The 72,089-nt window shown below is 40.6% G+C and overlaps 4 protein-coding genes and 1 long non-coding RNA gene across 5 annotated transcripts in view; 2 read left to right on the plus strand and 3 right to left on the minus strand.

The window, feature by feature from the left end:
- Positions 1 to 13,922: 13,922 nt before the first annotated feature.
- LOC130469851 (uncharacterized) lies at positions 13,923 to 16,563 on the minus strand. The gene is made up of 3 exons (XM_056839357.1): positions 15,765 to 16,563; positions 14,633 to 15,645; positions 13,923 to 14,480 (listed from the first exon to the last, which is right to left on the minus strand). Exons 1-3 carry the CDS (start codon positions 16,516 to 16,518, stop codon positions 13,923 to 13,925), a joined length of 2,325 nt encoding a protein of 774 aa, XP_056695335.1. The 5' UTR covers positions 16,519 to 16,563.
- A 9,493-nt stretch (positions 16,564 to 26,056) lies between these two features.
- Positions 26,057 to 26,981, minus strand: LOC130469179 (uncharacterized). The gene is made up of 3 exons (XR_008929547.1): positions 26,797 to 26,981; positions 26,595 to 26,674; positions 26,057 to 26,235 (listed from the first exon to the last, which is right to left on the minus strand). It is a non-coding gene; the product is annotated as an uncharacterized lncRNA (long non-coding RNA).
- A 20,519-nt stretch (positions 26,982 to 47,500) lies between these two features.
- Positions 47,501 to 48,517, minus strand: LOC110791539 (uncharacterized). The gene has a single exon (XM_021996290.2). It carries the CDS (start codon positions 48,515 to 48,517, stop codon positions 47,501 to 47,503), a length of 1,017 nt encoding a protein of 338 aa, XP_021851982.2.
- Positions 48,518 to 48,954: 437 nt separating this feature from the next.
- On the plus strand, positions 48,955 to 49,392 carry LOC130469852 (agamous-like MADS-box protein AGL29). Its single transcript, XM_056839358.1, has one exon. It carries the CDS (start codon positions 48,955 to 48,957, stop codon positions 49,390 to 49,392), a length of 438 nt encoding a protein of 145 aa, XP_056695336.1.
- A 20,509-nt stretch (positions 49,393 to 69,901) lies between these two features.
- Positions 69,902 to 72,089, plus strand: part of LOC130469853 (probable E3 ubiquitin ligase complex SCF subunit sconB) — a 3,691-nt gene continuing 1,503 nt past the window's right edge. The window contains 6 exon segments of the mRNA XM_056839359.1: positions 69,902 to 70,012; positions 70,109 to 70,216; positions 70,385 to 70,680; positions 70,682 to 70,733; positions 70,818 to 71,015; positions 71,104 to 71,185. Coding sequence (XP_056695337.1) covers positions 69,902 to 70,012; positions 70,109 to 70,216; positions 70,385 to 70,680; positions 70,682 to 70,733; positions 70,818 to 71,015; positions 71,104 to 71,185 — 847 coding nt within the window.

Below are 72,089 nucleotides of genomic sequence, written 5' to 3' on the forward strand. Positions count from 1 at the left end.
AGTTAAACCCCAAGAAATGTGTATTCGGGGTCCGATCAGGAAAGTTCCTGGGTTTCCTAGTAAGCGAAAGGGGAATCGATGCCAATCCAGATAAGGTAGATGCAATTATGAATCTGCCAGAACCCGGTTGCATAAAAGACGTGCAAAAGTTAACAGGAAGAATGGCCGCATTGACTCGGTTCATTAGCAAATCAGCAGATAGGGCGTTGCCCTTTTTCAACGTGTTAAAACAAAACAAGAAATTCAAGTGGGGAGAAACAGAAAGAGCAGCCTTTGAGGCAGTAAAACGGCACCTGCAAGTCCTACCCACAATAGCTCGACCAGAGGAAGGGGACACGCTGCAGCTATACATATCTGCTTCTCAACACACAGTAGCAGCAGTTCTGATCATAGAGAAAGATAAAACACAGATACCGGTGTACTTTGTCAGCCACATCCTGCAAGAAGCAGAAACGAGGTACTCCTTGATAGAAAAATTGGGGTTGGCAGTATTGATTGCAGCCAGAAAGTTGAGACCTTACTTTGATGCACACGGGATCCAAGTCCTCACAAACTACCCACTGGAAAAAGCAATGCAAAAAATGGACACATCAGGTAGACTCCTAAAATGGGCGATTGAACTATCAGAGTTTCACATGGAATATCGGCCCAGAATGGCTATAAAGGCCCAAGCACTGTCTGACTTCATAGTCGAAGCATCATACCAGGAGGAGGAAATAAAGGAAGGAATATGGGAAGTAGCAGTAGACGGCTCGGTCACCAAATCAGGGTCAGGAGCGGGGGTAATAGTTACCTCACCGGAAGGAGACCAGTTCGAGTATGCTATTAAGTTCTCTTTCCAGGCATCAAACAACGAGGCAGAATACGAGGCCGCAATCGCGGGCATACAGATCTGCACGGCAGCTGGTGCTCGTAGGCTCAGGCTTACAACCGACTCACAGCTGGTAGCAAACCAGTTCTCAGGAGAATATGAAACGAAGGAAGAATCCATGAAACGATACGCCGAAAAGCTTAAACAGTCAGCGGCACAGTTGGAAAGCTTCGAAATAAAATTAGTACCCCGATCAGAGAACATGTTGGCAGACTCCCTGTCAAAACTGGCCAGCTCAAGTGCTCTGGTAAAATCAGTAATGATGGAGGTCATGCACCGAAGGAGCACTGAAGTATTGGCAAATCAGGTCATGGTAATCACGAGCCAACCTGAATGGTATGACACCTTGTGGGCATACAAGAGAGATGGAACCCTGCCTGCAGAAAAAACGGAAGCAAGAAGGTTGATTAGAAACTCATGCTGGTTCGTAATCATCAGAGGCCAACTCTACAAACGGGGTTTTAGCTTGCCTCTGTTACGATGCATATCAGCATACGAATCGGCACGACTGATAGAAGAAATACATGAAGGAGTGTGTGGAAATCATCAGGGAGGAAAAACCCTTGCACTGAAATGCCAAAGGCAAGGATACTACTGGCCGACAATGCTAACAGATGCACAAAAGTACGTCAAGAAATGTGAAAAATGAAGGAAATAATGCCCTTGGTCCAAGTATGCATTCTATGTTAAGTCTAATAAATGCGGTTCAGTATTAATTAACAAGTTAATAATTCAGTGAGATCAAGTGAGCTGAATGCCTAGCTAGAGGCCGCTTCAGTTCAAGTGGAATTAATGATATTAATCCACAGCTTACTCTTGACTGAACCCGTAGGGTCACACAAATAGTACGTAAACGGATCAAGTATTTAATGGCATTAAATACTCCATCTATGAATATTCGGAACCGACGGATCTTGGTTTCAGTGGGAGCTAAGATCGTCACAGGCAAGAAATGAATACTCCGGAAACGATAATATTGCCGGAAACGGAAATATGGATCGTATCGGAAATATGAATATTATCCAAGTCGTAGATGTTGCCGGAAACGGAAACATGGTACGTATCGGAAAATATTATTGGAAATGGAAATATTACCAGAATCGGAAATATTGCCGGAAACGGAAATATTGTCAGAATCGGAAATATTGCCGGAATCGGAAAATAATTCCGAAAACGGAAATATTAAATATTTGTTCGAAACGGAAATTAATTCCGGAATCGGAAATATTAAATATTGTTCGTATCAGAAATAGATTCCGGAAATGGAAATTTAATCGGAAGCGTATCGTACGAATTAGCATCGGACGAGGCCTGCCGGACGAAGGCCCAGCACGAAGCCAGGCCATCGCCCAGCAAGCACGCACGCCACAGCCCAGCGCGCACAAGGCCGCGCATGCGTGGGCCGCGCTGCGTGGGCTGCTGCTCGCATGCGTGGGCAGCCCTTGTGGCTGCCGTGTGTGTGTGAGTTTGAGCTCATGCGAGATTCCTGAATCTGCAAGAGTCAGTGTATGATTAAATGTCTATTCCTATTGGATAAATTGATTAAGTAGAATTCATGTAGAATCCTAATTCCAATTAATTCGCATCCTACTAGGATTACGATTCCTTTTCCATAACTCTATAAATAAAGGCCTAGGGGTCATAATTTATACACAAGTTTCAAAGTATTCAAAAGTGAGTTTTTTGAGAGAAAATTCAAACACCCATCTTGCCCCAAAAGTGCCGAATTTTCTGAGTACCTTAAGGGCGATTCTAGTTGGTCAATCTTAAGGCGGATCCGGACGTGCTGTGGACTTTCTACGGAGGGACGACACTTGGAGTCCTAAAAGACTTGTTCTTGTTCGGTTCGGGCGCAGCTAGGGAAGGCACGCAACAAAGAGTATGCATCTAATTATGCTATATGATTATGTGTAAATAATATGTTTCCTGGGTTAATGGTTGTTTCCGCATGATCTATGTAAATGTCATATGTATCATAACCTAACAGTGGTATCACGAGCCCCTTATTATTTTCATAATCTAAATTGCATGAACATGGTTAAATATTACAAATTTGCAAGAATTAAAAGGGGTGATTAATTTTCGTAATTGTTAATTAATTGCAAATTGCGTTTATTTAAATATATGTACGCAGTTTTTCGGCAGTTTCTTCATTACTCATCCGAATTGAGTGATTTTTGTGTCAATTCCGTATGTAAAAGGCATTCTAAAATTTTGACAAAAATAGTATTTTTCTGCCGAACCCAGAATTCTCAAATTCGAAGCCTAACTATGACTTTTCGAAGGTTTTAGTTTTTCGGATGCAAAATTTCGTAAATTTAAGATGTTAAATTAAATATTTGCGATTCCTGTTGATAAATCTTGAATTTTTGATTGACCTACTGCATATGTTTAACAAGTTTGAATGCCTAGTCTTGTTAATTATGCAATCTAATTTGTAATTATGATTAATTTGTTGAAAATTAGAATAATTTAGAATTAATTTGATTTTCATAATTAATTGTAATTTAATTAGAAACCTATGATTAAAAACCACCATAAAAATTGTAAATTTACGATAAATTTTAAATTTTTATGACCTAGACTTGAATCCATATCAATCGGAAATCAATTGGATAATAAATTTTCGATTTTTTCGCCCTAAAATTATGAAATTAATAATATTTATTAATTTGTCATTAATTTTAAATATAAATTTTAAATTTTTATGCGATTCGTTCAAATAACTTGCACGCACGAAGCAATGGACGCTTCGTGTTACCCTTAAGGGGTGTTGTATAATGCGGGCATGCGACGACGAGCAAGGGAGCTCGTCGCCCGTGCGGCACGAATGCAATGAGCAAGGGCGTAGTGCACGAGCACAAGGCAGCAGCCCTGCCTTGTGACGTGTGCCACGAGCAATGAACGGATGGGCATGGGCGAGGGGCGAGCCAAGGCAGTCGCGTGTGGGCAGCAAGCGAGCTGCGCCACAGCGCGCGCTGCCTCGCACAACAGCGCGCAGCCTCGTGCGCAGCGAGCGCAAGCTCGCGTGCCACGAGCGCTGCGCACAGCATCACTCGCGCGCACAGCGCGCGACGTCGCCCGCCCAGCGAGCGATGTCGCGCACCAGCGAGCGATGGCTCGCGCGCGCGCAGCGAGCGATGGCTCGCGCGCACCAGCGAGCGATCTCGCGCGCCAGCGAGCGATGGCTCGCGCGCACCAGCGAGCGATCTCGCGTGCCAGCGAGCGATGGCTCGCGCGCACCAGCGAGCGATCTCGCGCGCCAGCGAGCGATGCAGCGCCCCAGCGAGCAATGGCTCGCGCGCACCAGCGAGCGATCTCGCGCACCAGCGAGCGCGGTAACGCGCGCGCGCTGCGAGCGATAGCTCGCGTGCGATGGGGCGCTGTGCGGAGGCTTGCGTATGGGACAGCAGCAGCTATGCAACGAGCGCATGGGCTGCGCGCACATGGCCAGCAATGGCTGTGTGCGTACAGCCCATGGGCGTGCAACGCGTAGGGTGTTTGCGTTTCGATTAGATCGTTTTGAATGTTTAATTTGAAAATTTCAGTTCACGTAATTTTAATTAATTTTAAAATTAATAATTTGAATTAATTTCTTGGATTTTAATTTTGAATATTATAATTATAATAAATGGAATTTATTCTAATTATTTTACTAAAATTAAAATCATGAATTAATTTAAATGCGACTGAAATTAAATTAAATTTTGGATTCAATTATAAATTTATATGAGCTTTAAATTTTAATTAAATTTGTATGTTTCCGGTTAGACTAGAAATACAATTTTATGTTTAAAATTAGTAAAGCATATGAATTTATTGGTTTGAGTGGGAGCACTTTTAGTCATAAACTCTTGATTAGGTCTACAAATCCTTAAGGTTAAAACAACTCGATTAGAATTAATAAGGACTGAATAATTGGTAGATTATTGGTGCCCTTGATTAATTGCTGCAAATGTTTACGTGATGCATAATGTGTTTAACTAACCAGCTATGTGGGCCATTCATGATAATGAATGGGTGAATGGTATATATTGTATATGTACTGTTTTGCAGGTTATGAAGTGACTAGTATGGCCCAAATAGGATAGAAAATATGGTCTGCGTACCATTAATTTGAATGTAATTGGTCTAAAGTACCAAAGTTGTTTTTCAATTCAAATATGGTCTGCGTACCATCAAATAGTTGTAATTAGTTATAACTTATCCTATTTGAAGAAAATGGTGCCTCCCACGGAGATTTTCAAGACGGACTTTGAAGTCAAAGCTTCAAGATGAAGTCGGGCCATACTAGATCACAAATATCTTATGCATGTTTTAAGTTATTTATTGCTTTAAATATGTCTTAAAATGCATGAGATCAAAAGCTTGATTATGTTGCATGATTAAGGATTTTAGTTCACTTAAAATCTAACCAACATAGTAAGAGCCTTAAGTTCCAAACTTAAAAATTGAGTTAAAAGGTGCCATGCCAAAATATACACTTGCTTGGATATCCTTTACATCAATCTAGTAATAGTTTTCGCTCAGCGAGGTGTTACTTATTGGTCCTAAAGGGGCAAGGTACACAAATAATTGTGAGTACATGTTAGTTTTGGTGAAACTCAACGATATAAGTAAGGAGTCCTTTTATGTCGTGGCAAATTCGATAGGTTTACCTAATAAGTTCTTAGACGTACCTATCAACCAAGAATAGTTTCTAGACTATTAGCAAAAGGCTTTTGCTTACCTAAGATGTTCTAGGATTAAGTCGACAAACTGTGCTTAGTTCTTCAATGATTTTAGGATCTTGGAATCATTTTATTCACACCTGCCGGAACACATAACTTGAATAAAATGCTTAATAAACATTGAATTATGCATGAATGCTAGAATTTAAGTTTATTAAGAGAAACTGTGAATGGTTATTTATTTGTTTATTCTTTTCAATTGTAGTTTTTAATATGGCAAACAACAATTCATTCAACATTCGATCAATTCTCGAAAAGGAGAAGTTGAACGGGAAAAACTTCCTTGACTGGCAAAGGAACTTGCAAATAGTTCTTATGCAGGAAGAAAAGGAGTATGTCCTAGATGAGGCGATGCCCGAAGCTCCAGGCGACGGGATCACTCAGGCAGCCCTCAATCGTTGGATTGATGCCAACAAGGATGTGAAATGTCTAATGCTCGCCACCATGAGTGCGGATCTGCAGAAAACGTTCATCAACTCAGATGCTTTCACAATCATCAGTGAGTTGAAGAACATGTTCCAAGATCTGGCTCGAGTCGAAAGATTCGAGACTCATAGGCAAATTCTTGAGACCAAGCTTAAGAAAGGCGAGCCCGTAAGTCCACATGTTCTCAAAATGATTGGACTCATTGAGAATATGAGTCGGCTGGATCAGCAATTTTCTCAGGAAATGGCTATAGACACCATCCTCCATTCTCTTCATAGCGGGTATGATCAGTTCAAACTGAACTACAGTATGAATAGTCTGGACAAAACGCTCACTGAGCTTCACGGTATGCTGAAGACCGCTGAAAAGACGCTCAAAAGTGATAAGCAAGATGTGCTTATGGTGCGTGGGGGCAAGTTCAAGAAATCTGGAAAGAAGAGGAATGCTAAGAAAGGTGGCAACAAGGCCAGCCCAACTAAGCAAACTGGCGCCAAATCTGCAAAGAGGAAGGTCAGTCAACCCACTTCTGAATCCGAATGCTTCTACTGCAAGAAGAAGGGGCATTGGAAGAGAGATTGCTTGAAGCTAAAGGAAGATCAGAAGAACGGAACAGTCGTTCCATCTTCAGGTATTTTCGTTATAGACTGTATACTTGCTAATTCAACTTCTTGGGTATTAGATACTGGTTGTGGCTCACACTTATGTTCCAATCCACAGGGACTAAGAAGAAGTAGAAAGTTAAGCAAGGGTGAAGTCGACCTACGAGTGGGAAATGGAGCACGGATTGCTGCATTAGCTGTAGGAACATACTATTTGTCGTTGCCCTCCGGGCTAGTTTTGGAACTGGAAGAATGTTTCCATGTTCCAAGTCTTACTAAAAACATCATTTCAGTTTCTTGCTTAGATGCTAAGGGATTTTCCTTTATAATAAAAGACAATAGTTGTTCGTTTTATTTTAAAGAGATGTTTTATGGATCTGCTAGATTAGTCAATGGACTCTATTTATTAGATCACGACAAACAAGTATATAACATAAATACCAAAAGGGCCAAAAAGGATGATTCAGATCTCACCTATCTGTGGCATTGTCGATTAGGCCATATAAACTTGAAACGCTTAGAAAGACTTCAAAGGGAAGGAATTCTAGAACCATTTGACTTAGAGGATTATGGTAAATGCGAATCATGTTTACTTGGCAAAATGACAAAGCAACCTTTCTCTAAAGTTGGAGAAAGAGCAAATGAACTATTGGGTTTAATCCATACAGATGTATGTGGACCAATGAGTACAAATGCTAGAGGTGGTTTCAGCTACTTTATCACTTTCACTGATGACTTCAGTAGGTATGGTTATGTCTACCTAATGAAGCATAAGTCTGAATCCTTTGACAAATTCAAGGAATTTCAGAGTGAAGTAGAGAATCAATTAGGCAAGAAGATTAAGGCACTGCGGTCTGATAGAGGCGGTGAATATCTGAGCTATGAATTTGATGACCATCTGAAAGAATGTGGAATTCTATCAGAATTGACTCCTCCTGGAACACCACAATGGAACGGTGTGTCAGAACGGAGGAACAGAACCTTGCTAGACATGGTCAGGTCAATGATGGGTCAGGCCGAACTTCCATTAGAATTTTGGGGACATGCACTAAACACAGCTGCACTCACTATAAATAGAGCTCCGTCTAAAGCTGTCGAAAAGACTCCATACGAATTATGGTTTGGAAAGCCTCCAAATGTGTCTTTTCTTAAGATTTGGGGATGTGAAGTATACGTCAAACGATTAATTTCAGACAAACTTCATCCAAAATCTGACAAATGTATCCTTGTGGGCTATCCAAAGGAAACAAAGGGGTATTACTTCTACAATACATCTGAGAACAAAGTGTTTGTTGCTCGAGATGGTGTCTTTTTGGAGAAGGATCATATTTCCAAAATGACAAGTGGGAGAAAAGTAGACCTCGAAGAAATTCGAGTCGAACAACAAACTCTAGAGAATGCTCAAGATGACATTCAGGATGAAACTCAGAGACCTTTAGAAGAATCTGGTGAGAATCATGGTCAATCTAGAAATGTTACCCCGCGTAGATCGCAAAGATATAGATCTCAACCGGAAAGGTACTTAGGTATTTTGACGAACGAGAGCTATGACGTTCTATTACTTGAAAGTGATGAACCTGCGACTTACAAGCAAGCTATGACGAGCCCTAGCTCCAAGCAATGGCAAGAAGCCATGCAATCTGAATTAGACTCCATGTCTGAAAACCAAGTATGGGATTTGGTCGATTTGCCAGATGGCTACCAAGCCATTGGAAGCAAATGGGTTTTCAAACTGAAAAAGGACAAGGATGGGAAACTTGAAGTTTTCAAAGCTAGATTGGTTGCAAAAGGTTACAGGCAAGTCCACGGTGTGGATTACGATGAAACCTTTTCACCAGTTGCAATGCTAAAGTCTATTCGAATAATGTTAGCAATCGCTGCATATTACGATTACGAAATATGGCAGATGGATGTCAAAACTGCTTTCTTAAACGGCGTTTTAACAGAAACTGTGTTTATGACACAGCCTGAAGGTTTTGAGGATCCAAAGAATGCTAAAAAGGTATGCAAGCTAAAGAAGTCAATCTACGGATTGAAGCAGGCATCCAGGAGCTGGAATATACGTTTTGATGAAGCAGTCAGTGACTTTGGTTTCATCAAGAACGCGGACGAATCTTGTGTATACAAGAAGGTCAGTGGGAGCAAAATTGCTTTCCTAGTATTATATGTCGACGACATATTGCTTATCGGAAATGACATTCCTATGTTGAACTCTGTCAAGATTTGGCTTGGGAAATGTTTTTCGATGAAGGATCTAGGAGAAGCACAGTACATATTGGGCATCAAGATTTACAGAGATAGATCTAAAAGGATGATTGGACTTAGTCAAAGCACTTATATCAATAAGGTGCTTGATAGGTTCAAGATGGCGGACTCCAAGCGAGGCTACCTACCCATGTCTCATGGAATGACTCTAAGCAAGACTCAGTGCCCAAAAACACTTGATGAGCGTAGACGAATGAATGGGATTCCATATGCATCATTGATTGGTTCAATAATGTATGCTATGATATGTACACGCCCGGATGTTGCGTATGCACTCAGTGCTACGAGCAGATACCAGTCAGACCCAGGAGAGGCGCATTGGACTGCTGCCAAGAACATTCTGAAGTACCTGAAAAGGCACAAAGATGACTTCCTGGTCTATGGTGGAGATGATGAATTAATTGTTAAAGGCTATACGGACGCAAGTTTCCAAACCGACAAAGATGATTTCAGATCACAGTCTGGGTTTGTCTTCTGCCTCAACGGAGGAGCAGTAAGCTGGAAAAGTGCTAAGCAAAGCACCATTGCGGATTCTACAACTGAAGCGGAGTACATTGCTGCACATGAAGCAGCAAAGGAAGCTATATGGCTAAGGAAGTTCATAGGAGAACTTGGTGTAGTCCCCTCCATTAAAGGACCAATAGCCCTGTATTGTGATAATAACGGAGCTATTGCACAGGCAAAAGAGCCTAGACACCACCAGAGAGTCAAGCATGTACTTCGTAGATTTCACCTTCTACGAGAGTTCGTTGAAAGAAAAGAAGTCGAGATAAGCAAAATTGGAACTGATGACAACATATCAGATCCATTAACTAAACCTCTGCCGCAAGCGAAGCACAACTCGCACACTGCAGCTATGGGAATCAAGCATATTGGAGAATGGCTTTGATGTCTCTGTTTAATGTTTTAAAGTTTTAGAGTTTAAATCTTTGTAAAACATTATTGGTTAATCATTCACAATAAATGAAAGGAATTCATTTTTCCATTTAATTTGTGGTTTATTAAATGATGAGTCCCTTCAAATTTGACGATATATTCAAGATAGACTGTCAGGACCAGTCCTGTGACTAAGAAATGTCTATCAAGTGAACTTGAATGTCAAAGGTTGAAAATGGTCCCTAATCGGAGTTTTCTATAAAATTGGACGCATAGAAAACGTTAGACGATTAGAATGCAAGATGACTAGTAGTTCTGTTTCTTGAACTATGTGGACATGGCAATGTCATAATCATTTGCATAGATACTTACTTTGGGAAGACTAGTATCGGACAAGACCTATGAAACTTTACTGTAAGAGATGAAAGTCTGTCATAAGTAAATTTCATTAAATTATTAGACACTAAATCCTCAATACCTGAGTGATTTGAGATTACTTGTTTGAGAACTGGTTGCTTTGACGTTGACCAACCGTCGCACCGTAAAAGGAGGCTATAAAGGCAACGCTCAGGTAATCACCTATCAAACGAAGTCTAATCTCAAGATCGCAAGATTGGGATTGTCCTCCCATAAATCGGGATGAGATGCTTAAAAGTTGTACAAGGCCACTCGGAGAGCTAGAAACTGTGAAATGCATGGCCGTGCTCGGATGAATCATAGGCTATGATTATCTGTTTATTTGATCAGTTGAACTCTGAAACCGAGGAACACCTCTGGACATAATAAGGATGACAACTCTTACCTTATGTTCAAGAGCAAGCATCGAGCGACAAAGGAATTAGGAAATGCACACTTGTCCCTAAGGACAAGTGGGAGACTGAAGGAAATAATGCCCTTGGTCCAAGTATGCATTCTATGTTAAGTCTAATAAATGCGGTTCAGTATTAATTAACAAGTTAATAATTCAGTGAGATCAAGTGAGCTGAATGCCTAGCTAGAGGCCGCTTCAGTTCAAGTGGAATTAATGATATTAATCCACAGCTTACTCTTGACTGAACCCGTAGGGTCACACAAATAGTACGTAAACGGATCAAGTATTTAATGGCATTAAATACTCCATCTATGAATATTCGGAACCGACGGATCTTGGTTTCAGTGGGAGCTAAGATCGTCACAGGCAAGAAATGAATACTCCGGAAACGATAATATTGCCGGAAACGGAAATATGGATCGTATCGGAAATATGAATATTATCCAAGTCGTAGATGTTGCCGGAAACGGAAACATGGTACGTATCGGAAAATATTATTGGAAATGGAAATATTACCAGAATCGGAAATATTGCCGGAAACGGAAATATTGTCAGAATCGGAAATATTGCCGGAATCGGAAAATAATTCCGAAAACGGAAATATTAAATATTTGTTCGAAACGGAAATTAATTCCGGAATCGGAAATATTAAATATTGTTCGTATCAGAAATAGATTCCGGAAATGGAAATTTAATCGGAAGCGTATCGTACGAATTAGCATCGGACGAGGCCTGCCGGACGAAGGCCCAGCACGAAGCCAGGCCATCGCCCAGCAAGCACGCACGCCACAGCCCAGCGCGCACAAGGCCGCGCATGCGTGGGCCGCGCTGCGTGGGCTGCTGCTCGCATGCGTGGGCAGCCCTTGTGGCTGCCGTGTGTGTGTGAGTTTGAGCTCATGCGAGATTCCTGAATCTGCAAGAGTCAGTGTATGATTAAATGTCTATTCCTATTGGATAAATTGATTAAGTAGAATTCATGTAGAATTCTAATTCCAATTAATTCGCATCCTACTAGGATTACGATTCCTTTTCCATAACTCTATAAATAAAGGCCTAGGGGTCATAATTTATACACAAGTTTCAAAGTATTCAAAAGTGAGTTTTTTGAGAGAAAATTCAAACACCCATCTTGCCCCAAAAGTGCCGAATTTTCTGAGTACCTTAAGGGCGATTCTAGTTGGTCAATCTTAAGGCGGATCCGGACGTGCTGTGGACTTTCTACGGAGGGACGACACTTGGAGTCCTAAAAGACTTGTTCTTGTTCGGTTCGGGCGCAGCTAGGGAAGGCACGCAACAAAGAGTATGCATCTAATTATGCTATATGATTATGTGTAAATAATATGTTTCCTGGGTTAATGGTTGTTTCCGCATGATCTATGTAAATGTCATATGTATCATAACCTAACAAAAAATGTCAAGTTTTTTCAGCAGTCATTAATCGTCCTGCAAACGATCTCATGCCAATCCTAAATCCAATACCGTTTGCCCAGTGGGGAATGGACATTCTGGGACCATTCACAACGGCATCCGGTGGAAGAAAATATCTGATAGTGGCAGTCGATTATTTCACCAAATGGATAGAAGCAGAGCCGTTGGCAAAGATAACTGCAAATCAGGTCAAAAAGTTCATATGGAAAGGTATAATCACCAGGTTCGGATTACCAATGGCAATCGTGATGGACCATGGAGTACAGTTTGATTGCTCACCAGTTCAAAGTTTTTTGAGTACGTACAAAGTCAAGTTTGCCTACTCTTCTGTTTGTCATCCCCAAAGCAATGGACAGGCAGAAGCTGCCAACAAACAGATACTGGCAGCAATGAGAAAGAAGCTAGACGACTATAAGGCTGGTTGGGCCGATATTGTTCCAGAGATACTTTGGGGAAATAGAACCACCGTTAAGGAAGCAACGGGAGAGAGCCCATTCCGTCTATGTTTCGGATCAGAAGCAGTGATACCAGCAGAAGTAGGGTTACCTACATTCAGGATCCAGCATTATGAAGAAAACAAGAACGGTAAACTGTTAAAGCAGGAGCTGGATCTTCTACCAGAGATCAGACTCAGAGCAAAAATCAGATCGGCGGCTTACAAGCAGCGCATAAGCAATGCCTACAACAAAAGAGTAAAACACAGACAACTTGAAGTAGGAGACCTGGTGCTCCGCAGAACTGCAGCTACAGGCAAGGCAAAGGTCCAAGGGAAGTTAACCCCAAACTGGGAGGGGCCTTATCAGATATGGGAAGAAATCGTACCAGGAGCTTTTAGGCTGATGGATATGGGGGGAACAGCACTAAAAAATTCATGGAACGCCAGCGTCCTTAGAAAGTTTTATGTGTAGTCACTAACCCAAAAAGGCCGATTGAGCCAGGCCTGTTATGGTCCATGAAATGAAAGAAAGTCGAGGAATTCAAAGCAGAAGAATCAAACCCTTAAAGTAGGTCAGCAAGGCTACTATCAGCTTGCTGACTCGGGGTAATGTATAATCAAAAATCGTGATTCAAACCCTTAAAGTAGGTCAGCAAGGCTACTATCAGCTTGCTGACTCGGGGTGATACGAATCAAACCCTTAAAGTAGGTCAGCAAGGCTACTATCAGCTTGCTGACTCGGGGTAATGTATAATCAAAAAATCGTGATTCAAACCCTTAAAGTAGGTCAGCAAGGCTACTATCAGCTTGCTGACTCGGGGTGATACGAATCAAACCCTTAAAGTAGGTCAGCAAGGCTACTATCAGCTTGCTGGCTCGGGGTAATGTATAATCAAAAATCGTGATTCAAACCCTTAAAGTAGGTCAGCAAGGCTACTATCAGCTTGCTGACTCGGGGTGATACGAATCAAACCCTTAAAGTAGGTCAGCAAGGCTACTATCAGCTTGCTGACTCGGGGTAATGTATAATCAAAAATCGTGATTCAAACCCTTAAAGTAGGTCAGCAAGGCTACTATCAGCTTGCTGACTCGGGGTGATACGAATCAAACCCTTAAAGTAGGTCAGCAAGGCTACTATCAGCTTGCTGACTCGGGGTAAAGTACCAGATTCAAACAGCACAATTGCATAAATAAGGGCAAGCATAAAATAGAAAAATAAAACAAACAACACAATATCATAAGCATAAGAGCAACACCATCTGAATAAAGCAAATTCGACAGCCAACACCAAAACTGACATTTGTTAGCTGATCAAAAATGGCACAAGGTAAAGTTTACAAAAACAAAACATAAAATATCCCGGGGCAAAAAGTGCCACAAACAGCTGATACCAAAAGTGCGTCTAAAAAATTAACTAATCTTTAAAAGCAGCAACGCCAGATGAACCACAGGATGATACCGGTGATGACTGCCCGCACCTTCAAACTTGTTGATGATCCGTCTGGTTGGTACTGGAAGACAGCAGGGCAGGATCCAGGTAGTCTTCTTCCTTCAGCTCAATGGGAGGGAGAGTCAAGGGATCAGCATTCTGAATGATCTCCTCCGGAATGATCTGTGACTCCCAACCGGTTGGTACCCTGTGCTTTTCCTCCACCAGGAAAGCATACTCAATATCCTCACAGTCCTCCTTGGTAAGGCCAATACCATGAACGCCACAACGGTGGGCAGCAAACCAGCCACCGTTATGACTATCCGTGATACGCTTACTATAGGTCTGGGACCGAGAAAATCGCAAGGCACCATCCCGAGCACCGGTCTTGTAAGCAGCTTTGGCCTTCTCATCCGCCTCCAGCAACTTCTCAGACAGCTCTTTGTTTTTGGTCTCCTCTGCCTCCAGTTTGTTCGCAACATTCTCCAACTCTTGGTTGCGTTGCTTCACCCTTTTCAGCTCAGAAGTTTTTTGGTCCAGATCTTGCCTGGCGTCATTCACCTGCTTCTCCAGCTCAGCCTGCCTTTTCTGAAGGTCTTCATTCTGCTCCTGTTAGCAGAGGTACAGCTTCACAAGCTCCACTGCAGAGTTGCAGGCCTACAAAAGACAATTCGTCAAAAACAACACCGAATGCATACCTTGAGCAAATATATATATATATATACAAAAAGCATACCATAAAAGTAGCACCGACTTCATACCTTGAGCAAGTCATTCATATATTGGGCAGCCGGCGCGTCAATCTCAGCAGCAGGATTGTCGCGAGGAGTAGCCAGATCCTTCAAAGCCCTCCAACCCATGCAACCACCTCCTTTGCAGTCATCGGTGAGTATCGACTCACCACGAAGAAGATCAATTTTAGGGTTCCAGGATTCGTCAGGCTCACCAGGAGGAACCTCAAAGTACTTCATCTTCCTGGGAGTTAAGCAAATCGGAGTCTTCTCAATCCACTCTCCAGGACGGACGAAGACACCCATGTTCAGACCAGAGCTGGTACCAGCGCTCTGGCTAGGGCGAACATACCCAGAAGAGGTATGAAGAGTAGGAGGCATGAGAGGAGGAGTCTTCTGGCCCATACCAGCAACATCAGTATCATTAACCTCTTGCTCCTGATTCTGGCGGGTTGGAGTCATAAGATCCACAACCATCAAGTCTGGTTGGGCTATCGGCTCAACATTCTCAACAGCATCACCCCCTTGGCCTGCGACGTTCGCATCGGCAGCTGATTCAATACCCTTCACAGGAGACTTCTGCTGAGACTTATCAGGGGCAGGCTGTGTAGTACCGTCCACTCGAGACCGATTCACCCGAGTGAAGGGTTGGTTACGATCGCGAGGACGCCTGCCAGTAAGTGCAGCACCACGACCGCAATCCAAACTTTTAAAACCACCAGCCATGTCAGGAGCAGTATGGACGGTCTTGAAGACAGGTTTTGGAGCAGGGTTGTCGGGAGCAGTATGAGTCGTTTTGAAAACAACTCCAGTGGGTGCACGGATGGAAAGTGGTTTGGGAGCTGGTATGGAGCTTAATCTTTTTGTCTTCTTAGCAGGAGACTCACTCGCAACCTCCTCCCGAGTCGAACCACGCTTTTTGTTGGCTTGGGTTGCGTAGGTCGACAGAGTAGAAAACACACCTTTCGGATTGGGAGGGTTGTTGGTAGTAGGACGACCGTCTTTGCCCAAACCGAGAATAGCAAAGTTGAGAGTATGCAGACCTGGTAAGAAAAAACAAACAAAAGATTTAAACACAGACAAACAACAATGCGTACAAAACAAGAAAAGCATACTTAAACAACATAAGAGGGGGATATAGCTATCAGCCCCACGACCATACCAAGAGTATGGGTGTGGCACAAGCCAACTGCAGACAGCGGCCCATTTCCCAAAATATACTTAGCAGGAGGCAACCAGTACTTAGGAACGGTCACAGACTTCTGCAAACCGGTGTCAACATGCAAACAGGACACAAACTGGTGGGCCCTTTTCTCCCTGAAACCCAACTCCCGAATGGGGTAATGGTTCATATGAGGACGGGGGAGATGAAAGCGAGTCCGAATGGGGAAATCAGAAGGCACTCTCAACCAGTAGAACTTCTTTTCCCAATCTTTACAGCTAGACAGCTTGGGGTTGACTGTCATTTTGCTTGCCTTGGTGTAAAAAGACCACCATCCAGACTTCTTCTTGTACTTTTTCAACCAAATCAGCCGCCTAAACAGGTTAATGGTTTGGGGCCATTGTTTAAAAGATAGCAGCCAGGTAAAAGCCACAACATTCCTCACTACCTGAGGCGTTACCTGCGCCAAACATACATTCCAAGCCCGGAATACCTTCTCTATAAAAGGATGAAGAGGAAATCGGAGGCCGAAATCTAGATGATGGGCATACACGCCGATATGATCAGGAGGACAATCCAAAATCACACTCCCCTCAGCAGGAATCACGAGACGGTACCCTTTGGGCAGTTTCAAATACTCTTTGGCCCAGCGCGGATGGTCGTCTTTGATAGCCCTATCACGGAAAGATTTGATTATTTTAGCTTTGTAAACGGCACTACCAGCAGGAGGAGGACTCTCAACCCTGTAGCTCATCTCCTCCGTATCGGAATCTGGTTCCACATCCAGATCCCCTTCTCTCAAAACTTGCTCACACAGAGAGGTCACGTCTTCACCATTATCCCACAACCGGCCAATATCATCATCAGACTCCAAAATTGAATCCCCTGCATCCTCATCATCTCCCCCACCGCTACCGGCGGAGTTATCGGACCCCGCAACATCGTCAGCACGACTGCTAACCTCCCCTTCATCCATCTGACGGCTCCCACCAGCCACGTCCTCTAGATGGGCACCCCTGACGGCATCCTGGTTGAAAGACACAACAACATTGCCAAAATTAGTGCCATAGTCGCCATATCCTTTACCGGCAGGGTCCATAAATTGCGTCCATGATCGAAGTTCGTACTCAAGGGCAATAGAGGGAGCATCCACTGCCGGGATTGTTTCGCAATTATCTACTAAATTCAAATCATGACGAATGTCGGCTCGTACCTGTTTGCGCATGTGAGCCTGTAATTCCTTTGCAGCATCCTCGTAAGACGGCTCAAAATAGTCAGAGGCAGACGGCTTATCATCATCCTCAAAATTGACATCCTCAGAGGTAGACGCAGGGTCAGCATCGTCATTCCCAGCCCCACTCAACACATTATCACTATCTCGCTCACTCGACATTACACCCAAATATAAACCTATACGAAGGAAGAAACAAAAACAAAAAAGACTATACCTTCTCGCACAACGGAAATTTAGCAGCCCAGAACCGAGGTACAACACTTCCGCAAGCACCGCAGTCAGCAACAGAAACAGCGCCGAAAAAATAACTCGCAGGAACAAAGGAGAAGATTTGAGAAAGAGAGAGAAAAGTTTGAAGAAAAGAGCGAAAGTGTTTTGACGTTTTAAGAAAAGAAAGTTAAATAGTCAAAAATCGAGGAAAACGGGCGATTTGACAGTTAAAGGCAGTTGAAAGGACAGAGCAAATCTCAGCCATTGAAATAAAATGATAAAGCGACACGCGTCGCATAGCACGCAGATGCATCACACGTGGAATAAATTTAAGCGGTACAAATTCAAAATACTTCCTAAAAAAATCCAAAATCTCAAGGGGGCTAGTCAGCATCCAAAATCTCAAGGGGGCTAGTCAGCATCCAAAATCTCAAGGGGGCTAGTCAGCATCCAAAATCTCAAAGGGACTAGTCAGCGTCCAAGCATCCCCAAAGGAGCATATCGGTAAGAGGGAGCAGGACACCCTATCTGCTTAGTTTCAGCGAAATTACAGGTGGTATTCACTACGAGAAAGCTAATCAGCACTTAACACATAAACACACCAGCATTTCGCGGAAAGCGCGCAGTCTGAGGGGGCTAGTTGTAGGGAGAGCACTATTTTCAGAGCAAGCACATCAGTCAAGACAGATATGCTCACTCTGAGGGGGCTAGTTGTACGGGTATGCTACCAGCTGGCTGGTAGCATCGCCAAACTGTTAAGGAGGCACGTGACCAGTTATTATTAATCCTTAACGGCAGTTATTATTCCCTACCAGCATCTCTTACAAACCGGTAGGGGGGAGGCACGTGACCAAACCAAGAGGTCAACGGGTCGCTATCAATCGGGTAGGACCCATTTGTCCGTACGCCCGACCCGCACCTATATATATGGGCTTCATTTATGACAAAAGGTACGCAAACATAATCATTTCCACTAAAACCAAAATACTTATCACTCATCATATCTGACTTTAGCATCGGAGGGGGGATCCTCGAATCACCCTCGAGGCTAGTTCATCTTTGTTATCTGCGCAGGATATCAACAGGATAACAATAGCACTCAACCAGCAAGACATCTCCAACCGTTCCCAAATCATACCGGAACAACATTGTTCAAGCACTCGAAACATTCGAAGAGTTATGGAAAGAGTTGTGCAAAGACGTCATAGAAGGATATCTTAGGTAAAGAATCATCATTCCTTCTATTCGTGAAGCTGTAAATCTTATATCCAAAACAGTGTTTAGTCTCACCAATAATAGCATCTTGCGATGAGCTTTTAAAGAAGAAGAATTGGCATGCCTTAATTCCTAAATGTGTTGGTTTGTAAACTTATAAATACTTTATCCTCTTTATGCAAACTTTTTCAATTTAAACGGTGCTATGTTTTTTCCCATCAGGGTATTGTTGCGTAAAATCAATGGGTACATGATCATAATACAATATTTTTTCAAAAAAATTAAATATCTTTATCGAAATTACTTTGCAATAAAATAATTTAGTGCTAAGTTTAACTCGATTTTATTTTATTTTAATTTCCTTAATTTTCATTTTAGTATAATAATTCAATATCGTCGGGGATCATCCATGGTAAGCTCTTAATATGATGGCAACACAAACTCCATTTTCAGTGTTAACAGTGAAGTTATAGTCATTTGAAACAACGAACATACTCTCAAGTAAATTTATTTCAAGCCCTTCGAGGCAATGGCATTGAACGGTTTCTCAACATCAATTTCCTAATGTTCACTGGTTACAATCCTCTGTTTCGTTGACTGGTTATTGGGGCCTGCTCTTTCTCCAATGTTACTCCAACATTGGTCATATATCTTTTGAAATTTGGCTTTTTAAGCAGTCTAATACTCCAAGTAGATGAAATTAGCTACAATTGAAAAAATATTACATTGATTACACATATACAAAACTTAACATTAGTAGTTTCAAAATAACTTAACATTAGTAAGCCTTAATAATAGAAGAATAAAATTATTTATTAAATATTAGATATTTTCATAGATATTTTCAATATTAGAAGAATCAAATAATGAACCTTAATATTCTCTTTTGATTTATTATCCTCATTAGCATAAAAATAAAAAATAACTATTGCATCTGACACATTGTTAACATAATAATCACATTATTAAAATTTGTTACATTTGAACAATAACAAAAACGACGCATATCTTAAAGAATAATCGACAACAAAATATAATTGCATCCTATATATGAAAGAATAAATTCGATCTATATACTATATACTATAACCTTGTACAGTACTATTCCGCATAACTATGACCATAACAATATCTTTATACTAAATCAATCTATATACTATAACTATATAGAGTAATTCGTACTCCCTCCGTATTTAATTAAAAGATACACTTTAATTTTTTGGCTATTGTCCCCAATTATATTAATATTTCTCTCCTTTTTGTGGTCGGCACACTTACTCACATCATCTTTTTACTATAACAAATAATTCACCCACTACCCCACTATCATCTTATTTTAATAAAATCAACTCACTCTACTAAAACTATACGTCGGTCAAAGTGTATCTTTTAATTAAATACGGAGGGAGTAGTTCGTATTGAAAGACACATCAGGGATGACAAAAAATATTTAATAATATGCAGAGAATATATGTAACAAAATAATATTTTGATTTCAAGTATTATGGCGAGGGTATAAAATAATATACAAGTGCTAACACAGATTTAAAAATATATGATGAGAATAATTGTTGTGTTATTACTGATTTTCTAAAATTTACGTAATATGTTAATAAAAAAATTATAATACAATTAGCCTACTTAATAACTTTACAAAATGACTACAATAGTAAAAATTAATAAATTATGTGTTACTATACGTTAATACCTACTAAAGAATTTATTTACTTTATTTCATTTTATGTAAAGAAAGTGTTAAAAAATGGGTTTAAGAAAATTACCTAAAAACCCAAATTTCGATCAAATATCCGGCCTAAAACATAGGGTATTCTAACCGATATGGTTATCGGACAGGTCACATATGTCGTTCTTGCTTTACGTAAAATTTGGATAGCGGGTACAATTACATAAATCATTTAATTCTAAAAGCAGCAGGCACCTGAATATCCTAAACGATCATATACGTAGTACATTTTTTTTTCTTTTTTTTCCAACTTATAATTTAACCTTAATTCTAAACTCCTAAAAGTACCAGTCACTTTGTAGTTCAAATAAATATTGATTTTCTCAATAGAAAAATTTCAAAATTACCACCGTATAAAATCCACATTTTCAAACTTACCACCTTATAAAATTTTAATTTAAAATTACCACCTTATAAAATTTTAATTTAAAATTACCAACTTATAAAATCACAAACCTTCAACATTACCACCTGTTAACGGATTTTGTCAATTTTTCCGTTACAGGTGGTAATTTTGAAGGTTTGTGATTTTATAAACTGGTAATTTTAAACCAAAAAGTGAAAATTTTGGAGGAAAAACATAAATAAACCTTCAAAGTTACCATCTGTTAACGAAATAATTGACAGAATCCATTAACATGTGGTAACTTTAAAGGTTTGTGATTTTATAAGGTGGTAATTAAAATTAAAATTTTATAAGTATGAAAAAATGGACTTTATAAGGTGGTAATTTTGAAAAAATCCTTCTCAATTTTTAGGTTATGACAAATATAAAGCATATATATTTCATGCGGAAAAACCATAAAGCCAGGAATCCAAATTAATTGCCACATAACAATTAGCATAATTTAGGATGCATACATTTGTAGCGTGCCCTCCCTAGCTGCTCCCGAACCGAACAAGAACAAGTTTAGGACTCCAAGTGTAGTGCCTCCTTAGATAGTCCACAACATGTTCGGATCCGCCTTAGATTCAATTAACTAGAATTTAGCCTAAGGTATTATGTTTATTCGTTTATAATTTTGTGGCAAATTATTAACTTTAGTTTTTAACTTAAAACTTTATGAATACTTGAATTGATGTGTTATAAATTGTGATTGCCATCACCTATTTATAGGGTAGGATTATCGGAACTAGAAACCTACTAGGATTCAATTTGTCTAATCTTATTAGAATTAGATACTAATTAAATCTATTAATTTAGTGTTTAACTAAACAACTAATTCTAGTAGTTTTAGGAAAATAATCTTTAATCGAACTAATCCTAAACGCTTAAGGATTCGAGCATGCACGAACTCAACGCACACACACGCACAACCCACGAAGGGCTCTGGGCGCGCGCGCGCGGAGCTCGGCCCAGCAGCGCTGGCTCGCATCCCATGCTTGGGCGCTTGCCTTGCTCGCTGGGCCTGGCCTTGCGTGCTGCTTGGCTGGGCCTTGCGTGCCTTAGCGGGCTGCTGGCTCGCCTTGCTGTGCACGGGCCTCGCTAGGCGCAGGCCTGGCTTCGTGCTGAGCCTTGCGTCTAGCAAGCTCGTCCGATGTTTATTTCGTACGACGCGCTTCCGATTAATTTTTCGATTTCGGAATTCATTTCCGATTCGAACAATATTTAATATTTCCGATTCCGAAATTAATTTCCGTTTCGAACAAATATTTAATATTTCCGATTCCGGAATTATTTTCCGATAATATTTCTGATTCCGACAATATTTCCATTTCCGGCAATATTTTCGATTCCGACAATATTTCCATTTCCGATAATATTTTCCGATACGTACCATGTTTCCTTTTCCGGCAACATCTACGACTTGGATAATATTTATATTTCCGATACGATCCATATTTCCGTTTCCGGCAATATCATCGTTTTCGGAGTATTCATAATTTGCCTTTTGACGATTTCAGCTCCCACTGGAACCGAGAACCGTCGATTCCGAATATCCATAAATGGAGTATTTAATTCACTTAAATACTTGATCCGTTCACGTACTATTTGTGTGACCCTACAGGTTCAGTCAAGAGTAAGTTGTGGATTAATATTATTAATTCCACTTGAACTGAAGCGGCCTCTAGCTAGGCATATAGTTCACTTGATCTCACTGAATTATTAACTTGTATAATTAATTAATACTGAACCGCATTTATTAGTTTATCATTGAATGCATACTTGGACCAAGGGCATTATTTCCTTCAGTCTCCCACTTGTCCTTAGGGACAAGTGTGCATTTCCTAATTCCTTTGTCGTTTGATGCTTGCTCATGAACATAAGGTAAGAGTTGTCATCCTTATATGTCTAGAGGTATTTCTCGGTTTCAGAGTTCAACTGATCAATAAAAAGATAATCATAGCCCATGATTCACCTGAGCACGACAATGCATTTTACAGTTTCTTGCTCTCCGAGTGGCCTTGTACAACTTTCAGCATCTCATCCCGATTTATGGGAGGACAATCCCAATCTTGCGATCTTGAGATTAGACTTCGTTTGATAGGTGATTACCCGAGCGTTGCCGTTATAGCCTCCTTTTACAGTGCGACGGTTGACAACGTCAAAGTAACCAGTTCGCAAACAAGTAATCTCAAATCACTCAGGTATTGAGGATTAGTGTCTAATAATTTTAATGAAATTCACTTATGACAGATTTTCATCTCTTACAGTAAAGTTTCATAGGTCTGTCCGATACTAGGCTTCTCAAAGTAAGTATCCATGCAAATGATTGCGACATTGCCATGTCCACATAGTCAAGAAACAGAACTACTAGTCATCTTGCATTCTAGTCGTCTAGCGTTTTCTATGCGTCCATCTTTATAGAAAACTCCGACCAGGGACCATTTTCAACTTTTGACATTCAAGTTCACTTGATAGACATTTCTTAGTCACAGGACTGGTCCTGACAGTCTATCTTGAATATATCGTCAAATTGAAGGGACTAATCATTTAATAAACCACAAATTAAATGGAAAAATCAATTCTATTAATTTATATGAATGGTTAACCAATAACGTTTTACAAAGTATTAAACTCTAAAACTTTAAAACATTAAATAAGGACATCAAAGCCATTCTCCAACATGCTTGATTCCCATAGCTGCAGTGTGTGAGTTGTGCTTCGCTTGCGGCAGAGGTTTAGTTAATGGATCTGAGATGCATGTTGTCGTCAGTTCCAATCTTGCTTATCTCGCCTTCTTTTCTTTCAACGAACTCTCGTAGAAGGTGAAATCTACGAAGTACATGCTTGACTCTCTGGTGGTGTCTAGGCTCCTTTGCTTGTGCAATAGCTCCGTTATTATCACAATATAGAGCTATTGGTCCTTTAATGGAGGGGACTACACCAAGTTCACCTATGAACTTCCTTAGACAAATAGCTTCTTTTGCTGCTTCACTGCAGCAATGTACTCCGCTTCAGTTGTAGAATCCGCAATGGTGCTTTGCTTAGCACTTTTCCAGCTTACTGCACCTCCGTTGAGGCAGAAGACAAACCAAGACTGTGATCTGAAATCATCCTTGTCGGTTTGAAAACTTGCGTCCGTATAGCCTTTAACAATTAATTCATCATCTCTACCATAGACCAGGAAATCATCTTTGTGCCTTTTCAGGTACTTCAGAATATTCTTGGCAGCAGTCCAATGTGCCTCTCCTGGGTCTGACTGGTATCTGCTCGTAGCACTGAGTGCGTACCAACATCCGGGCGTGTACATATCATAGCATACATTATTAAACCAATCAATGATGTGAAGGAACTAATTCCCTTGGTCCAAGTATGCATTCAATGCTAAGTCTAATAAATGCGGTTCAGTATTAATTATACAAGTTAATAATTCAGTGAGATCAAGTGAACTATATGCCTAGCTAAAGGCCGCTTCAGTTCAAGTGGAATTAATAATATTAATCCACAGCTTACTCTTCACTGAACCCGTAGGGTCACACAAATAGTACGTGAACGGATCAAGTATTTAAAGGAATTAAATACTCCATTTTTGGATATTCGGAATCGACGGATCTCGGTCCCAGTGGGAGCTGAAATCGTCAAAGGAAAATTATGAATACTCCGGAAACGATGATATTGCCGGAAACGGAAATATGGATCGTATCGGAAATATAAATATTATCCAAGTCGTAGATGTTGCCGGAAACGGAAACATGGTACGTATCGGAAAATATTATCGAAAATGGAAATATTGCCGGAATCGGAAATATTGCCGGAAACGGAAATATTGTCAGAATCGGAAATATTATCGGAATCGGAAAATAATTCCGGAATCGGAAATATTAAATATTTGTTCGAAACGGAAATTAATTCCGGAATCGAAAATATTAAATATTGTTCGTATCGGAAATGAATTCCGGAATCGAAAAATTAATCGGAAGCGCGTCGTACGAAATAAACATCGGACGAGCTTGCTAGACGAAGGCCCAGCACGAAGCCAGGCCCACGCCTAGCAAGCCCAGCGCGCAAGGCATGAGCAACAACAGCCAAAGGCACGCAAGGCCCAGCGAAAGGCCAGGCCCAGCGCGCCCTTGGGTTGCGAGCAACACGCGGGCTGCGAGCAAGCCATGGGCTGCGAGCACTCGTGGGCTGCGAGCCAGCCATGGGCTTCTCCGCGCGCGCGGGCATTGCCTGCACTCTTGTGGGCTGTGCTCGTGTGTGTGTTGAAGTTCGTGCATGCATCGAATCCTTAAGCAATTAGGATTAGATTAAAAAGATTAATTTCCTAAAGTTACTAGTTTCAACTAAAGTCTAATTCTAATAGATTTAGATTACTTGAATCCTAGTAGACTTCTAATTCCATTATTCCTACCCTATAAATATGTGATGGCTTTCACAATTTATGAACACATAATTTCAAGTATTCACCTAGTTTTAAGGATTAAAACTAACGATAATATTGCCTCAAATATTTGAATATTCATAATACCTTAGGTGCAATTCTAGTTAATTAAATCTAAGGCGGATCCGAACGTGCCGTGGACTATCTACGGAGGGACGGCATTTGGAGTCCTAAACTTGTTCTTGTTCGGTTCGGGCGCAGCTAGGGAGGGCACGCTACAAAGTGTATGTATCCTAAATTATGCTAATTGTTATGTGGCAATTAGTTTGGATTGCTGGCTTTATGGTTTTTCCGCATGCTATATATATGATTTATATGTATCATAACCTTACATGATGCATATGGAATCCCACTTATTCGTTTACGCTCATCTAGTGTTTATCACTACAAGAAAAATCGCTTACAGGGGCAAGACAAAATTGCCTCTAAAAAGGGGATTTGGCCTCTAATGAGTTTTTGAAGCAAAAAAGTGGATGCCTCTAATAAGTCCGTCGCTAATTAGTGGTTGCCTCTAAAGGCCCCTTTTTGAGGCAATAAAATATGTTGTTTCTAAAAGCACATACATTTAGAGGCAACCATATAATCCTGCCTCAAAATATAATTTGAGGCAATATAAAACATTGCTTCTAAAAACCATATCTATTTAGGGGAAACCGTATAATTTTGTCTCAAAATCTAATTAGAGGCAATATAAAAAGTTGTTTCTAAAAGTCACATACATTTAGGGGCAACCATATAATTTTGCCTCAAAATATATTTAAAGGCAATATAAAAATTTGTTCCTAAAAACAACATATATTTAGGGGCAACCATATAATTTTGCCTCAAAACATAATTAGAGGCAACATCTTATTTTTCAAATAATGAATTTAACTACTATTTGAGATGGTCATAAAACATTTTTTGAGGAATCGAAAATAATCTAGCATATTGTTTCATGCATTACCAAACATAATAACCTATAAGAAGCAACCATGATAAATAGCAAAATAAAACCAACAAACTCCAAATAAAAATATCTTAAATAAATTAATAAAGTAATTACAAGATTAGTACCCTAAAATATGTCTCTGTCGCACTACATCTCTTAGTATCGAAATAAGTACATGACTAATTACTAAATTCACTCAAGGTGAAAAAAAGTTGTAAATCAGAACTATAAATCCATAAGATGTTATTTTCTTCACCCACTTCCGATTTGGTGATAAGCTTCATTCCTTAACATAAAAGAGTTGTGTGCACCTGACAATACAAAAACAAGTTAAAACAAGTTAGTTGCTGAGATCAACCAACCCCAGACAATGATACGATAGAGAAACAAAGCCGACCATATCGATCAACTGTATGTATAATCAACGGTTCACATGTTCACGTATCGATCAGATACATACAATGATACGATAGAGAAACAAGGCCAACCATACAAAAAGCATGCTCCAAAATTTGAAGACACAACTAACATGTAGACTGATCGCAACCACTGGCTTTGATGCAGTTGCAAGAACTATAATATGATGATTGGGTTGCTGTTGTAGGAGGGAGCTGATAGGCAGTAGCAACGTACACTAGGGAAAACCAAATTTGGTAAAACAAGTGGATACCTTAGGCTTTTCCATTTGAAAAGATGTGTTGATCAACTTCTTGTTCTTCACCCGTTTGTCACCCTCGGCACTCACGAGTCCTGGGACAAGCAATGCAACAAGTGAGTTCAACTACAATAGCCATACTTCCAAGAAAAAAAAATCAAGATGTTTCTAAGAACTATAGTGTTGAACAACACTGCATAATTGAGCAATTAGATACCTTGTTCTGGCTCTGCATAGGGTTGATTAGCTTCCTGCTTTTCACCTATTTGTCACCCACATCAAGGGACAAGCAATTTAACAAGTGGATTCATTTCGCCTTCTGAAACTCCTTTATCCTTATCCTAGTGAAGACACCATTTACTTGTTCTTGCTCATATTTACAACTGGTATAGGCTCCATCCATGAAAAGAAACTTTCACCTGCATATATATATATATATATATATATATATATATATATATATATATATATATATATATATATATATATTCCCATGATTTCAATAAACATTGTCAAGGTTCCAAGAAACTACAACAAAAGGCTACCTTTGAAGCACATAATCATAATTAAGAGACACCTTATGAAAGTGAGATAAGGGAATGCATCTCATTCTTTAAATTTTTTTCCAAAGAAAACAAGAAACTACTAATACTCCAAAACTGGAGAATTACAAGAAAACTGGAGAATTACAAGGGAGAAACAATCACCAGATTCTAGCAAAACGCACAGAACAACGAGTTTGTACTTATATTGCATATCCATGTTCTTCTAATCTATCATGATCCTTAATAGGAATATACGATCCTTAAACATACTGGGATACCAAATAATACATACCTAGTCTACTATGGTACTACCAATGAAAATCATGATTCCTAAACAAGTAAACAACTCACAAACAACACAATTCAACTACTCATCCACTACTATTCCACTAAAATTCTACCCATTCATGAATCATCAACATAATACAACCGCTAAAGAGAGTGTTAATCTAACAACTAGGTGATCGTAAACATTTAATGCTAATATAACAGCTAACTCCTTCATGTTCAAAGTCTAGTTCTGAACCATATATATATAGCACAATTGACTAGCTAGGACTTAATGCAGGCCTAGCTTCGTGTTGGGCCTTGCGTCTAGCAAGCTCGTCCAATGTTTATTTCGTACGACGCGCTTCCGATTAATTTTACGATTCCGGAATTCATTTCCGATTCGAACAATATTTAATATTTCCGATTCCGGAATTAATTTCCGTTTCGAACAAATATTTAATATTTCCGATTCCGGAATTATTTTCCGATTCCGATAATATTTCCGATTCCGACAATATTTCCGTTTCGGGCAATATTTCCGATTCCGGCAATATTTCCATTTCCGATAATATTTTCCGATACGTACCATGTTTCCGTTTCCGGCAACATCTACGACTTGGATAATATTTATATTTCCGATACGATCCATATTCCCGTTTCCGGCAATATCATCATTTCCGGAGTATTCATAATTTTCCTTTTGACGATTTCAGCTCCCACTGGAACCGAGATTTGTCGATTCCGAATATCCATAAATGGAGTATTTAATTCACTTAAATACTTGATCCGTTCACGTACTATTTGTGTGACCCTACGGGTTCAGTCAAGAGTAAGATGTGGATTAATATTATTAATTCCACTTGAACTGAAGCGACCTCTAGCTAGGCATACAGTTCACTTGATCTCACTGAATTATTAACTTGTATAATTAATTAATACTGAACCGCATTTATTAGACTTATCATTGAATGCATACTTGGACCAAGGGCATTATTTCCTTCATCAATATCCCATGATAAAATTTAAATATTCTTTTTAATAAGTTAATGTGCAAAAAAATATAATAAAAATATATATATATTTAGTAACATTCGTGTGTTCCATGAGACCTAACCTAGTACTTTATTAATTTAGAGTTGAAAATAATCAACCTAGCTTTTTACTAATTCCTTGTAGACAAATATTTTATATTAGAATTTTTTTTGCTAATGTATGTCACGTGTTAGAAAAACCAATATATGGTTTTGCTAGTTCTTCAATCACAAAGATCCTAGTCGAATGTAGATGGGTTGTCCATAGCAAAATGATTTGAAATCTACAACTATTAAGATCGGGGATTCTTAAGGTTTGTGGAAAAACCAAAATGAAAATGAAGATTAAAGGTGACGTTAATTTGACACTGTTATTGTTTTCTAAAACCAATTTTAGGATAAGTCGACGAATCAAAACATTAAGGGGAAAACAACTACTTGACATTTTAGCAAATTGATTTAGGTGTCTAATTTATTTTTTCTGCCCTCGCTTTCACCTTCTATATTCTCTCTTTTCTCCAGTTCTCGACCCACCTCTCCGTCTCCCACTTTCTCCGTTTCTACCATAAACTGAAAGACACAACGTAACTTGTTCCTCCTCTTTTACCATATTTCCTTGCTCTGATTTATTGACAACGTTTTAAAGGAAAATTATTGTTGGGTCGAGATGAGATAATCATGCAAACCTTTATTAATTAGACAATGAAAGATGAAGAAACTGAGTCATACATCAAAATATATATATATATATATATATATATATATATATATATATATATATATATATATATATATATAGGTTCACATAAGAACCGCCTTATGGTGAAAACCACTCTTACGGTGTGAACTCTAATCTTGACCATTCATTATTAAGTGCTATAAAACATGACGCCACAAATCAAAAGCAACCCCAAACACTTTTCAGGCAAAGACGATTATCATTGTTCCGGGTGTGGAATGAGAACAGCTGACTGTGGGATACTGGATTCCTGTCGAGATTGCCGGTTGATATCTGCACAACAGAATGGATTAACTAGCCTCGGGGGTGGTTCGAGGATCCCCCCTCCGATGCTTAAGTAAGATTACTGAGAGATTAAGAGATGATTAGGGAGTAAGAAAGAAGTGTGTTTAAGTGTTTTTGTACCTCATAGCAATAAATGAGGTGCTCCTTATATAGACCAATCCAAGGGTACGATCTGGTAGGTCCCTTGTGGTTAGATAGCGACCTGTTGATAGTGACCCTTGGTTGGTTGTCTTCATGATAATGCCGGTAGGCTGTCTTGCAGAAATGCCGGTAGAAGATATTTACCTAAGATGACCAGGTTACCTGCAGGTTAAGTTTACATACGGGGAGTTCTGCCGGTACCAGGTGGTGCCGGTAGGACACCCCGTACAACTAGCCCCCTCAGAGTAAGCGCATATATGACCATTGTTGCGCTTGCTCTGAGTTTAATGGGAAAAAATAAGTATTATTTTGATACCTGGTGGTACAACTAGCCCCCTCAGAGTGAAGCGCAGGTGCTGACTGTGTTGCGAGTGTTTATGAGAAAAGACCGCGAACAGTTTGACGACTGCCTTCGCTCTGAATGAATAACTTTGTTGCTAGGTCCTTTTGGAAAAAATATTTGGACGACTGGCCCCCTTGGAAAAAGATTTTGACGACTAGCCCCCTTGAAAAAGGGTTGGACGACTAGCCCCCTTGGAAAAAGATTTTGACGACTAGCCCCCTTGAAAAAGGGTTGGACGACTAGCCCCCTTGTAAAAGGTTTGGACGACTAGCCCCCTTGAAATTGCCGTTTGGACGACTAGCCCCCTTGGAAAAAGATTTTGACGACTAGCCCCCTTGAAAAAGGGTTGGACGACTAGCCCCCTTGAAATTGCAGTTTGGACGACTAGCCCCCTTGAAAAAGATTTGGACGACTAGCCCCCTTGAAATTGCCGTTTGGACGACTAGCCCCCTTGTAAAAGATTCTGACGACTAGCCCCCTTGGGAATACTTCAGATGACTACCGCTTTTCGAATTTTTCCCCTACAAGTGGCGGGAGATTGCTAGCCACGTTCCTCCACGTGGCCTTCATCCTGTGCCTTATTTTTTGTGCTTATTTTGGGCCGTTGATTTCGATCGTAACTGTCTCTTCAACTGCTCGACTTAAGGGGCATGACCTTTCACATCCCCCCTCTTTGACCTATAAGACCCCAAAACTTCTTCGAGACTTTACTTTTTTAACCACTTTTACTTCGTTTGAATTTTCGATTTCTCTTTCTTCCCTTGCGGTTTTGCGTTGAACTCTGTTGCTGTTTTACCCAGTCTTTGCTGTTGTGGTGATTTGTACTTGCTAAGGTTCTTAGCCTCTTTTCCTTTCGTTGCTGAATTCTGGGTTTTCCTTCCCCTCTCTTATCCTTGTGCTTGATTTTTCTTTGTTTCTGTGTTTTTTGTAGGTTTTTTCTGTGTTTCTCTTTGACGTGGTTCATTGTATTTCAAACTTCAGAAAATTCGTAGGTATCCCCCCCTCTTTTCTGCTCCTCTTTGATTACTTAGCTTTTTCTTTTCTTTGTTGTGTTTTACTTTTTACTACCCGCCGCCTCGAAAATGACCAAAACTTTGGGCGGGGACAATCCTTCTTCTCAACCTTCTGGGTTTTCTGGTTGGAGTGTTCCTCGAGAGAGTAATTGTAGTTGGGCCCGGGAGGAGCCGTACTTTCAATCTAATTTAAGATGAACCGCCATTCGTGAGGTGTATGACGAGGGTTTGAGTCAGGCTGAGAGAGAGCGTTGCTTTGCCCTACATCAACTGCGGTCTCGAATGATAAGGGAAACGCGATCTAAAGAACGCCCTACTCCGGCTACCGAGGCCGCTTTAGATGTCTCCCCTATTTCAGTGCGGTATCACATTCGCTCTTATCGCGAATTTTTGGATTCCGCCGGTAGTGGCCATGGACAGTATGGAACTAATACTGGCAACCTCGGTGTTTCTTTTGGTCAGGCTGATAGGATGGCACCAGAACAACCAGCTAGCACTAGCGGTCGCCGCCCTGGTAAAGAGCCTGCTACTGACGACGTTGGTATTGCTATTGGGGAATATTCTGATGGTGATTCCATTTTTGAGGATTCCGCCGGTAAGGGTGTTGACGAACACAGAAGTGGTGGTGGCGATGAAGCCGGCGTGTCTGGTGGAGACGGTATGGAAATCAACGATGAGGGTGTGGAAGCCAACGATGAGGGTATTGGCTCAGATGATGATGACCCTGCCGATATTATAGTGGCCGAAGTTCTCGCGGATGAGGGTAAGGAGCAGCCTTATTTTACCGACGACTCCACGGACGTTCACAGGAAAGAAGAGCTTCCCCCTTTAGAGACTCTTCCTCGCACGACAAAGATTTTGACGACATGGCGCGATTTGATTATTAAGAAGAATCATGTAGTACATGGGGGGGTTTTTCTTGGCTTACCTGCTGAATATAAATTGGTAGTGCCGGCTGAAGGTGCTACAATTTTTGATTGCCCTCCCGGCCATATTGCTGTTTATGCGAAGCATTTTGATTTTGGGCTTCGCTTTCCTTTGCATCCTTTCGTTGAGAAGATATTTCGCGCCTGGAATGTTTGTTTGGCCCAGGTTACACCTACTACTATCAGAACCGTTATTTCTTTCGTCTGGCTGTGTCTGTTTAAGCAATGGCCGCTGACATTAAATTTATTCAAGCGATTGCTGTGGCTAAAGAAGGACGGTGAGACGGGGTGGATGTCGGCCTATAGTGCAACAAAAAGGAAGACTGTGCATCCGCCGCTGTCCAGTTGTAAAGACTGGCAGGATCGTTTTTATTTTGTTCAAGTTCCCGACACTTTTCTTCTTCGGCGGACTTTTACCAAACCTAGGCCTCGAATGGAGCAGTATAACCAGCGTGGTTTGGGCCGCCGGGAGAGAAAAGCATTTGATTATTTAGAGTGCGACATTCTTGATGTCGGCCTCAGCAAGAAGCAGGCTGTGAATAGAAATTGGCTTCCTAATGCCTATTATATTTTGGGTAGCCAACCGTTGTCTGCTGTCGGTTTATGCAATACTCATTGCTTTGGTAAACACATCATTAGTTGATTTGCCCGCCTGAAAATAATCAATTTTTTTATTTTGTACAAGTGTCTTTCCGGTATTAATTCCTTTGTCGTCTTTTTCAGGTACGAAAACCTTGGATAGGGACCTTCTTGGTTTTGACGAGAATTGGAGACCTGTGTGCACGCAGCCTCCTCAACCTAAAGCTAAATACGACACAATAGCAACGTATTCAACCCGAGCTTCCTCTCGTCGCTCTACTACCACTGTTGCAAAGAATCGTGTGAGTGCCGCCTGCAAATCCAAATCCTCCTCTGTCGTTGTTTCTCAAGCTCCGCCTTCATCCACAATGCAGTCCAATCCCACAGGCCGAGGTGGAACCCGCCGGAAAAGGTCGTCTCTTAATTCCAGTCGGTCTAATCCGACTAAGAGGGCAAGGGGCACTGGTGAGGATGATGCTTACGCCGATCACGAGGCAAATGAGCCGGTCTTGGAGTCTGCTGCCAAGAAAACTACTGAAACCGCCCTTCAGGCGCAGCCGTCTCCACCAGCGTCTATTCAGATTTTGGACGAGGGTCCTGTCGGCGGTTTTATTGAGGACTTCCACCGGCAAGCTACTTCTGCTGCTGTTACCGGTGGTAACTCTAGTATGCCTCCCGTCAGTCGCAGCGAGAACAAGTCTGGTGATTCTCGACTGAATTATCATCTGCCGCTTCGTACCGGCGGTTGGATTGAGGATACCCCCTTTAAGATCCCGGAAGCAATGAAATCATGGTTCGGGTCTTTTGGCGGCGAACCCACCGATCAGTTCTACCCAAACATTGATCTGCTGTGTGGGGAGTCGGTGGCGACGGATTCTGCTAAGGACGGTGGGGATTTGGGCTACCGTGCTTTTCGGGATCTGATTACTCCTGCTGACAGGCCACAGGGTCAGATTGACGCCCCTGCTGCTCAGCATTTCAACGATTTGTACAAGGTATTTCTTGCTTAGTTTGCTACAACTTTCTATCCGGCTATTTTTTGATTACTCACTTGCTACCTGTTTTTTTTTTTTTTTTGTTTCTTAGGCTGTTCAATCCAACATGGATTTGTACTATGTCGATCGTTGGAACCAGATGCAGCTGACGCAGAATAACATTGATATTGCCGAGCTGAAGAAGCGGGCTGAGGCGGCTGAATCTGCTTTGAAGATTAATGAGAAGAAGTTGGAGAGTGCTTCTTCGAATTTGGAGGCGGCGAACCGAAGGCTGGAAGAGGTTGAGCCGAAGTTGAAGGCTGAAACTGAGAGGGCAGACGGCCTGACTGAGGAGCTGACTGATCTTAACCAGAGTTTGCCTGTGGTGAAGAAGACTGCCGCCAAGAGGGCTGTTGATAAGCTTCTCCAGTCTGACTGGTTTAATGATATTCTTACTCTGCGCCATAACGGTGGTTGGTGCGCTGCTCATCGGGTCGTTTGCCATGTGAAGAAACTGGATGAGGATGGGTGGCAAGAATTTGAGGCTGGGTATGAGGAGAAGGAGCTGTACAAGGTTGCTACCGGCTTTGAGCCTCAGGAGCTACCCGAGGCTGTGATTTGCAATGCCAATCAAAGAACCTTGCCCCCCTTGCAAGTTCCAGAAGATGCCTACTGGTCTGGTGATGAGCGTGCCGTTTGACGGTCTTGGCAGTCATCACCCTCCTCTTCTTGCGGATCCTCTACTTTTGTCAGCCGGCCTCGTACATGTTAGGGTTTTTTAGCTTAGGCGGTTGGCTTTTGACTTTTTGCCAGATGCTGTTAGGGCACTTATTGTTGATGTAACATATCTTAGAACATCGTTTTATTGTAGGGGTGTCGGTTTTAATCGACATCTTTTGTGCCTTGTGATCAGCTAATCACTTCGCAAGATTTTTTTGGTGATGGCTGTCGGTTTTTAGTGTTTTTTCTGCTGTAATCATGCATTTATAACAAGTAGTTTTTTGATTGTATGTTTACTTCGTTTTGTGTATGATACCTCCATTTTATTAGCATGAACTCTTATTTGTTGACGGCCTTTCTATATTTCTATCTTGTTGAAATGATACACTTCGAAATGATTGTTATGTTTCGAAATGGAGTGCATCTTGACATCGTTTATTTTCTCTAACACTTTTAATTACAACAAATTATTATGGGTTGCTACGCTTCGCAGTACAAGTGCTCAAACGGCATTTATTTTCTGTACGGCTACTAGTCACACCATACAATTCGTTGAATGCTACGCTTCACAATGGAGTGCGCCTTAACGGCATTTATTTTCTCCAAAGCTACTAATCACAACAACTTTATTATGGACTGCTACGCTTCGCAGTAAAGTGCCCAAACGACATTTATTTTCTTTACTGTTACTGATCACATCCATACACTTCGTTGAATGCTACGCTTCACAATGGAGTGCCCCTTAACGGCATTTATTTTCTCCAAAGCTACTAATCACAACAACTTTATTATGGACTGCTACGCTTCGCAGTAAAGTGCCCAAACGGCATTTATTTTCTTTACTGTTACTGATCACATCCATACACTTCGTTGAATGCTACGCTTCACAATGGAGTGCCCCTTAACGGCATTTATTTTCTCCAAAGCTACTAATCACAACAACTTTATTATGGACTGCTACGCTTCGCAGTAAAGTGCCCAAACGACATTTATTTTCTTTACTGTTACTGATCACATCCATGCACTTCGTTGAATGCTACGCTTCACAATGGAGTGCCCCTTAACGGCATTTATTTTCTCCAAAGCTACTAATCACAACAACTTTATTATGGACTGCTACGCTTCGCAGTAAAGTGCCCAAACGGCATTTATTTTCTTTACTGTTACTGATCACATCCATACACTTCGTTGAATGCTACGCTTCACAATGGAGTGCCCCTTAACGGCATTTATTTTCTCCAAAGCTACTAATCACAACAACTTTATTATGGACTGCTACGCTTCGCAGTAAAGTGCCCAAACGGCATTTATTTTCTTTACTGTTACTGATCACATCCATACACTTCGTTGAATTCTACGCTTCACAATGGAGTGCCCCTTAACGGCATTTATTTTCTCCAAAGCTACTAATCACAACAACTTTATTATGGACTGCTACGCTTCGCAGTAAAGTGCCCAAACGGCATTTATTTTCTTTACTGTTACTGATCACATCCATACACTTCGTTGAATGCTACGCTTCACAATGGAGTGCCCCTTAACGGCATTTATTTTCTCCAAAGCTACTAATCACAACAACTTTATTATGGACTGCTACGCTTCGCAGTAAAGTGCCCAAACGGCATTTATTTTCTTTACTGTTACTGATCACATCCATACACTTCGTTGAATGCTACGCTTCACAATGGAGTGCCCCTTAACGGCATTTATTTTCTCCAAAGCTACTAATCACAACAACTTTATTATGGACTGCTACGCTTCGCAGTAAAGTGCCCAAACGGCATTTATTTTCTTTACTGTTACTGATCACATCCATACACTTCGTTGAATGCTACGCTTCACAATGGAGTGCCCCTTAACGGCATTTATTTTCTCCAAAGCTACTAATCACAACAACTTTATTATGGACTGCTACGCTTCGCAGTAAAGTGCCCAAACGGCATTTATTTTCTTTACTGTTACTGATCACATCCATACATTACCTTTGCGTGTTGATTTATGCAGCGTTTGTTTTTTGCTTTCTTCTTCCTTCATTTATGGACTGGTCGTATTTGAGGACCGCCCTAATTATACATAACAGCAAAATGCAGACTGCTATTGCAATCAGCCTGCTCATACATCATCATTACAGTTTTTTTTTTCAAACATAGTACTTTCTCAGAGTACTGGCGTTCCAGGAGTTTTTGAGCGCGGTACCATCCATTTGCATTAACCGGTATGATCCAGGAACTATTTCCTCCCATATCTGGTATGGTCCTTCCCAATTGGCTGTCAGCTTTCCTTGAGCATTTCCTTTTCCTGTTGCCGCCGTTCTCCGCAGTACCAGGTCTCCTACTCCTAGAGGCCGATGCTTCACTTTCTTGTTGTATGCTCTGCTCATTCTGCTTTTGTATGCTGCCAAACTTACTTCTGCTTTCATGCGGATTTCTGGCATGAAATCCAACTGATGTCGCAGCAGCTGATCGTTTCTCTCCTCATCGTAATGCTGGATTCGCATGGTTGGCAGAGCCATTTCTGCCGGTATAACAGCCTCAGACCCGAAGCTTAATTTGAACGGACTCTCGCCGGTAGCCTCCTTGATAGCAGTTCTGTTGCACCACAGAATCTCTGGCATAAGATCTGCCCATTTGCCTTTACAGTCTTCTAGCTTCTTTTTCAGTGCAGCCAGGATTTGCTTATTCGCCGCCTCTGCTTGCCCATTGCTCTGTGGGTGACATACTGACGAGTGAGCTAACTTTACTCTGTATAATCCCAGGAAGCATTGTATGGGTGCACAATCAAACTGTGCTCCATGGTCAAAAACTATTGCCTGCGGCAGCCCGAATCTTGTTATTATATTTTTCCATATGAATTTTTTCACCTGGTTTGCCGTTATTTTTGCTACCGGCTCTGCTTCTATCCACTTGGTGAAGTAGTCCACTGCTACTATTAAGAACTTGCGCCCTCCAGCCGCCATTGGGAATGGTCCAACAATATCCATTCCCCATTGTGCGAATGGGATTGGGTTCAGAATGGGCATCAAATCATTGGCCGGCAAGTTTATCACAGCTGAAAACTTTTGACATTTCTCGCACTTTTTTACATAAGCTCGACAATCTTCTAACATTGTTGGCCAGTAATAGCCTTGCCTTTGACAGATGATGGCAAGGGGTTTTCCACCGGCATGGTTCCCACATGTTCCTTCGTGCATCTCTTCGATTAGCCTTGCTGACTCGAATGCTGTTAGGCACCTTAAGAATGGCAGGCTAAATGACTTTTTGTACAACCATCCCCACAGGATGATGTACCAAACCGAGTCTCTTCTTGTCTTTTTGGCCTCTGCAAAATCTGCTGGTAGCGCTCCAGTCTGTATGTATGTTTGGATATTATCGTACCATTCTGAGGTAGTTGTGATGGCCATGACCCGTATTATTTCCGACTCCGTACTTCGCTTATTCATGACTTCCATCATGACTGTTCTTTTCAAGTCGGCGACATTTGAACTTGCTAACTTTGATAGGGCGTCTGCCAGTGTGTTCTCTGCTCGGGGTACCAGATTAATGCTGAATTTCTCTAGCTGAGCCGACACCGACCTCAACTTCTCCAGGTATTTGACCATCGAAGGTTCTTTGGCCTCATATTCTCCGCTGAATTGACTTGCTACCAGCTGGGAGTCTGTTGTCAGTATTACTCTTTTGGCATCTGCTGCGAGGCACATTTGGATGCCGGCAATTGCTGCCTCGTATTCTGCCTCGTTATTTGACGCGTTGAACGTAAACTTTATAGCATACTCAAAAATGTCTCCTGCTGGCGATTTCATGATTATTCCAGCCCCACTGCCTGTCTGTGCAGCTGAACCATCCACTGACACATCCCATACTTCAGCTTGTACTTCATCCTCTTGGTATGACGCTTCAACTATGAAGTCCGCCAATGCCTGGGCTTTGATTGCAGTTCTTGGCCGGAATTCCAAGTCAAACTCGGACAACTCTATTGCCCATTTTAGCAACCGGCCTGATGTATCTAGCTTGCTGATGGCTTTTTCGAGAGGAAAGTTTGTTAGCACTTCGATTGTATGCGCATCAAAGTATGGTCTTAACTTTCTAGCCGCGATGAGGACTGCATATGCCATTTTTTCCACCAACGTGTACCTTGTTTCTGGGCCGTTTAGCACATGGCTCACAAAATATACCGGCTGCTGCCCTTTGTTTTCTGTTTCGGCTACCAGTACTGCTGCAACTGTCTTTGGCGACGCCGATATGTACAGTTGTAATTTGCCGCCCTCTTTTGCCCTTGCTATTGTTGGCAGGTTTTTTAAGTGACTTTTTAGAGCTTCAAAGGCCTCTTGCTCTGCCGGCCCCCATTTGAACTTCTTGTTTTGCCTCAGGGTTGTGAAGAAGGGCATTTGCTTATCTGCCGACTTGCTCACAAATCTGTTTAAGGCGGCCATTTTTCCTGTCAGCCGCTGTATGTCTTTTACGCTCTTGGGTTGCGGCAGACTGATGATTGCTTCTACTTTTTCAGGGTTGGCGTCTATGCCACGCTCGCTGACCAAGAAACCCAGGAATTTTCCCGACCTTACTCCGAAGACGCATTTTTTTGGGTTTAATTTCATCCTGTATTTTCTCAAAGTTTCAAAAGTTTCTCGGAGGTCGCTAACATGATCTTCCTCCTTCCGGCTTTTTACGATAGAGTCATCTACATAGACCTCCACGTTTCTGCCTTTTTGGTCGGCGAACACCTTGTCAACCAGCCTTTGATATGTTGCCCCTGCATTTTTCAACCCGAACGGCATCGCCTTATAACAGAAAACTCCTGCATCTGTGATAAAGGCCGCCTTCTTCCTATCTGATTTATGCAGGCTGACCTGATGATACCCCGAGAAAGCATCTAGGAAACTGAGCATTGCGTGACCGCTAGTGGAGTCTACCAGCCTATCAATCCGTGGCAGGGGGTAGAAATCTTTCGGACATGCTCTGTTAAGGTTGGTGAAATCTACGCACATTCTCCATGACCCACTTGACTTTTTTACCATTACCACGTTTGCCAACCATTCGGGGTAGTCACATGGCTCAATGAAACCTGCCGCCAGAAGTTTATCCACCTCTTCTTGTATTGCTGTCATTTTTTCCGTGGAGAAATTACGTTTTTTTCTGCCGTACAGGCCTAACATTTCTGTCGGCGTTTAATCGGTGAACCATTATCTCTGGATCGATACCAGGCATCTCATCCGCCGAGAATGCGAAGATGTCAGCGTGCTCTCTCAGCAAGCTTATGAGGTTGACCTTCATGTCACTCCCCATTTCCGTACCGATCACGACTGTTCTATCCATGTTTCCAGCCTCCAGCTCGATATTTTCTGTCAGACCATCTGGCATTGGTCTTGGTGCTGATACCGGCCTTTCATCAAAGTGTTCCATGTTTAGGTCGGTTCGACCCCTTTTTGTGCAGCTCTTTCTTTTTGACAGTTGTTCTTGTCTTTCCGGCTTAGTAGTCAAGTGTATCTCTTGCCTTGCCGGCTCAGTAGTCAAGTTCACTTCTGGGACCATTCTTCCCGGTGTTCTCAAAGCAGTCAAGTAACAGGACCTTGCCGCCAACTGACTTCCCCTTATCTTTGCCGGCCTTTCCAGGTTCGACATATATATCATTGTCAAGTGATAGGTGGAGACTACCGCCTGCACGTCATGTATGAATGGGCGACCGATGATCACATTGTAGGCCGCTGGCACTTTAATGATTAGGAAATCCACCATGAGATCTCGCATTTCGGATCCTTCTCCGATTTTCACCGGCAGCCTTATACTACCCTCTGGGTACACTGTAGATCCTGAGAAACCGATTACTGGGTAGTTTACCCTTTGAAGTTCGTCCTCTGGTATGTGCAATTGTTTGAAAGCTTCCCAGAAGATGATGTTTGCTGAGCTGCCGCCGTCTACCAGTACTCTGTTCACATCGGCATTTGCTATATCAATTGTAAGAACTAGTGGGTCATCATGCGGGAAAATGATGCCTCTGCAATCCGATTCCGAGAATGTCATCACTGGTATGCTGGGTGGGTTAGGCCACACTCTTGTGTTATGAAAGTTTACCATGTGCCTGTGTTCCTCCAAGCTTCTACTGGCGCCGCTTATTGTCCCTCCGTGGACTGGGCCGCCAGAAATTACATACACGGGTGGTTTTTTCCCGCCATCCCTCTGTTCTGCTCTGGCACTGGTTTCCGGCTGTTTTTGCTCGATTCTAGGTGGCTGATATGGTTGCTCGATTCTAGGGTATTGTTGTTGATTTTGCTGTTGTGGCCGGTATGAATTGGTAGGGTTTCCTCCCACCGAGTTGTTGTTACCATTTCCCTGCCTTGCCCTATACTGTGAGAAATACCCCTTTCTGACCATATCCTCAATGTTGTCTTTGAGGTCTCTGCAGTCCTCTGTTAGGTGGCCGTGCTCATTATGGAAGTCACAGAATTTCTTGACATTCCTTTCCCTACTCTGCATTGGTGGCGGCCTTCTCCAGCCATCCATCTTGTTGTTTATGTTATAAATTGCCGTCCGCGGTGTGTTCAGCGGAGTGTAGTTATCAAAGAGTCCTCTGGACTCCCTTCTGTCTTGCCGGCTTCTCTGCCCTTGTGGATTGGCATTTCTGTTATTCTGGTTTCTCTGGCCTGCCCCTTGCTGATTATTGCTCTGATGAAAATTGTTTCCTCCTTTTCCCGTCTGTGGGTTATAGCTTGGATTGTACCCGACATTTCCGCCGGTTGCCACTACCACATTGGAGATCTTCATCATTTCATCCCCCCTGATGTACTCGTTGGCCTTGTGCAGGACGTCACCCAGATTGGTGTATGACTTCCGGCTGAGATATTTCTTGAATTCGCACTCTTGCATTCCCCTCATAAGAGCCAGAACAGCAACCTCCTGCTGCAAATTGGGAATAGTGATTGACTCGTTGTTAAAGCGGGTGAGATAATCCCTTAACGGCTCTCTATCTCTTTGAGCGAACGACATCAACTCTCCCGATGATTTCTTTCTCTTCTGTTTGCTCACAAATCGTGACAAAAACGACGCCTGCAGCTGTCGGAAACTGTATATGGAGTGTGCCTCTATGCCCTTATACCAGCTCGCTGCCACTCCTAGGAGTGTGGATGGGAATACTTTGCACCACATGGCATCAGAATCAGTGTACAGCATCATGTGCTGTTCGAATGTGGTGCAGTGATCCTCCGGATCCGTCGTCCCATCGTATCTTCCTGTCGGGATTTTTATCCTTTCCATCCTTTCTTCTAGGATTTCTCGGCACAGGGGAGAATCCTTTGGCTGGATTGTCTGCCGTCTAGCTATCTATAGAACTGGCGCTCTTCGTTCATATTCCGCGGTGGGGACTTGCTCTGTTTCAGGCCATTCTGTTTCCGCCGGATCCGAGCGCTTTCTTTTTTCTGGGGTGTTCTCTTGATTCAGGGCGGTTAGGAGATCCCTAACAGGTAACTGGGGGACCGCCGACCTGGTCTTTCTTAGACTGCCGACTGACCCTGGCTGCTGCGAAGCTGGTAGCTCTGACAAAGCGGCCATCACCGCTGACAGTGTTTTCAATTGCTCTCCCGTGAATACTTCCGACAGGGGAGACAGGCGCTCCTGCAGCGTCTGCTCCAGCGGAGTTTTCGGTTGCTCTCTGGCAGGACTTTCTATTTCTAACTCATCATCATCCTCCACTGTGAATTCCCTTTGTGCCGGTATCGAGGTGTTTTTTGTTATTGGGCTGATAACTGATTGTGCTTGTGACGGATGGACGGGGTTTAGAAGTGAGGGTTGAAACTTGGAGGTTGTCGCCGGTTGTGGGGTTGTTGCTTTTTCTTGACTTTTCTTTGATTTTTTACCGTCTTTCTGTGAGAAATCCATGCTGACTGTTCTACCGTTTCAAGGGATAAGGTCCCCTCCTTCTAGCGCCAATTGTTCCGGGTGTGGAATGAGAACAGCTGACTGTGGGATACTGGATTCCTGTCGAGATTGCCGGTTGATATCTGCACAACAGAATGGATTAACTAGCCTCGGGGGTGGTTCGAGGATCCCCCCTCCGATGCTTAAGTAAGATTACTGAGAGATTAAGAGATGATTAGGGAGTAAGAAAGAAGTGTGTTTAAGTGTTTTTGTACCTCATAGCAATAAATGAGGTGCTCCTTATATAGACCAATCCAAGGGTACGATCTGGTAGGTCCCTTGTGGTTAGATAGCGACCTGTTGATAGTGACCCTTGGTTGGTTGTCTTCATGATAATGCCGGTAGGCTGTCTTGCAGAAATGCCGGTAGAGGATATTTACCTAAGATGACCAGGTTACCTGCAGGTTAAGTTTACATACGGGGAGTTCTGCCGGTACCAGGTGGTGCCGGTAGGACACCCCGTACAATCATCAACTTGATTTGATTGACTCGAGCAACCACTGCGTATCAACCATTTGTCATGGATTCTTTGAAGTTCACCTTTCTTAGAGACTTGTAGTATAGCAGTCGACAAGTTAACAGCAAGAGGAGAGTCCCGTTGAAAGGACCGACAAAATTAAAGGCCAAGGAAACAAGAAAAACATAAGTTTGCTACAAATTGTACCAGCAATTTGCAGAGAACAAATTAAATCTTCCAAACTCTTAAGGATCCTCAGAGCCCTAAAGTTTTTCGCATTCTAGTTTTAAACTAATATGATGTCATGAACATTCAATAGTAAACAAGTTAGTGTCTTACAAATCTCAGACCAGTTTTCGTAAATTCTTGTCCTACTATCTGAACAGTGCAGTTACTGTAAGGCAAGAAAACCTCGACATAAGGAAGCTCGTCAACAATGGCAACTACTCTGCCATTTGTACGCGCATATTTTTTAAGCTAATATGCATATTTTTTGAACTATATGTGCATATAATTTGACTCAAATATAATGTGCGTATTTTTTGTTAAGTGTTTCAGGAAATCAAAAATCATATTCACATAATTTTTTTTAAAAAAAGGTGCAAAAATTTAGCTTAAAAAATATGCACATATAGTTCAAAAAATATGCATATATAGATCGAGAAATACGCACAAAGATTCTCGCCATAAGAGAAGTTCTCACGATAAGAAGGTTCTCACCGGAACCTCACCCTATAGAGGTTCCTGTGAGAAACACCTTAAGGTTAGAACTTCTCTTATCGTGAGAACCTTTGAGCGTATTTTTCGAACTATATGTGCATATTTTTAAGCGAAATGTTCACCCTTCTTTTTAATGTGAATATAATTTTTGATTTCTGGAAATACTTAAAAAAATACGCACTGTATATTTGAGTCAAATAATATGCACATATGGTTCAAATAATTTGCATATTCAGTTAAAAATTTGCACATAAAAATAAATAGAAAAAAGCAACTTTTGTTGTGAATAAAACAGGAGAGATGAGAGAGAAAGTAGGGTTGTCCGTGTTATTCCATATAGTACCGGTATATATAGGATACAATGGTTAGGGTTTTACTGAACCCTAGAATATTCCGGAAACATTAACGAGGGTATAATGGGCATCCATTATTATATTTCATAACACTCCCCCTTGGATGTCCATTATACAAAAATAAAATTTCTCTCTTAAAACAAAATATTTCCTAATGCGCGAACTATGCTGCCTCATTAAAAACCTTACAAGGAAAACCCAGTGGGAAAAACCATGGTTAAGGGAAAAAGAGTGCAGCGCGCATCTACTCCCCCTCATGATTACATAACTTGAGATCTTTGAGACGACGCAATCCAATCTGGTAAACTAATTTCTTGAAAGTAGCAGTTGGAAGCGCCTTGGTAAATAGGTCTGCCAAATTTTCACTTGAACGAATTTGCAGAACCTGTACATCACCATTCTTCTGCAGGTCATGGGTAAAGAAGAATTTTGGTAAAATGTGCTTTGTTCTATCACCTTTGATGTATCCATCCTTGAGCTGTGCAATGCATGCTGCATTATCTTCATACATAACTGTTGGAGCTTCTTTCCCTGTGGATTTGCCACAATCTTCTCGTATATGTTGAATTACAGACCTTAACCATACACATTCACGACTAGCTTCGTGGATAGCTAAAATTTCTGCATGGTTAGAAGAAGTAGCTGCAATGGTTTGTTTCATGGAACGCCAAGAAATGGCAGTACCACCACATGTAAAGACATATCCTGTTTGTGATCGAGCATTGTGGGGATCAGACAAATAACCTGCATCTGCATAGCCAATTAAGTTTTCTTTGGACTGGTTAGAAAAGAATAATCCCATATCTTTCGTTCCTTGGAGGTAACGAAGTACATGTTTTATCCCATTCCAATGCCTTCGAGTTGGACATGAGCTAAACCTTGCTAACAAATTTACTGTAAATGATATGTCAGGTCTCGTATGACTAGCAAGGTACATCAATGCCCCTATTGCACTTAAGTATGGTACTTCAGGACCAAGGATTTCTTCATTGTTTTCTCGAGGGCGAAATGGGTCTTTATCCACATCTAGTGATCTTACAACCATTGGACTACTCAACGAATGTGCTTGATCCAAAGAGAACCTTTTTAGTACCTTTTCTGTGTATGTTGTTTGATGCACAAGGATTCCATTCTTTAGGTGCTCAATTTGTAGCCCTAAGCAAAATTTGGTCTTTCCAAGATCTTTCATCTCAAATTCTTTCTTCAAATATTCTACTGTATGTGAAATCTCTTCAGGAGTCCCAACAATGTTTAAATCATCAACATACACTGCGATTATTACGAATCCTGCTCCAAATCTCTTTATAAAAATGCATGGACTGATGGGATCATTCTTATAGCCTTCCTTTAACAAGTACTCACTTAGGCGATTATACCACATACGCCCTGATTGTTTCAATCCATAAAGAGATCTATTTAATTTTATGCAGTAATGTTCTCGAGAACTAGAATTTGCTGCTTCTGGCAGTTTATATCCTTCTGGGACTTTCATATAAATGTCATTGTCCAGTGGCCCATATAAGTAGGCTGTGACTACATCCATTAAACGTAAGTCCAGTCCTTCTCTAATTGCCAGACTGATAAGGAATCTAAAAGTAGTTGCGTCCACCACAGGAGAGTATGTTTCTTCATAATCGATTCCAGGTCTTTGTGAGAATCCTTGTGCAACCAAACGTGCCTTGTATCGCACAATTTCTCCATCTTCGTTCTTCTTTCGCACAAAGACCCATTTATGTCCCACTGGTTTTACACCTTTAGGTGTACGGACTACTGGTCCAAATACTTCTCTCTTTGCAAGAGATTTTAATTCTGCCTCAATTGCTTCCTTCCATTTTGGCCAATTATCACTTTGTGTACACTCTTCAATAGACTTTGGTTCTTGATCCTCATTTTCATCCATAACATCAACTGCTACATTGCATGCAAAAATTTCATCGACGTCGATTTTATTTCGGTTCCATTTCATTCCAGACATGACATAATTAGTTGAGATCTCTTCATTATCAGGTACCTGAATTTCTTCATTCGTCATGTCTAAAGTCTCTTCTGGAGATCCTTCAGAATTCTTTGCTTCCTCGGTTTGGCCATTATCAATCGCCGCTCCTTTTCTTTTCCGAGGATTCTTATCTTTGGAACCAATAGGTCTACCACGCTTCATGCGTGCTATAGACTCACTAGCAGTTTGATATTGTCCTGCTGGGACATCAAGTTTAATTGGAGCATTTATAGCTGGTATATGTGACTTAGTCACTCTATTTGGGTCAGTAAATGCGTCTGGCAATTGATTTGCTAAGCTTTGTAAATGAATTATCTTTTGTACTTCTAATTCACATTGTTTAGTACGAGGATCAAGATGAGACAATGATAATTCACTCCAAATGATTTCCTTCTCCAGCTGTGTATTTTCTCCCCCTAATGTTGGGAAGACTGACTCATTAAAATGACAGTCTGCAAATCGAGCCTTAAATAGATCCCCTGTAGATGGCTCTAGATATTTAATTATTGATGGGGATTCAAATCCAACATATACTCCTAACCTCCTTTGAGGGCCCATCTTAGAACGATGTGGTGGAGCAATTGGAACATATACAGCACATCCAAAGATTTTCAGATGGGAAATATTTGGTTCCTGACCAAAAACCAATTGTGATGGGGAGAACTTTTGATTACTCATTGGCCTGATGCGAATTAATGCTGCTGCATGTAATATAGCATGTCCCCAAGCAGAGATTGGGAGTTTGGACTTCATAAGTAATGGTCTAGCAATCAACTGGAGACGCTTGATTAATGATTCAGCCAGACCATTTTGTGTATGAACATGTGCTACAGGATGTTCAACACTTAGCCCAATGGACATGCAATAATCATCAAAGGCTTGAGAAGTGAATTCACCAGCATTATCAAGACGAATTGCCTTCATAGGGAAATATGGAAAATGTGCTCGTAATCTAATCAATTGAGCAAGTAGTCTCGCAAACGCCAGGTTACGAGTTGATAACAAGGATACATGTGACCATCTACTAGATGCGTCAATTAAAACCATAAAATATCTAAATGTTCCACACGGTGGGTGAATTGGCCCACAAATATCTCCTTGTATACGTTCCAGAAAATTGATAGATTCAAAATTTATTTTGGCTGGTGAAGGCCGTACTATAAACTTGCCTTGTGAGCAAGCAGCACATGAGAAATCATTAGCAAGAATCTTCTGGTTCTTCAGTGAATGCCCACACGAACTTTCAATTATTTTTCGCATCATTAATGAACCGGGGTGGCCTAACCGGTCATGCCAAACAGTGAAATTATCTATAAACTTCTGGTTTACCGTAGCATATGTTTCAATTGTATTGATTTTAGTGTAGTACAAACCAGTGGAGAATGCAGGTAATTTCTCCAAAATATGCTTAGCGCCTTGGGAAATACTCGTGATGTGAAGGTATTCAATATTTCCTTCACTTGTTGTCTCAACATGATATCCATTATGTCGAATATCTTTAAAGCTCAATAAATTTCTTTGAGACTTGGGAGAATATAATGCATCAATAATTTCAAATTTCGTTCCCATAGGCAATAATATATTTGCTCTTCCGGAGCCTTCAATTATATTTGTACTACCTGATATAGTACTCACACTAGTTTCTTTCATTGTCAAATAAGAGAAATATCTCTTGCTTTTCAATATGGTATGAGTAGTTGCACTGTCTGCTAAGCATAAATCTTCACCATTCATTGCTAACTGAACTTGAGGGGTATTCATGTTCTTCAAATAAATGAAATATCAATAAGAATAACTTAATAACCGAAATTTAACAATGTCATATAAGACCATAGTTCAAAACAAACAAAATCCAAAATAAAATAACATGAATCCAAGAAAACAAAGTTTTATTCTTAAAGGACCATAAACGACTCTAAGGATTAATTATTCCCTTCAGGGGTGGTGAGAAAATCAGCAACTTCCAGGTGAGTTGTATTGCCACAATCAAAATCACCTTCGCCATCTTCGTACACAAGATTTGTTTCTACTTTCTTTCCCTTTTGCTTCAGTGATTGTTGATAAAGCTCAACCAGGTGTTTTGGTGTACGACATGTACGAGACCAATGACCTTTTCCTCCACATCGATAACATACATTGGTCACATTCTCGCTTTTATCTTTCTCTTGTTTGTTACCATCTTTATTGTCCCACTTCTGGTGGGGATACAAGTTCTTGAAAGAACCACCTCGGACTCGACCTTGACCATATCCATATCCACGTCCACGTCCACGTCTTTGACCACGTCCTCGACCGCTATTGTTGGCATGATATTTTTCTTTCCCATTATGGGATGTCACATTCGCTTCAGAGAATGGAGTAGATCCAGTTGGACGGGATTCGTGATTTTTCATTAATAGCTCGTTCTTTTGCTCAGCCACAAGGAGACAAGATATAAGTTCAGAATATTTCTTAAATCCCTTTTCACGGTATTGTGTCTGCAGGACAATGTTATTTGCGTGAAAGGTAGAGTATGTTTTCTCTAACATTTCTGCATCAGTGATTTTCTCTCCACATAACTTCAATTGTGAAGTAATTCTGAACATAGCTGAGTTATATTCACTTACAGACTTAAAGTCTTGTAGTCTTAAATGTAACCAATCATAACGAGCTTTAGGCAATATCACAGTTTTCTGGTGGTCATACCTCTCCTTTAGATTACTCCAAAGGATTTGTGGATCTTTTACAGTCAAGTACTCAATCTTAAGACCCTCATGGAGGTGATGGCGAAGAAATATCATAGCCTTAGCTTTGTTTTGACTTGTTGCTTTATTTCCTTCTTTGATTGTATCACCAAGGTCCTTTGCATCTAGGTGAATTTCGGCATCTAACACCCAAGACAAATAGTTCTTTCCAGTAATATCAAGGGCCGCAAATTCAAGTTTTGCAAGATTCGCCATAACACACTATACAATATTATAATAATACTATTAATTAGGGCTCTCTTACTACTACACTTTAAAACTTGTTACAAAGCATGATCGATAGTGACAGATTCTCTTTATGATTTTCTCCTTGTTAAATCTCTTTGATTTCCGTCAGTGGTTTGAACTGGTGCTGATAACGTGTTGTGAATAAAACAGGAGAGATGAGAGAGAAAGTAGGGTTGTCCGTGTTATTCCATATAGTACCGGTATATATAGGATACAATGGTTAGGGTTTTACTGAACCCTAGAATATTCCGGAAACATTAACGAGGGTATAATGGGCATCCATTATTATGTTTCATAACAACTTTCTATATATAATTAAAACATATCACATGAATTTACTCAAAAAAATGAATTAATCTCTTTCCTCTCATAGAAAAAATAAGAGAAGTAAAGAAATTAGCGCCATGGCCGACAACAGTGGAGTCTTGATGATCAACAACAACAATAAACCCAGAAAGAAAACGAAAGGAAAATCAAAAGTTCCAATGGAGTTAATCCGCGATCCAAAATCTCGTTTTGTGTCCTTCTCCAAGAGAGAAAAGGGTCTGTTTAAGAAATTGGATTTCCTATCGTCTTCTTTTCCTTCCGACATCGAGATGGTAGCCATTGTGTTCTCACCTACGGGGAAACCCTTTTCTTTCGGCTGCCCGAGCACAGAAGCAATTACCGCGTGTTTTCTTGGTCGTGACGACAATTTTGTCGTGGGAGAAAGAGAGATAATACAGAAGAAGAAAATCAAAGAAACTTTAACTTCATCAATGATGACTTCTCCTCCTTTTTCTTTTAAATACTATCGAATGTCGTTCCGCTTGCTGATAAGCATGTTGACGTGGAGAAGTTAAATTTCAAAATATAAATAATGAACGGTCAAAATTATAGTTCTCACCATAAGAGTGGTTCTCACCATAAGGTGGTTCTCATGTGAACCTAAATCTATATATGTATTTTCTTTTTTTTCTATTTGATTCATAATGAATGGAAAAGGAAAAAGAATAATGTCTGGATGATATTGATTTTGATTGGAGCCCAAATAAACATGGTTCGTGGTCATTCCTATACATTAACAAATGCTAAAGTTCAACATTTTTTTAAAAGATACTACATATTAGATAAATTAGGAGTCAGAAAAAAAAAATTAGTGTTTTAGAGTTTTTTTTTTTGGTAATTATAGGTCGGTACTGACTTAGTGATCAAATCAAGGGATATGGATTTTACAGTTTCACCAATGTTTTTATTTACGGGGAAATAATATTTGGAATATATTCTTGGCACTGAAAGTATTTGTTATATTTTTCTTGTCTATGTTACTTATGACCAATTAGGTTTTTTCAAGTGTTTGGATTGCTTATTGTATGTGCATAAATAACTTAGAGAACACATTTAATTTACAATTAGTTGGTTATCGTTGTTGTTTTGTACTTGGTGCTTGTAATTCTCTTGTTGGTTAATAAATAGTTAAATTATTTCACTATTTTCTCATGTTGTTGCTTTTTCAATTTCCTCTAACAATAGCTCTTTACCTTCATTTTAAAGTACAAAATTGTACCGAGTCATACTTCATTTTATATGAATCTTTCAACATTGAAGAAATAAGTTGTTATATTAAGTTGGATTCTCTCTTTTAAAGAAATGGGGAAAAACTCAAAGAAACATATAGAAATAAACATCATCTGCATAAGTTCCCAGGAACCCAATTATGTTCTTGTTGGGTGTAAAATTGCCAGCACCTCAAATTCTGACTGAAATTTTAAACGATACTTTGCAGTAAATTAGTTTTTTTGACAAAGAAGTATTTCAAATCATCAAAAATTTAATAAATGTATTTGTGAAATGTACTTACTTTGTGATGTTATAAATGAGTTTTTTAAATTCTTTTACAAGCTATGTGCTTGGGCTTACAAGGAACCTTAAAAGCTTGGTTGAATCCCCCTCTTTCCATATATAGAATCTTCATCGTCTATCAACCAATGATCAAAGTTGTATCTAATAGTAGTGAGATTTATATCTTTTAGTATCTTGCCTGTTGAACAATGCTACTCCGTAAATTCTATTATGGTAATACTTTTAACAATACAAAATTATTTACAGAAAATTATATAAAAATAAAATATTTCCGTAAATGAATTTTTCATATATCACTAAATTTGATTTTCCCTACACATATAATAAAAAAATATTTAAGTTAAATGATATGAATTGGATAGTATCATTGAACTACAATTCAAAACCATGCATATATTTAAATGTTTATTTTTTAAACATTTTATTATTTAAATTTCCTATAACATTAAAACATATACAAAAACATTTCCAAAAATGTCAATATTATTTTTTAATAAAAATATCAAACTCATTAAATGAAATATTTACAATTAGTATCATTAAATGAAATAATGAAACTACAATTTATATCTCGTATAATCGAATTTTCTTTGGTAATATTAATGTTTTTTTTTTTGCAGTCATAACTTTAAGTAATTATTAAAATTGTTTTAAAATTCATAAAAGTTAAAGGTGTAATACCTCGTATTTTTGCGTGTATGTTAAAATATATTTTTTTTTGGCAAGCAAGCAAGAGATATATATTAATCAAACAATCAAACAGTACAACCTAGCTAAGGGGGAGAAGTCTTTCACCCCAAAGCATCAGTAGGCCTAAGCCAAACAAACAAACTGAAAAAACAAGCTAAGGGGGAGAAGTCTTTCACCCCAAAACACCAACAAGACTCAACACCCTGTGTCTGAAAGAAACTGTAATACCCCGACAATTCTCCTTTTTCTAAAATAACCCTTTGTATAAATATAACTATAGAGAATTATCAAAGTATTATCGCCCGTGTGAAAACGTAATGGCTTATTCAGAATTTTGCAGCGGAAAACATAAAACTAACTTTAGGTTTATAAATAATCAATTACATAATTAATCCCAAAAACCAATCAACGGAAATAAGGGAATGTGAATAGTACGACAAGTTTAAAGTCCAATTTAACAAACCCAAGTCACTTGGCAAAACAAATTAAATACAAGCTTTCTAATCCCGATCTCAATGATGCATCATCTTCAGACCTGTAAATGGACAATGCTTATTGATCCTTAGAGACCGCTCACCAAAATGGGTCATCACATGATCAATAAGGCATAGCCATGATCAACACACACAAACAAAGCACGTAATCAGCAAAGCTGAGTACTACATACGAAACCAATAATAATCCTAACATGATAAACGAACAATCCTAACATGATACTAATAAAACATAAGTAAGGACGACCCAAACATATTAACTTGAAAACCACATTTGACTAGACTAGACCTTTGTATTATTAACATATTTTAATTGAAATAGTCAATGGACCGAGTTGTCCAACCCAGAAGTCTTCACTAAGGAAGACGAGGTACGGGCGCGACTCCGTAACCTCAATGACATACGATATCGAGGAACTTTTGAATAAAATAGAACACGGTGATCAATCCAGTCCCAGAAAAGACCATGGGCTACCACCAAGAACCCCAACTCCTGTTTGTCCGTCACTTCAGACGTGCACAGTCTAAAGCTATTTCTATTCAATTTCACTTTACATGATTTACCAATTAATACTTTGTTATGACTCAACAATCACATAAATCATAAAATCAACAAGTATTCACAACTGTTTTTATCTTTGAATTAGGTAAGCGATCACAAAGTTATCAATCAAGAACCCATTCCAATTAATTCAACCTTTCCTTTACCAATGATTAACCACCTCTATATAGGTGTAAAAGATCAACTTACTAAACAAGGTCCTCGGCCCTCATAAAGTAGTGAAATGCTTAAAAAGGGAACAACGATCAATCGATCTAAACCAATATATATGAAATAATATAATGTTCCCAACCAACATGCTTGCATCAATCATCCACGCTAACATGTTATAATTCTCATAATAAAATCCATGTTCAACACGTTCATCCAACAACATTAAACATGTAAATTTCAACATAACCAAGTTCAAAAGCATAACATAACCAAGTTCAAAGACATAACAACATGGTTTCAACATAAGCACACATCACCAAGCACACATGTATGTAAGTACCTTGTGTAAACAAACTGCGAGGCCACTTTTACAATTTAAAAGTCGCCTACGGAGAATTCTCCACCTAACAACAACCAATATAGACTCATATCAATTCACATTGAATTTTCAGCAACTTTAGGGTGCTTCAAACCCTTCCTAAACATAATTAGATCCTTTCCCAATATCAAAACTTGACTACTTAATCTCCTAGCATAGTGATTACTTCACTAATGACCAGAATTTATCATAAACCTCATTAAACATTCCTTTTTAAAATTTCCAGCAATATAAACTATTTTAAAACTTCACCAATCACCAAATTAACATGCTTAGAATCATAAAAATCATAACTTTGATAATTCATAATCATCCTACCATGATTTAAAATCATTAAAACCTTAAATATTTATACTTTGATAATTAAAACCATTTTTTCAATCAAATTGTATAATCTTAAAATTAATAATTTAATTATGCGAAACATGAAATATGAATTTCATAATGAACTCATAAAAACTATAATTTAATTCAAGAAAAAATTAATTATATTAATAAAACATAATTAAAACATATATTAGTTTAAGGGATTAAGAATTAACCAAAAAGAGAGACAAAAGGGTGGCTGGCCGGCGGTCGGAGACGGCGGCAGCAGAGCACAGACGGCGGCTGACAGGCACGGCAAGCCGGTGGCGCAGCGGTGGTGGCTGCGACTGACTCGTGCTTGCGCGATAGGAAGAACGAAGAGGAGTTCCGGCGAGCAAGAGGGAGAACAAGGAGGACATTGGTTGGTGTGGGTGAAGAACGCGGTGGCGCAACGATGAAAGTTGGGCGGCGACGCTGCGGTGGTGCGGCAGCTGATGGCTGTCGCACGTAAAACAGAAAAAGCAAGTAAGGAGAGGAGGAAAACGGAAGAGGAGGAGAAGGGCAAGGAAACCGAAAGAAGAAAGAGGAAGAAGAAGTTACCACGAGGGTCACCGGTGGTCGGTGAGGGTGGTGGTCCGGCGGCGTGGGCAGCATCAGCAAGGAGTTTTACTGCTTTTTCGTGAAGGAGGGTTTGGTTTTACGTTAGATGAAGGAGAGGACCATATTTGTTTCACGTGCATTGAAACAAGGGTGAAATTATGGGTTTATTTATTTGGGCCTTTACAATTTGGGCTAGAACTAGGATTTGGTTTGTTTGAATCCAAAACGGTTAGGATTGCTTTTCCAAATTCAATCGAACGTGTTTTCGTAATACGAATTCTTTTCAACGTAAAATTTTAAAATTATTTTTGATTTCATAAACCGTTAAAATATTTAAAACGTAATAAAATAAATATACATTAGTTATATATTTATTTCTAAAATTCATAAATTCTATTTAAATATAACTAACTATATTTTAAAATTTATTAATAAAATTTATAAAATTACGGGGGATTACAATCTACCCCTCTTAAAAGAAGTTTTGTCCCGAAACTTGACACGGAAATTCACACATTTTTCAAAAGTTTTTAATTTATTCTTACTGGAGAAGTACTTGTGCCCCTCATGTGCACATTTTGCCAACTTAAAATTGCTTGTGTTACTCATGCACACCTTTTCTTATGCGGAGAATCTATTTACTTTGCACCAACATGTATAAGTTGCTAAAAAATGAGCATAAAATTCCTAAAATTGCTATAAAAATAGGTAAAAAGCGCGAATTTCTATCGCATTCTACCCCCCTTAAAGAAAACGAGTTACGCCCTCGTAACTCATCTCAGGGAATAACTTTGGATATTTCTACTTCAATGAATCATGTCCTCAATGCTATATTTCCACTAAAATCGTAGCAAGTGGAATTTCTACACTTCTTTCCACACAATGCCTGAACAAGTGCCATATTAAAGCTCGCATAGTAACTATTGTTGCAAGAAATTCAATCGAATCTAGGTGGTCTTCCCAATTACCCTTAAAGTCAATAACATAGGCTCTCAACATATATTCCGTTAGTAATCTCAATTTGGCTATCGGTTGCAGGGTGGAAAGCAATACCCATTATCAATGTCGTCCCCAAGATTCACTAGACCTTTTTGCCAAAATTTCAGACTTTTATGGTCGATAAGGATCTTACATGTTTTCATATAAAGGTAATGTCTCCAAATCTCAATGCGAACACAATAGCAGCTAACTTTAGGTCATGAGTAGGTTAATTAGCGTCATAAGGTTTCAACTGACGCGACAACGAGTGTGGAGCTCAAACGCTCCTTTAATATCCGGAAAGCTTCCTCACATTTCTCACTCCATTTGAATTTCGATTCCTTTTTCAACAAGTTGGTCACTGGTTTTTCTTTCTTCGAAAATTCTTTCACAACCTCCTACAATAGTCATGTAGGCCTAGAAAACTTCAGATATCGGACACGTTCTTGGAATAGGTCACTCACTCAGGACTTGAATCTTAGCAGGATCTACATAAACTCCTACTACACAACTTTCCCTTTTTACCGAACCTATTTACGTCTTTCATGGATGCATAACATTTGGGCTTAACTCTTAGCTCTTCACCAATTCATATATTTCCTCCCATCTTTTCAAGACAACAAATGATTTCTAACGATCTTGGACCACTCGAATCTTCTCTTAAATTTATTCCCTTACGTAACGTAGTTTTTAATCAATTTAGTCCTTCACTTTTCCGTCGGTGTCACTTATACACACATGACTTCAAGATTTGTATACTTCATTCATATAAAATTAGATTATTTCTAAGCCCCTTCAAAATAACTCTCAAGTGTTCATCATGCTATTTTTCACTCTTCGAATAGATCAGGATATCATCAATGAATACAACAACAAACTTATTTAGGAATTCGTGGAAAGTCCTATTCGTCAAATCCATAACTATGGCAGGTGCATTGGTTAACCCAAAAGACATTACTCTAATCTCATAATGACAATAACGAGTCCTAATGAGGTCTTAGGTCCTTATCAGCTATCCTCAATTGGTGATACTTCAAACACAAATCAGTCTTCGAGAACACACTCGCCCAATTCAATTGATCCAATATGTCATCTATCTGATGAGTCATATTTGAATAGGGTATTTTTGGCATATTTAGGTTTCATTATTAGGCATTTATATCGTTTTAGTTGCATTTAGGGTCACATTTACATAAGTTATCGTTGTCGTGCTCTATTACGCCCCGTTTGTGTTTTCTTTGATGTTTTAGGTGATTTTACGGATATTTGGATGCTTTCGGAGTGTTATGAGTTAATTTGGATGATGAACGGATGGGATGTTGACTCGAGGACCATTACATGTCTCTAGGGATAATTTTGAGTCAACACCGAAGCTAAACACTATTTTTTCAAGCATCAAAACGGACAATCGTTCACTCTTTCGATGATATCTCAAGTTCTACATGTCGGAAAGAGATGATTTTGATTGGGCTAGAAAGTAGGCTTCAAGAGCTTTCCAACGACAGGTCACACGTCCTTATAGGCATTGTAGAACAAGAGTTATGACATAAACAAGATAGCTCGACTATCCGATTCGCCCACAACCCAAAACGATGGAGCAATTCTTCTCCTTGGGCGCGAAAACCAGCGACCGACCAGCGGGCCCGCTGGTTTCTGCGCCCAAGTGATTTCCATGCGTGTTTTGGTCTTCGTGATCGTCCAATTAAATCTTAGCTCATGTAATTGTTATTTTTTCCTATTTTGTTTAGAATTTAGGAAGCATATAAATACTTCAAGGGAATGCTTTCATCCCTCATGCTTTTATTTTCCTAATGTTTTAATTCCCTTAGAATTCTATTTCACGTTCTTTTTCTCTCTTCTCTTTTTCATGAACCCTAGTTTTCCTACATACTCCATCAATGTAATTCTTTGAGGTATTATTGATTTGTCTCTTTATTGTATTTATCGCTTTTAATTATGTTTTTATTCCTAGACTTAAGTTTCATAATTTATTCCATGATTGAGTAGTTTGCCTTCTAGGGTTTGGGAATCCATGTTTATATTATGAATCTTTATTATTATTGTTGATGGTTTGGTTATTCATTGATATTTCTAGTTGATTAGGTTTATATTGTTAATCCTTGCAATCTGATCAATTGTTTGATTAAATCATGCTAATAGGGTTTAGAATCGAAAGATCGAATTTTAGAGGCTTACCTACAACTAGCAATTCTGATTATGTTAGCGATCGTACTGCATATGTTGAATTGAGAGTGTTAAGACCCGGCCGTAGGATTAATTTGTGCTCTAGATAATTTGAATATTTGAATTGTTGATGATGTTCTGATTGATTTTGAACTATGAACATGGTGAACCATTGCCTTAGATCTTTTAGTTTATTTTCCTATTTATTTTAGTTTAAACATTCAATCCTAAATTTCGTGACATTGTTAGTTTCGCCATACCTTGAAAGCTATATTTAAATAGCCATCTCTCAGTGGATTCGACCCTGCTTACCCTACTACATTGTTAGGAGGTTTCATTAGGATTTAATTTTGACGGGTGTAAGATAACCTATCAAATTTTGGCGCCGTTGTCGGGGAGACGGTTTTATTTTTCTTTTTAGCTTTTATTTTTGGTGAGGCTACATTGTATATATTTTTTCGGTTTGTGTATAAAATTCCTTTTTTAAAAATATACATGGCTTCTATTTGCTTTCATCAATTCGAGAATGAAGTGTTTTGGAGGTATTATTATAGGCTCGGAGATTTTCTTGGTCCAAATCATCTTTTTGAACAATGGGAACTATGTATGGTGATTTATGAGGGATTGAATGAAGATACAAGATTGGTGTTGGATTCCATGAGTAGTTATATATTTGTGGAGAAGACTCCAGAAGAGTGTTGGGATTTGATTGAGTAATTAGCTAGGGATACATATGAGTGGGAGATGACAATTTTTGTTGAACCTACTCTGCAAAATTTCTCTTTTCCTATTCCTCAAACTCACACTCCTCCCCCATATTATTTTTCTTATTGTCATTGTCATGACCATGATACTTCTCTTTGTCCCTATAACGAGTCATATGTTTGTACTGTCAACCCTTTCCTTCGATTTGATATGCAAAATTTCCAACTCGAACCATCTTATTGTGACATGAAAATCCTTTATAATGATGATGATGATGATGGTGGATTTGTTGAGAATGTTAGTACATTAGAGGAAGGTTATCATTTGACTTTTGGTACTGATGAGGAAAAGTTGGGTATAACGGAGACTTTGGAGGATGAAGAATCACTAATGGTTGTAGAATCGTTGGTTGAGAAACCGTTGGTTGCGAAACTTTTGGTTGACGATTTTAGTGACGAGTTTGTTCACGAGGGTGGAATTATAGGTAAAAGCATTAATGTTGAGCCTATATCTCCTCCCGCCTATGTCCTGTTCTCGCGGAGGCTTGATCTTTTTCCTACATCCCCCATGTTAAGTCTTTCGCACTTTATCAATAGGTCTCCATTCCATGATACATTTGACCTTGCCGACCTTGATGCTCATTCTAAAACGTTTACATTGCCCGAGGAGCAATTAGAGGGAAGTTGTAAATATTCTCCTTTTTCTTTTGATTTTTTCTCTACTTCTGATTCTTTTTCTTTTGGTTTTATTTTTTCTGCTTATTTATCTAATACCCTATTTGCGAGGATGAATTTGGTTTTACTCAAGCCATACGTAGTTCTCAATGACATGTTTGCAGGGGCATTTGATAAATTACTCAAGGCGTTGGATTCTTCTGATTAACAATTTGAATGGAGTCAAGCTAATGACTTAAAACGAGCGCTTATCGGGAGGCAACCCGATTCCTAACTTTCCCTCATTTCAATTTTCTTCATTTATTTCCATTTTAATTTAGTATTTTATTTCTATTTGCTTAATTTATTGAAAAATAAAAATAAAAAAATAAAAAAACAAAAAATTGTGAGGGGGTCGAAAAAGCACGAGGCTAATGCGTGACCTCGTCCCTCGTGGGTGTGACGCTTCTTTTTGTCAAATCAAGTGTAATTGGATTTCCTGTGAGTTTACACCCAATTGACTAGAAATATAGGAGTCGCCATTCAGTTTTTAACGACAATGAGAAAAACTGACAAAACCCGGTTATCGTGACATAAAGGGAGTGCAATTATGTTTGACCACGACGGCCGTAGGTTCCCTTGTGATCCCTGGTGGTGGGGATCGCTCAACGTACACCCGCAGGGTAGAGATTGAGGGTTCGGGGGACTCTAACTACCGAGAGGAGTACTCGCTCTTCGATAACTCCAGAGGCAGGATATCCTTACTAGCTCAGCATAAATAATTGAAGGGACATGCGTTAACTATTAAACTAATCTGAGTTGATTTTAACAATATGCAACATATAGTACTAGATCGAGCGCGATTATCTGATTTAGATTATTTTAAGGGACCTAGCATGATAATCCAATTTCCCAAAAATATCATATTTATTAAGCGTGATCGAACAATCAGATTTAGTTAGTTTAACAGTTCATAAAAGGGCGAGGAAAGCAATTAAATCATAGAAAAGGGACACATTACGACGCACCCTTAAGAGGTGCGTCACGGTTCTCAGAAAACTAGCCACTTTGACTTTGCTATTTCTCCTTTTATTTAACGAATCTCAAATTATGGGACAGGATACGTTCTGTTCGATTTATGGATCGATTGCGACAGAACGCGTGATCAGTTTTGCAGCGTGAGGCTTAGGCTTAAGGGTTTAGAGTCAATACTCAGAATAATAATTGTGTGTTGTTGTCCTTTTCACGTCGAACTTAAGGCCCTATTTATAGAAAAGAGTTCGTGGAAAGATAGAATTGTAGAACTCTAATCCACGAGGAATTAGGAAAAAACACGTACCAGGTATTTTCAGCGCCCAGGCCTGGGCGCCGAAGATTTCGGCGCCCAGAGCTAGGCGTTGAAAATAGGATCTGGGCTGTTTTTCTTAGTCAGATTCGGATTCCTAGAATCCGGAGTATTTGAGATTTAATTGAGTCTTTTAGTGCGTATTAACCTTGTGACGGGATGCGTCTGGGCCCGTTACGAACTCTAGGCTCGTTAGGATTTTAATTAATACGTAACTCTTATTTTCGAATCGTATTAGGAATAGGATTCTCTCGCAATTTCTATCTCATTTAGGATTTACGTTGGAGTGCAACACCTAATTCTGACAGGTTTCTTTCTTTTATGACTTGCCACTTTTAACAACTACCCATTACGGCAGTTACTATTTTTAGCAGGTTTCCATAAATAGCAGGTTTCTATAAATAGCAGGTTCCGGGTGAAATGAAAAGGGGAATCGAGATTCGTTATTTTTATAGGAGATGCGTTGTCAAGTGGAGATTTACGCTTTCATCATCGAACCTTCCCTTTCGGGAATGGGGACAAAAGTAGGTGTCTACAGTTAGCCCCCACTTTGACTGAGTCTTGGAGTAAGACGATGGTCAAAGTATTAGACGGAGTGCGTCGCACAAGCCATGGTGACCTGTTTTGACGAGGGTCTCACGAGCCCCCGAGTGATAACATTTGACTTAAGGGTCATCACTTGAAGTGTCAACATATCCCTCACGTGTCATTGGGATTTGTCAACGGATAGTATAGAAACTTCCTCACTTTGTCATTGGAAATATCTAAAGGTGCGCAGAAACTCCCTCACTTTGTCATTGGGGGTAGCTACAGATGTTTTCGAAATCAAAGCTATAAAATGTAATTGGGCCTGGCCAAGCCCAATCACGAGGTAAAAAATGTTTTTAAAGATTCTCATTTTCAGGGTTAGCTAAACGAGAAAACCCCCTTTTTTTTATGGGACGTAAAACGAAGGAAAATCCAGCACATCGCTCTTTTTTTTTGGAAAAAACGGAAAACCAATCTTTGGAAAAAGGGAAAGCTACTCACATCGTTCTTTTTTGGAAAAACGGAAAACCAGAAAAAGTTATCGCTGCAGCGACTAAGGACCTGCGCGGTTACTGACGCAGACCCCGCCGGCTAAAGATGGCGAGCCTGTCCGCTAAGGGTGGACACCCCGTCCGATAGAAGTGGACGAATCTATTTTTGAAATAAGGACCTACGCGGCTTGTGACGTAGACCCCGCCGGCTAAAGATGGCGAACCTGTCCGCTAAGGGTGGACACCCCGTCCGATAGAAGTGGACGAATCTATTTTGAAATTTGTTTTGTGTTTACTTTTTGGAAAATGAGGACCTACGTGGTTTGCGCCGTAGACCCCGCCGGCTGAAGATGGCGAGCCTGTTTCATTTTGGATTTTGAAAATTTCATTTTTGGAAAACTGAGGACCTGCGCGGCTAGTGACGCAGACCCCGCCCGTTGAGGGTGGGCGAACCCTGTCCGCTGAGGGTGGACGTCCCTGAATTCGTTTTTCGTTTTGGAACTCGCGTGGTTCGTGACGTGATCTTTGCCAACTGAGATGGGCAAGTTTCCTATTTTTTCATCGTGATTTCCTTTTTTTAGAATTTCTTTTGTTCATTCTTGCAAGAGCGAATTCTTTCGAGGGATGCTCGAATTTAGTTGTAACCTGAACGTGGGTTGACAACGGATTTAGACGGACCTTTGTCTTGCGACCGTCTTCTTTCGTGGTTTTGAGCTAGTCTTTACGGCTCGATTTTTGCCACCACTTGGTCTTTGATCAGAGGACCATGTACAAGTGTCCGTGACGACCCTTTTCTGCGGTCGAACCTGTTCTTTTGAGATCATCCAAACATGGGACGGCGTATAGCGCAGTCCGGGAATGTGATTTCGATTGCGCGTTTTTGTTGGAGTATACTTTTCGCGAGCCCCCAAGCACTTGGGTTTTGTTAGTCATTTTTCGTATTCTTCATAACGTGTTTTAATCATGTTTGGGGTCGTGCTCGTATTTGCGAGCGACCTTTCATAGTGGTGTGCTATTTTGGCGAAGTCGTGGGGTGCAACTTCAGTCTTTGGGTGACATGGTTTAATATCATCCGGTTTATCTTGGCCCGGATTAATCTTTTGACAGACAAACATTTTTTATTTGAGAAACCAACGACTTTAACAACATTTTTTGGTGTTTTGAAGAATGACCTTGATATTTCACATTTGTTTTGAAAAGTGTACATATATGTTCCTGGAGACAAGTCTAAGTTTCGACCAAGTTTTACCATTCATTTTAGCTATTTGGGAGCTTAAAGGTGCTTTTGGGCTTGATCTTAATTGTACATAGGGCCTCGTGTCTAACAACACGGTTTTAAGCCTTTTCCTGTTCCGCATTTTGTGAAATCTGGGCCTTGGGCTGCATTTTCGGCGCCCAAGGCTGGGCGTTAATTATTTCGGCGCCCAGCTTCGGGCACTGAAAGTCCTTTCCTGGCGAATTTTGACTTTCGGATTTCTTAACGCGTTTCCGAATGGGATCAGGATGTCACTTGACGCGTTCAACTATATATAGGGGCTAGATACGTCCTTATTTTCCATCACTCTCAATTTTCTTTTTCTTTGCTGCGTTTTAGTTACTCCTTGCTTTCGTCATGTCGATTCCTACTTTCTCAGTCCAACGGGCTGTTAGGCGTTGGCTATGGGCCCTTAATCCTACAGAAAATGCTTTGTTGAAAGAATACCACTTAGAGGCACTTTTAGGCTTACAACAAATTAACATTGACTATAATTTTCTGCACGCAGCCCTAAGCTTTTGGGATTCCGATCATCATGTTTTTGTCTTTCGGGACAACGAAATATGTCCTTTGCCAGATGAATTTGCCGCGATCCTTGGTTATCCCAGTAATGCTACCCTTGCCACTCCTGGCACTATTGAAGAGAGTAAAACAACCATAGGGGCTTTCCTAGGACTAGATGCTAACATGCTTGCTGAAGTTGTTGTAGGTGATGAGGTTAATTTGGCAAAACTTGTAAAACACCACTTTAGGCCTAGTAAGAATATGACCGAACAGAAATTGAATATTCGAGCCCTTGTATTTTTCTTGTTGAATCATTATTTGCTGTCGAATAACAATGGTGAGTTCGGTGACATAAGGTTGATCCCCTTGATTAGCCAGATGGAAAGTTGCTATTCTATTATGCCGTTGGTTGTTGCCGAGACTTTGCTGAGTGCGGATGAGCTGAAGAAGGATGCCAAATCTGAATTTTTTAAGGGAAGCCCCTTATTACTGCAGGTAATCGATTTTTTTTCTTTGCGCACGTATACGTTTTATATATATTTTTTATTCGTCCTGCCTTGGGGCTGAGTTTCAGCGCCCAGGGCTGGGCGCTGGAATTTTTGGCGCCTGGTCCTGGGCGTTGAAACTGCGCCCCAGGAACCGTTTTCTTTTTATTATTATTTTTTGATCGTACCCGTTTTTTGCAGATTTGGCTCGTGGAACGACTTAGGCTCCTGGAAGCTCCTGCCGATCCTAAACATTATCGCCCTATAGCCTTGGGTAACCAAAAATATTTGCACCGAGGCCAGGACGAGGACGAATGGGCCTCCTTTTTTACTTATGACATCTGTTCTATTAAGTGGGTGGTACCATGGTGGGGTTTGACTACTATGACGGGGGGTTCTGATGTATTGGTTTATGTTTCCTTGTTGGGGCTATCTCGGCCCATTTATATTTTCCCTTACCGAGTCATGCGTCAATACGGTTTAAGGCAGACTATCCCCTTTTCTGATACAGTACCACCTAAAGTAGCGGCCTTTTCACAAGCATGGGTTCAAGCGTGGGCTAAGTATTATGATGGTCTCCCGAGTTGAGCCGTAGCTGCAAATGGCTTTGTGGGTCTTTCTGAAAACTACAAGTTGTGGATGAGCTCCGATGATAAAGCTGTGAGGACCGAGGCTCGAAATGGGGAGCCGGCTGAGCTTTTGATACCTCGTATTCGTGTTAAGTATGAGGGTCCTGATTCTGCCAAACCTCGTACCCATGGTATTAAGACTGTGAAAGCTCGTCCTGATCGAAAGCGAAAGGAAGTTCCTCCCCGTTCCAGTTTCAGGCCTAAAAAGATGCCTAACATGAAGGGGCCTGCTGTTGTTAAAAGAAATGCAAGCTCTCGCGGAGATCGTCGCCGGAACAATGTATGGGTTAGGAAGGCTCAGCCGCCTGTAGAAACAGTGACTAGTCTAGTTGATGATAATAATCCTTCTCCCACCATTGTCTGTGCCCTTGAGGCTGAGCGGGCTATAACTGAGAATGTTTCTGAAGCCTTGGAATCTTTGGAAGTTAGTGTCCAGGAGCCGGTTCTTATGGAGATTGATATTGGGGCAGCGCAGAAGATTGTGGGGGTGGATCCTGCGAACATTGCCCTCTACAAGACTTTATTTGATGATCCGGAAGAACTAGAGTAGTGTAGTTCTTGCTAGGGTGTAGGTGCCCTTTATTGATTTCAGTTGTGTTTGTTTTTTCATTTCTTAGCACTTTGTTTTCCTTCTTATTATTTTTCAATAAAGGCGTATTTTATTTTTTGATTTTCATTTTTGTTTCTCCTCCTTTTTTATATTTTTATATGTCTAACACTTTTTGCACAATTTATATATGTTTTTTTTATTGGACCGAATCCTTGGTAAGGATTGCCTACGTATCTTGTCAGAATCAGGTCGAGCGTAGTTCTAGCTAGAATAAGTTCTAGGATGCCAGATTTTAATAGATATGCCCTGAGGTGGTAGCATATTACTTAATCGGTCAAATGAGTGAAGTATTATCATTATTTTGGTCTGTCGTTTTTTGTTTGCCGTAAGTCGTGTAAAAAATGAAATTCGACTACTTTTTGTATGGCTATATTTTTTGGTGAGCCTATTTGGATACGTGCTGTACCCCCCAAGTGTTCGTTATTTTTCCGTTATGTGCGGATAAAATGACGAGCACTTCTAAAAAAATTAAGGCAGGCAAAGAGTTTCAACGCCCAGGCTGGGGCGTCAAAGATTTCAGCGCCCAGCCCTGGGCGCTGAAAATGATTTCTGGCGGTTGTTTTTGACGCTTTGCTTCACGTGTTCTTGCATTTCCCTTTTTTCTTTTTTTTTAGTGCTTTGATTTTTGCTCGTATTTAAAATCAATTTTGAGGCTATTTCGGAGGCTTTTTTTACTGTTAGCGTGAGATGCATTTTTGTCCGGATTAATTTTTTCTATCCGTGACACGAAACGGCTTTGAAAATGGAGTTAGGGTGTGGAAGATATGAAGATCTTTGTGTAGGATTTTGGGTGGGTTGAGGTGCGTATCGTTTTTGAAGGATTTGATGGGGTTACATTTTATTAATTCCCTTTTTAAGCAACATTTGCAATTGTTTTGGATTTTGATTTCCTTTGATTTCTTTGGGTTGCATGGATTGTCTTTTTAGGTTTTGGGGATATGAATGGGATGGTGCGGTTTATTTTGTGGGTTTCGGGAATTGGTTCCCATGACACTATTTCAAAACCGAATGGGCCTCGTTTGTTGGGCCTAGAGTGGGCTGCCTCTTTATTTTTGTATTTTGCAAGTACATTTGGTGCTTACTTAGTGTAAGAATAAAATTTTAGGAGAAATATTACGCCTTTATTAATTTGGAAAGTAAGGAAAACACACTGAAATAAACTTGACCTATATTCTAAGGGGTCTTAGGACCATCTAAAGTCTTTATTATTTTTCTACCACTCTAAAGAACTACTCGGCGCTTTGTATCAAGGTGCTCTATGTGGCTCAAGCCTTGGGTTTAGTCTCGTAAAACTTTGGTCCTTCACCGGTACTCATCTTGAATTCTATTCCTTTTGCATTGACCCACTGATATGTCTTCACCCATCCGTTCTCGATCTCTTCTAGTGTTGATGCAGGAGCGATTAACCGGGTTGGATCGAAACCTTCATCTTGTAAAGCTAGGGTAGTCATCACAGTCTCGTCCTCCATAGGCCTCGATTCGTTAAACAATGTCCATAGAGCCTGGTCGTCCAATATTTCAGCTGTTTTAGTCTTGGTGAGGTGGGGTGCCTCATCCAAGGTGTGGCAGTCATGGAAGATTTCAAATCCTGGTTTTAGCAAGCCATCCTGAACGAAGGGTTCAGGGAAATCACAGCATGGGTGTCCTTCTCCTTCCCGAACGAACATCCCGTTAAGGGTTCTTTGATATGGGGAAAGGAGGGTGGTTTGTTTGGCCTTGTTAAGGCGTAGCCCAGACAGGCAGTCAGCAATATCTTCCTTCGTTGGTTCATAGCCTAAGCCAAAGGGAGTAGATTTGTTGGGTAAAGGATGGAATGTGCATTCCTTCTTCCTTATGCCCAATGGGGTTCCAGGGAAATCACCTTGAGCTAACAGCATTCTAGGGATGACTCGGGATGCGTGCGGGTCTAGGAATGTTGGATCATAATCTTCGATGAACTGGATTGTTTCTTCCATTTAAAACCCGTAAAGGTCGTCTGTAGTTTCGGCCTTTCCAACCATAGTACAACTGACGTCGAGAGGAGGGGCGCGGATTTCTAGTATTACCCCGTTATGGTTAAGTTTAACCATTTGGTGCAAGGTAGAAGCCACACCTCCTAAGTCATGGAGCCAAGGTTGCCCCAAGAGGAGGTTGAAAGTGGGCTTGATGTTGATTATTTGAAACTCCGTGGTGCGTGCCACAGGCCCGGTTTGTATGGTAAGGTTGATTTTTCCCAACACAGGCCTTCGGAAGTTATCATAAGCTCGTACCCCTTGCGTGGAGGTTTGGAAGTCATCGTTTCCTAGCCCCAAGCAATGGGCGGTTCGCAATGGGCAAACATTAACCGCCGAACCGTTATCTACGAGTGCTAGGGGGATGTTTTGTCTTTGCATCCAACCACTAGATAAAGGGCTTTATTGTGAGCACCCCCCTCTTTGGGCAAGTCTTTGTCAGTGAAAACTATGGCCTTTTCTCCGGCATCTCTCGTGACATGGCTAACCAGTGAGTCAGGTGTGATATCTGTTGGTACTGAGATGAGGTCGAGTGAGCGAATAAGCTTTTCGCGATGTTCCTTTGAAGTACACATGAGATCCCATATGGTAATTTCGGCTTTGGTTCTTTTTAGTTGTTCAAGAGAGGATTTTCAATGACTTCCGGACCGGTGGTGTGCCGTCCATTCTCAGGAGTTTGCCTAACTAGGATATCGTCCATAGGCGGTAGGCGAATATCCGGTTGGTATATTCTTCCGGATCGGGTGAGGTTGTCGACCTCGGGCTCCTGAGGGGTGGTGTCAATGAGAGCATACCCGGGCCAAGTTTCAGTAAAGAGGTCCTGGCCCGACATTTGAGATAGGTAAATATCTTCAGCCTCATTATCCCACACACCGCACACTTCTCTCTCGATTCGATCCACAGGGACCACGGCGAGTGGTGCACCTTGTGGTGTAATGTACACCGTAGGGTCAAAGTTCTCATTTTCTGGTTGGTCGAGAGAGATGTGACAAGAGCCGAGTGGGCTCTTGTTGTTGTTGGGTTTGCCAACGTTAGGGAGAGGTATTACTTCATCCTCTATCATGTCCTGGATCGTATGTTTTAGATTCCAACAGTTTTCAGTGTCATGCCCATTTCCTTGATGGAATTTGCAGTAAGTACCTTCGACCCAATATTTTCCCTTGACAGGAGGGTCATGGGTGGGGCCTATAGGTCTCAACTTTCCTTGATTGGTTAGTCTTTCAAAGGCTTGTACCAAAGTCGACCCGAGTGGGGCAAACTTTCGGTCTCGGACCCATCTTCCAGGGCTTCTTCGGGCGGGAGTCTCCTCTACGGCATGGACTTCTTGGGCTTGGGACGTGTTGCCCCTGTTGTGGGTGTTGCTTTTCTACGCGGGTTTACTTTGTGTTGTTTTTGCGAGATCATCCTCGATCTTTATTCCCACATCATAAACTCTTTTGAAAGTGTCAAGTCCCAGGTACCTAAGGTGCTGTCTGTAGGCCGGGTCCAGGTTGTCAATGAATTTTTGGACCAATTCTGTTTCGGGAGGCCTATTGATTAGCTGGGCCGCCTGATCCCTCCATCTAGCAAAGTAGGTTGTGAAACCCTCATTTTTCTTTTGGAAGAGAACTTCCAGCTCGCGCATGGTGACTTGAAAATCCATGTTCGACGAGTATTGCTTGATGAAGACATTGACAAAGTCTTCCCAAGTGGGGAAGAGCTTAGGGTCCTGCTGATAGTACCATTTGAGCGGCACAGGTTCCAAGGACAAAGGAAAGGCAGGTAAATACATGGACTTGTCCACGCCTTTCAAGTTCATGGCATTCACAAAGCTCAATAGATGATCACGGGGATTGTCCGTGGCTTTAAACTTTGGTAAGTCAGATGAACTAAACTTTTCTGGTAGTTTGCCAGGAAAAGGTTCAGGATCGAGGGAGAAGTACTTGCTCCCCATGGTTTGCTGTAGGACCATTTTTTCAATCCTCTTCTTGTTATCGAGGTCATTTTTGGCTTGTGCAGCCGCTAAGGCTTCGTTTTCCATTTTCAGTTGGCCCATGAGTTGGGTCATTTGAGCCATCTGGTCTCGCAATTCTTCGATGGACATGTTTGAGGGTGCGAATCGAGGTTGGGTAAGCGGAGATCCTTGAAATGAGGGATGACGGACGGAGCTTGGAGTCACTAAACCTGGTGTTGGCGATGTATCTTCGAGGCGCACTAACCGTTGATTTCCTGATCGGCACCAAGTGGCAGGACCAGTCCTATGCATAAGATAAGCTAAAGTTCAGGTCCCAAAGTTTCAAGTATTACTTAGTCTAGACTTCGACTCTCTCTATTGGTTTTTCACTCTTTCTTTTGTTGGTACACTTTTTAGTTCTTTCTTTTGGTCATTCTTTGGATTTTCGAAACACTTGCCCGTGTGACATTCATAATTATTAGCATGTTCGGTTTTGGTGCCGAGCATTGTCGTCGTAGTAGGCCTAACAACGACGCAAAGAGTTATTCCTTTTTTATGAGTCGCTTTTAGAATCGAGTGCTTTTCTTACGCCCTCGTAGCAATTCTTTTTACGAACGGTTTTTTTTGCGCTACGTATTTTCCTTTTGCGCGGGCACCGAGGCTGCTGCGCCTGACCAGGAGGCCAAGCAGCAACTTCAGCGCCCAGCGTAGGGCGTGAGAAATTCTGGCGCCCAGCCAGGGGCGTTGAAAATGCGTCCCTGGATGGTTCTCGTTTTCTGTTTGCGTCTACTTTTGTTTATGCGACTTCGATTTTGCGTGCTTTCCAAATAACGTCCTTTCACTAGTAGAAAAAACCCCTGTTGCAGCCCCCTTGTTGCAGCGTACATGTATTAATACGCTTCAACAACCAGTAGGTCAACGTGGGTCAAACCCTTTAAAGGGTTGTTGCAGCGTACAAATTAATTGCCCTCTGCAAAAGAGTTTTTTGCAGCGTACAAAGTAAAAGCCCCCTGCAATAACCCCTTTATTTTGCAGCATACGTGTAAAAGCCCCCTGCAATAACATGTTAGTAATTTTCTTCGGCTTCAAAGTTAATTCAGACCAAATATTTCATCTCAAACGCGCCCACTCCCTTCTTCTTCCCTCAGCGTTCCCTGCATCTCGCCCGTCGCTGGTGGTTCTCGCCAGTCACCGTCGCCTCTGGGTCTCTCCCGTTGCCGGTGGTACTCCAGCAAGGGTCTGTTTCCTCGCCTCCTCACCGGTGGTCCCTTTCTCAAAAAACCACCTTCCCTGCTCGAAAAACCACCAATGAAGTCCATCCTTGCTCGAAAAACGAAGCTACTTTCCTCGGCCGGTGGTTCCAAGTGATATTGTTGCTCGCGAACCCTCTTCTCCGTCAATCCTCGCCGCTGCAAGTAACTTTCTTCCCTTTCCCTCTTGATTTTCGTTTTCAGAATTAGGGTTTGTTCATTTATATTAATTTTTTTTTTTGTGGCAAGTTGTTCATGGGGGAAGATTGAAGCTGCTATTTCCTGGTAGACCTGTATGTTGAAAATTCCAATTTTTATTTGGCGTTATCCATTTTTGAGAAGAATGGTACGCAACTGCAGCGAATGCTGCTTCTACCTGTTTTAGGTTGAGCATTTTGTCAAACTTTATTTAGCCTTTTTCCATTCTAGATTATCTATTGTTGTTGAGCCTTGAGCCTTCCCTTCGAAGTTAGCTTATAGCTCGATAATGTTTTATGTCCTAGCTTGAAATGTGGACTTGATTAGGTACTTAGGTGTTTAAGTAATACTGATTGTTAATGCCCGCAGGCTTCTTAGGAGAAAGGAATTTGTATTTTTTATTTTGAATTACAATGAAATTGCATACTGATGTTTGCTTATTCGACGGTCTAGCTGCTATAGATTTAACTTTTATTAACTGGAATCTATGGACTTGTGGGGGTTTGATTCTTGTATATTATTCTGACTTGCTAAAATCTCTATCAGGTATGAGTTTAAAACAAATCATGGAGAATGGATCACTTCAATGAAACCAAAGTTTGGGGATAATGTATCCGGACGTGTTCGTACAACAATCAAGTCAGTACCTCAGAATGTAAAAAAGTTCTGTATAAAGTCCTCATATGGGAAACCAGCTGTGAGATTTTGGTAGGTAAGTACATCTCATTCAACCAATTTTTTGTTTGTTTTGGCATTTCTTGATTACTGTTTTGTTGTATGATGAGCTTGGTAGCTGATTGGTGGTTTGTTTACTTCTTCATGTGCACACGATATGCAGTGTATTTCCTTTGTTTTTGTCTTTGTCTTTTTTGTTTTTGTTCTGGCCGGGGCCGGGGCGGGGGTGGGGGTGGATTGAGTGTTTTGAGTCCAGCAACACTAGATCCATCTTCTGATTATGTCTCCTGTTATGCTATTATGAGATTCGTGTATGTTGATTTGTCCAACTTGATTTATAAATTATGAGAGTTAGATCGACAATTGAGCTGACTAATCTGTTGTATCTGTCAAGATATGGAGAGCATGGTGCTTAACTGTGCATTCAATTAGCCATGATTGCGGGGCCATTGCCCTAAATTATGAGACTGGTTTGTCATTTTTGAAGGGGAGTACTAATGGTCTGTTTATTGCTTGTTTTGTTTCTTTAGCTCTGTTAGTGGGGTTGCCAAGATATGGAGTATATGTTGCATTTTCTCCTGTAAGTGACAATGTAGCAACTGCCTCAGCTGATCGTACTGCAAAGTTGTGGAACACAGATGGCACTTTATTGAGAACATTTGAAGGTCATTTAGACCGCCTAGCTCGTATTGCCTTCCATCCATCTGAGAAGTATTCTTGCTTTGGAAGGCCACATCAAACCTGTAAATTTCTTCTCTAGTCATTAACATTTATTTTTGTGATGCTAACCCTGATTGTTGACTCAGGTTTTTTCTTTTTCCTCTCAGGTTTATGGAGTTGATTTCTCTCCTAATGGCTATCATTTGGCCACTGGTTCTGAGGATAACACTTGTCGGATTTGGGACTTGAGAAAGAAAAAGTCATTGTACATAATTCCTGCCCATTCAAAGCTTATTTCACAGGTCAAATTTGAGCCTCAGGAGGGATATTATTTGGTCACTGCTTCATATGATACAACTGTTAAGGTATGAGACTTGGCACTCAATTACTCTCAGTAGTCTGTTTTGTTAAGTTACAAGGAGTGTTTTGTATCATTTTGCCCTATTTCATCAGGTATGGTCATCTCGAGACTTCAAGCTTATCAGGACATTGTCAGGACATGAAGCAAGAGTTACACCCTTAGATGTCATAGGAGGTAAGATCTTTTCTCTTGGTAAACTGTAGTAAAAGTGATGCGTGCAAAATGGGAACTTATAGTAGCATCTCATTACAAGTTTATAACTGTCATCTTGGGATGGAATTATGGTAAAGTTTATGGAAGTTGCCACTCAAAAACTGAATTTGTTTAAATACGTTACATTCAACAACAGAGATAAAGTGAATGCAATTTGATATAAAATATTGTATGGGTAACCTATCTCTAAGATCTCACCTCTCTCACTAAGTCTCACTCCAGCGACAAATCTGAAATTTGACTACCTAAACAACCAAAATCCGCCGGGAAAACAGTAAATCCGGCGTGTCAAGGGAATAGGTGGCATGGTTGGGTCGTTATAGGTCATATATTGAGCTAAAATGACATTTTCGCTCCCAACTTTGAACTAAAGAACCTAAGGACTCATTTGATTCTTATTACATGACTAATATGCATAGTTTTAAGTTTCTAAAACTCATTCGAACCTATTTATGCACATTTATGGCTCGTTGGGTCGTTATAGGTCATATATAGAGCTAAAATGACATTTTCGCTCCCAACTTTGAACTAAAGAACCTAAGGACTCATTTGATTCTTATTACATGACTAATATGCATAGTTTTAAGTTTCTAAAACTCATTCGAACCTATTTATGCACATTTATGGCTCGTTGGGTCGTTATAGGTCATATATAGAGCTAAAATGACATTTTCGCTCCCAACTTTGAACTAAAGAACCTAAGGACTCATTTGATTCTTGTTACATGACTAATATGCATAGTTTTAAGTTTCTAAATCTCATTCGAACCTATTTATGCACATTTAAGGTTCGTTGGGTTGTTATAGGTCATATATAGAGCTAAAATGACATATATAGAGTTAACTTATTACATGATTAATATGAT

The sequence above is a fragment of the Spinacia oleracea genome, chromosome 3 (assembly GCF_020520425.1).
Source record: "Spinacia oleracea cultivar Varoflay chromosome 3, BTI_SOV_V1, whole genome shotgun sequence".
In the NCBI taxonomy this organism is placed as follows: Eukaryota; Viridiplantae; Streptophyta; class Magnoliopsida; order Caryophyllales; family Amaranthaceae; genus Spinacia; species Spinacia oleracea.

Coding starts and splice junctions, on each gene's coding strand:
- LOC110791539 (XM_021996290.2), bottom strand. CDS start 48,517: ATGGCGAATCTTGCAAAACTTGAATTTGCGGCCCTTGATATTACTGGA.
- LOC130469851 (XM_056839357.1), bottom strand. CDS start 16,518: ATGAGCTACAGGGTTGAGAGTCCTCCTCCTGCTGGTAGTGCCGTTTAC. Junction 15,646..15,764: donor GTGCCACACCCATACTCTTG/GTATGGTCGTGG, acceptor TTTTCTTACCAG/GTCTGCATACTCTCAACTTT. Junction 14,481..14,632: donor ATATGAATGACTTGCTCAAG/GTATGAAGTCGG, acceptor CTCTGCTAACAG/GAGCAGAATGAAGACCTTCA.
- LOC130469852 (XM_056839358.1), top strand. CDS start 48,955: ATGGCCGACAACAGTGGAGTCTTGATGATCAACAACAACAATAAACCC.